This window comes from Spermophilus citellus (assembly GCF_964194105.1).
Source record: "Spermophilus citellus genome assembly, chromosome: 1".
NCBI lineage: Eukaryota > Metazoa > Chordata > Mammalia > Rodentia > Sciuridae > Spermophilus > Spermophilus citellus.
The window spans coordinates 160,369,807-160,441,895 of NC_138182.1; the positions used below are offsets into that span (position 1 = coordinate 160,369,807).

The 72,089-nt window shown below is 38.4% G+C and overlaps 2 protein-coding genes across 2 annotated transcripts; one reads left to right on the forward strand and one right to left on the reverse strand.

The window, feature by feature from the left end:
• The first annotated feature begins 12,049 nt into the window (after nucleotides 1–12,049).
• Nucleotides 12,050–53,351, forward strand: SMAD5 (SMAD family member 5). The gene is made up of 7 exons (XM_081305647.1): nucleotides 12,050–12,204; nucleotides 32,974–33,544; nucleotides 39,866–40,117; nucleotides 40,768–40,887; nucleotides 46,631–46,852; nucleotides 48,953–49,209; nucleotides 50,906–53,351. Exons 2-7 carry the CDS (start codon nucleotides 33,142–33,144, stop codon nucleotides 51,047–51,049), a joined length of 1,398 nt encoding a protein of 465 aa, XP_081161773.1. The 5' UTR covers nucleotides 12,050–12,204; nucleotides 32,974–33,141; the 3' UTR covers nucleotides 51,050–53,351.
• Nucleotides 53,352–64,676: 11,325 nt separating this feature from the next.
• SMIM32 (small integral membrane protein 32) lies at nucleotides 64,677–66,046 on the reverse strand. Its single transcript, XM_081295892.1, has one exon. The coding sequence runs from the start codon at nucleotides 65,420–65,422 to the stop codon at nucleotides 65,111–65,113; it is 312 nt and encodes a 103-aa protein (XP_081152018.1). The 5' UTR covers nucleotides 65,423–66,046; the 3' UTR covers nucleotides 64,677–65,110.
• Nucleotides 66,047–72,089: the final 6,043 nt, after the last annotated feature.

The window sequence follows — 72,089 nt, forward strand, 5'->3', positions numbered from 1 at the left end:
TCCAGGCCCATCTCTCCTTGTTTTTTCCTCTGTCCAACACGTGGTCTTTCTTTAGTTTCTCATTGTCACCGCCATGCTGCCCCATGTTGCTGGGGTCTTGATACACACCAGTCCATCTGCCTAGAATGCTCTGCTCACCTTTAACCCCACCCAAACATCCCCGTCATTTAATTCACTCCTATTCATCTTTCAGGTCTCCCCTAACACCCATTGGTTAGAGCAGCCTGTCCTGCCCCTGGCTCTGTGCCCTCTTGGCCTGTGCTCTTTTGATACAGTGTGGTTATTTGATTATTGCCCATTTTCTCAACTGAGTTAGAGAATCTGTGTGGACAGGGATGGGTCTGTTTTTCACTCATGGTGTCTGGCACCTGTCTTTACAGAGCCTGCCACGTAGTAGGCTACCAGTAAGACTATGACAAGTGTGCAGGTGACTGATGAACCATGTGTGCCCAATGTGGGGAAATCTACGTAGACCAAGCAGATCCCTGGATCTCACTTTGTGTGCTGGCCTGGCAGCAGTGGAGTCCAGGAAGCCCATGGTGTCTGCCATGCCATGACTGCCTCATCAGGAAAGTGACCTGAGCCAATTCCTTCCTGTATCAGGGGCTTTGTCTTGTGCTGTGCAGTTGGAGTGGAAGCAGCCCTATAGCTCTGACCACAGCTGCCCAGGTAAGGACTGACATGTGCCCTGCCAAATTACAAACAACTAGGTATGATAGAAGCCAATACATTCCAAGGAGGTTTGGCATGAAATTTGCCAACGACAGGGACTTCATCTGGGCAGTGGCAAACTTGGGAGTTTCTCGAAAGAGGTCAACTACTGTGAATTCTAGAAAAGGAAATAAAAGAGCAGGAGGTCTTCTCTAGGGCAGGCTCTAACCCCAACCTTCCCTAAGCTATTGTTCTAGAAGCCTGCTGGACAATCCACTCTCTGTAGCCCTGGTACCAAAGCAAATTTATGGACAAGGAAACCACATTCCTTGCAACCACACATTCCCCGACGTCCTTGTCATGTGCCTCCATGGTCACTGGGAGCTAGCGTTCATCCTCTCGTCTCATGTGGAAGGAGTAAGAACAATGTGAAGTGTGAAGACGAGGAATGAAACTGGCTCTTCCTTAAGGCTGTTCATTTAGCTCTGGGACATTGACCTGCTGATGAAATCATTCATGACATCCTCGTGGGTCCAGCACAGTTGGGGTCCTTAAGGTGAAATATCACAGCTAGATGAAGACAGGATGTGTTCGTGAGTTGGCAGCACTCACCAAAACACCCAAGTGCCAAGTCCTATGGAATTCAATGCAAGGGTAGATGTTGGTGTCCAGGTGCATCTAGTTACTCCAATTTATTTGTGGGTATATCAGTGCTGCCCAATCATTAAGGAAGGCATCACTGGATCTATTTCCATGAGGTTGGATATAGACCTCAAAAATGAATATCAGACAGGTGATAAGGAGACAAGATGAACAAAGCAAAGAAAATAATTTTTTCCATTGAAAAAGTTGAGCTCAGCTGATGATTATCAGAAGAATAAAGCAGGTGTCCGGGGATCATCCTAGGCAGCCTAGAGATGGGACAAGTCTCTCTGACTTGATTGCATTCCATGAGAGCAAGGCCTCTGCGTGTGTTTGTTCTCTAATCAGCCTCGGTGTTGAGCCTAGGGCCCGTAACAGGTACTCAGTAAATGTTTGTTCAGCCATAAATGAATCAGAAAGGAAGTTGCAATCATGATACCAAAGATCAGAACTGAGAAATGACTGAAGGATGTGATGGGACACTTCTCTCTCAAGGAGAGAGATGGGTGTTCTTTTTCACTTATCTTTATCTCTGAATGTCCTTATTTTTCATGAATGAACAGAGGAATGTATGAAATAATTCCTTACCATTATAGTTCCTGGCATATATAGAATCTCATCCAGCAATCATAAGTAAGTAAAATAAATTTTTTATCTTAGATAAAAGATAAAATTCTTTCCTGTCGTTTCTAAAACCAGAAGCAGTCCCCAGGTGGTTTTTGCTCTGATCTCAGAGACATTAAAACCACGACCACATTGGAGCTCCAATATCATGCGAGTTCCCATTTCTGTCAGAATGACCCAGCAGGGGGCTCCTTCTACTCCATCAATATGCATTTGGGACAGAGGACTTTGTGGACTTGTTATCTTGCTTTTTATACACTTGAATTTGGTTTTTAGTACACAGTGCAACAGTGCTTTACAAAAGCAAGTTTTGTGGAAGCAACATAACAGATCAACATCTCTGGACTGCTTAGCATGGCTCCTCTCAGGGATGGAAACAGTACACTGCATGACTTGGGAAGTCAGAGTGGACTTCGAAAAGCTTAACTGATTTGATTCATCAGTACAAATTACCTCTAATGTGGCACATTAGTGATGCCCCCATATTGTCAATGACACATCCACAGGAGTATTAGTCACTATAAAAACAGAATGAATAGGTTTCACTATACTTCAAGATAAACCTGTTGGAACACTAACTCCATTCACTTCGGGCTCTTTCAACTTGCTCAGGGCCTTCACCTGGCTGTTAGAACACTTATAAAGTTTTACGGTGTACTTGCTCTATGTGATTTTGCCATCACTGAAAGACACAGATTCAGGTTAGAAATTGCAATTGTATACATCAACACATTTATTTATTATCTTACTTAATAACCCATTGTTTTCCCAATCCAGTTTGCACAATACTGTGATTCATTGACATTTATCATAGGATTCATACGAACCGTTTGTGGGGGATGCAGTATTGTAGTACAGGTCTGTGTTTTGGTAAGAGTGCATCAAGACAGCAGATAGCTTTGTGTAGTGATTAGAGCAGGAGTTTGGGAGTTAAGCTCCACTCTATGTGAATTCAAGCTCCCTTACTATTTACACAAATTCAGGAATGGACTTGACCTCTCTGAGCCCCCCTTATCTCTCACCATCTCAACATTGCTCCTCTGTTCCTATTTATACACCTCTCAGAATGCCAAGCATCAAGAGAAGATCCTTGAGGACCACCAGACAGGCCTCATGAAGGAGGAAGAGGAATATAAAGTGGCCTGAGAAGGAAAGGCAGCAAAAGGGGACATTTCCCCCAGAGAGATTACTGTGAAAGAAAGGTGTGTTGATGGAAATGTGATGGTCAGTTGGGAGTTGGAAGCAGTGCAGGCAGCACAGAGACAAGTTTGATGACAGGTGAAAGAGAGCATAAAGGGAAATGGATGGGGAGGTGGTAAGGGACTAGGTTGTGGGAAGCAGAGTATGCAAATTTTTACAGAGTATGCAAAGTGAGGAATAAGCCTGCTGAACAAACCATTTCAAAAGAATTCTGTTATATCCTCTAAAGATGAGCAAACACCAGTTCTTTAAAAAGATATACTCTAAGGCAGGGCCAGAAATACTTTTGGGTGTTATAAACCCACATCTGCCATAGAAATATGTGCATCCACAATAGTTAGTCCTTTCATGGCTTGTATCTTATTTTTCTTCCTGTGTGTGTGGCGGGGGGGGGGGAGTGATGATTTTAGTAATTGGAACCTCATGGTAAGATTACGGTTGCTATTTATAAGATATATAAGCACATTTCTCAACAGTTTGCCTAAAGTAAGTGCTTGATCAATATTGGCTATTATTGTTAGTACATATGTATGCAAAGAGGTCTGGCAAAGTGTTACAACAGCTTATTAATCATGGTCATTTCTAATTCATGGAATTTCAATTATTTTTTTTTACCATTCTTGACCTTTTCTCCATAATTTGAATTTTCCCAGTAAACGTCAAAAAACCATAAAGGTTTATTTTTTAAAAATCCATACTTAGCAATAAAAAGTAGGAAATGTAGTCCAGTAAGATACAGTTGTACTTGTAACCACCTTTTGAATGACTGTGCTGAATTGTTTAACCCCTTAGTGCTAAAATCTCCACCTTAGAAAAAGGTCCTTGTTTTGCATGTTCATGATTAAATGGTGTGTTATACCTAAGAGGTCTTTACAAACCAAGGAGCTCCTTAATGAGAAGTAGGTTCTCCTCCACTGTGAACCCTTGAGTTAACAGTTTTAAAATGACAGATTTTGATTTTTTTAGTTTCTAGATCTTACATCAAGTGTTCAAGGGTTTTAAAGACAGAAGACAAACAAATGTCCCGCAGGACAGGGAATTACCACTGTATTCTCACTGCTTGTCACAGTGACTGGTACACTGTGGATATCATATGCATGTTTTTATATTGATTGAATAAATGAATGAATGAAAGCTGAATCCAAGGCCTGGGTTCTGCTTGGGAGGTAAGGGGAGTCACACCCATTGCATACTAAAATTGAATTAGGAAGTTTAGAAAAAAATAGATGTAAACAATTTGATTTTAACTAGGAGCCAACATAAGACCGAAATTGAAGCAGAAAATCAAATGGCTCTTTATTGAGGGCTTGCAGCATGCCAGGCCTGATCTGAGTGTTAAAGATTCAATTGTGAAGAGGAGCTTAATTACAGTGGGGAATATAGACTTTGATCAAGTTAAGACGCGTGAGAAGCGAGTCCCAGCATAGCAAGAGCTGGATGCTTTGTAAGTATGTAAGGGGGGGACCCAATCTAGGTGGGATGGGGAGGGAGGGAGAGTGGATATGGACAGGGACAGCCTTTATAAGCAAGTGGGGTTTAAGCTGAGACTTACAGTTGATGAGAAGGAGGCAGACAGGGTAAGAGTGCTAGGCACAGCCTTCCACACCTTCTTTGCAAGGTGGAGAGAGAGAATAAGTGAGGGAACAGCAGACACAAATACTGATTTGGAGAAAAGCTTATGAAATGTGAAGAACAGAAAGAAGGCCCATGTGAGCAAGACACATGCAAAAAGATTGGTGACAGCAGGAACCATATCACTCAGGGGAGGGCCATGGGTGGGGTTCCAGGTTTTATCTCAAATGAAATGGGATTGTAGAACTTTTATTCAAGGGTGGCCATAATCTTATTTACATTTCAGAGGCGGGTATTGGGAATCAAACCCAGAGCTTCCTGCATGCTAGGCAAACACTCTACCACTGAGTTATTTCCCCAACTCATTTGCTTTTTCAACATATGATAGCTTCTGGGCGATAAAGGGACAGAGAAAGGCTATATGATGGTCCTGGGAGATGTAATTGTGAGGTGGTGCTGACTGTCTACGGACAGAGGCCATGGAAAGAAGTGGGTAGATTTGAGATATGGTTTGAAGTAGAACTGGTAAGACTTGACACTAACCAAAAATGGAAGGGCAACCTTATTTAACCCTGACTACTGCATCAAGACAGCAGCGTTGTTGCTCTTCATGCCAGCAGTATCTTCCCCAAACTCTACTCATGGCTTTATTTTCCTGCAGGTACTTATTACCATGGGACAGTTACTTGTTTTCCTATTTTTTAAAAAATGATGTGTTTATTATTACTTGGATTTTTGTCTGTTTTGTTTCATAGTATATATCTGATGATGCTTGATATATACTAGGTGTTCAATAAAAATTTATCATCTTATTGAACTAAGGAGTAAGTAAAGAAATAAATGAGGATGAGAGACAGGGATATGTATGGATTTTTTTTAGTTGGCTATTGCTACTTTACAAACAAGCCCAGAATCTTTGTAGTATATCACAACAAACATTGATTTTTTTTCTCACTCATGAGTCTGTGAAACAGCTTGGGTAGCAGTGCTTCAAGCTGTAGGTCTGTTGAGCTGGCTTCTTACTAGGGTGTACGGTGACTCTGTCCCTGTACATTTTCATTATCCTTAGACCATTAGTTACTGGGGTCTGATCTTTTAAAGATGGATAACAGAACAAAAGACAAAGTCATACCATCAAGCATATTTAAAGGTTATGTTCATGTCATATCTATTGGCCAAAGTCATCATGGCCAAATTCAACTTCAAGAGAGCATATTCTACCTTCTCCAGTGGAGGATACTGCAAAGCCACATGGCAAAGGAGTGTGTTATATCACAACAGGGAAGGAGTGAAGATTTAGGAACAATAACCCAATCTATCAATATGACTGCCACATCTGGCTTCAGCAACTAAGGGGTGAAATTGCCACTTATCGATATAGGGAAGACCAGAGCAGGACCAGGTAGGGGAGGGCATATGACAAATACCAGGAGTTCAAATTTGGACCTGAGAAATCCAGTGAGACTGTCAATAGCATATGTTGCAAGAAGTAGACGTATAACTAGCTTAAACAATAGCAGATTGTACTGGATAATGTAATTAAAAAGTCTAAGGAGGACCTGTAGAGCTTCAGGTATAGCTGAATCCAGGGTCTCAAACTATCTCACAAGGAATTTGTTTAGCTTCAGTTTCTCTGTTGTCTCTCTTTTGGCTTCATTGCAATATTCCCAGGTAACAGGATGGACCCTGGCATCCTCAGAATCACCCTTAGTTTAGTGATGACAGAAAGAAGGAGAATTTTTCTCTTTCAGTGTCCATACATCACCTAAGGAGTGATGCATGTTATTTCACTGAGGTCACATGTCCATTGATGAGCCATTTATGATGGTCTGTGTAGCTGGGATATCATGATAACCCTTCTGGGTCATCTCTGGGGTTGAGTGTCAAGGTTGTGGTAACTATAGGAGGGGAATGATAACAAAAAAGAAGAAGCAAGAGAGAGGATTGTAAAATATGAGGGCAGGCAAAATATTTAACTAATATAATCAGTTTGGGAAGTTAAGAGGGTAGTTGCTTTAGTTTGGACCGGGAATGTCTCCCAAAGGCCTATGGCTTGGCTGTCAGCCCATGGCACCCTTAGGAGGTGGTGAAACTTTTAGGAGAAAGGACTGGGTGGAAAGAATTTAGATCATTGGGAGCATGCCTTTGAAGGGCTATTGAGACCTTGGCCCCTCCTCTTTCTTTCTCTTTTTGCTGCCCAGCTGCTATGAGGTGAAAAGTTCTCCTCCCCTACGTGCTCCCACCATGATGCGCTGCTTTCCCACCTGTCCAAAAGCAACAGGTCACCTGACCATGAAGTGAAACTTCTGAAACCATGAACCCAAATAAACCTTTCTCAGGTATTTGTTACAGTGGTAGAAAGTAGACTAACACAGTAGTTGAATTTAAGCGTCTGAAATTCATTAGCCAAGTCCAATGGAAGACAAATTTAGGTATGGTCTGTAACAGATGGTACCAAGAGGCCTGGAAAAAATGATATTACCTATTGGAGTGAGAAGGGAAGAAGCCCATTGTCCTATAAAATGAATGCATATTTTATGTAACAAATCAATTTGATTACAATATTGTAGACATTTCTGGTATATCATGAGGAAATGCGTGTTTTTAAAACAAACACCTGTGGTGCACTTACTACATGCCAACACTGTTCTAAGTGTCTTACAATCCTCACAAACATTTTGTAAAATTGATATTACTGTCATCTCCATTTTAAAGATGAGGAGACTGAGGCACAGATTGGGTACAAAACTTGTCTGAGGTACACAGGTAGTATGTCAACAGTCTGTTTTCAAACTAAGAAGTCAGCTCTGGAGTTCTTAGGAATAAAATTTCACGCAGTTAAAAGTCTTTCTAGAAAATGTGAAATTTTGTCTGTCCTCTCTTCCCCAATTCCGTAGCACTCCCAGATTTTCACCTGATGCTCTGGATTTGTTATGGGGTACACATGTGGTCTGGCTCCTCTGAGACCCACGTCTCTGAGGATGAAAACTGAGAATGTTGAACCATGGAGGTTAGTGGAGTTAACTCAGGGGGTAGGGTGGCGGGGTGGCCAGCAGGAGAAACAGATGCTGCTTCAGTCTGGAAGAAACAAGTGTTCACTCCAAGCCCTGCTTTAGAAAGCCTCTTTGTTTTATGACTCTGGGTGCAAGCAACCCTTTTAATTTTGTGTTTTGGATTCCAGCCATAGGAGGCCTTCTTTAATGTAGCAGATGGCTGGAGACAGGCGAGCCAGGTTCTTCCACTCAAGCTGCCTTCCCCAGAGAGGAGTCTCCTAATTATGTTGTTCTGAAAAAGAAAGAGATAAGTTAAAATGGGCACATTAAACATACACCATATGTAATGCAACCACTGTTTTGAGCATCTGCAAACGTGTAGATCAGGAGAGCCTTTGAGAATACGATGAAAGCTATGGGCTTTTTCTGCAGAAAATTCGTACATAGGTATAAATGAAAAATGTGCACAAGGGGCTCATGGATTCTCTGACACTTTCTCTGAAGCTTCACAATCCCTGTACTTCAATGGAGGCAGCTTCCATTTTTTTACTTTTCTCTTCCCAGGATATTACGATTTCAACTTCTCAGTTGTGAAAATAAAGGGATTTGTCTGGACTCTTACGGAAGCATTGCATGCCAGATCATGAAAGATTCACTGGAAAAAAAGCCTTTCAAATATTCTATAAAATCACGTTAGTGTAATCTCTGGTTGACATGGAATTTGGGCTCATTCTTTTAAAGATGAACATGAAAGTTCTTTTGGCCAATTTTAACACAGTGATTTTTTTTCACTCTCTCTGAACTGTGGAGTATGTCTTTGTGCATCACTTCTTGGGAACTCGCCCTTCTTGGAACTCTTTTCTGTTTAGCTCTGGCTCTAGCACTGTTTTCAATATTAAGGATGGGGGAAGGGGTTGCTCTGCCAATAGAAAGACATACAAGTATTTCTCAGAGTTGGGGAGATGGAAGTTTTATTGTTTCTGAGGATCCTGTCTGGAGGAGCCATACAAACTGATGTCCACTTTTCATGGCTGTTTGTGAGGTATCTTTGACGCATCTACTCAGAGCCCTTTGAGGATCTTTGTGATGTCAATTGCTGATACATCTATGCTGTGCAATGCCCCCCAAATGCCATTGCATTCTTCCGGCTCTACTGGGGCCTGAGAGTTATTTAGGCAGAATCTTCTGAGCTACTACAGCAATTTGTGGAATTGAGATTTTTAAAAGGATATTCAAAACCAAACCAAATTGGCTCAATGACTTGACATATAAAAATAAAAATAATATGAAGTAGGTTAATTCCAATTTTTCATGTTCCATGCATTGTCCCATTTCCTGAAAATTGCCTCCTTCTTAGATCTAGAAAATTCAAGATGGGAACTAAACATTGAGGCTAATTCTCTATGTGAAATGAATAAGCCTTTTGAAAATTTTGAAAGAAAAGGTCCATTTCCTTTCTTAACACCCAATTAAATAAAAACTATCTGGGGTTTAAATCAAGGTTTCTTAACCTCTGCACTATTGACATTTTGGGCTGGATAACTGTTGACAGAAGGTGGCTGCTCTGGCATTACAGGATGTTTAGCAGCATCCCTGGCCTCTGCCCACTAGGTGCCAGGAGCACTACCCTCCTCCTTGTGGCAACCAAGAAAGGGTTCAAACTGCCAAATGTTTCCTGGGTGCGGTCACCCTTGGTTGAAAAGCAATGGCCTAAATTATCCAGAAATAACTTTCTCTACCAGTAAAGTAAAATTGAATATTGAAGCTGCTGATCTTCTTGATCAGGTAGGTGGCTAAACTGAAAAAGCATTTTGTCTATTTTGTTGTCTCATGGATTGTATCTACATGTTCAGAGCATCCTGTTCTATATTTGTTCTTAGATCAAAAACAGGGTCTTCCTTATTCCATTCCTAAGGCTCTGGCAAGCCTGATCATTTGATAATCTTCTTGACATTATATAGATAGCGAACCTCGGACTTCCTATACCTTTGAAGTCTGGGTAATTTCTCAATCCTTTTGGAAGGCTCATGCTGGCTGCTGGAGTCTCCATTCCTCCCTTCTATATAATTATCTCTTCCAACTAAAGACCTAGGCTGACATAGTAACTCAGAGAGATTGGAGTCTCTGGTTGATTTTATCAATATATGAACTCATAGTTCAGGAAGCAAAACTGTTGGCTTTAGGATTACATATGTAACTATTGAAAAGGAATCTTGTAATCACAAATTGTTCTTACATATGTGCAAACAATTTGTTTGTGTAGGGATTTTACTGGCTGTTTGAAGTGAGGAGTGGCTCTAGCATACGAAATATTTAAACCAAATTGTTATGTCCTGTAATGTTCAACAAAGCACTCGGTAAACACCAGTTCTGAATAAAAGGTATCCTCTAAGGGTCAAGGCACTTCTGGGAGCTGCAAATCCATACAGGCTCCAGAAATATGTGCCTTCCAAGAGTTGGAAATTTCTGAATTAACAACAAATAAGCAGTGAGTGTGACAAAGAGTTAAAGCACACAGACTTTACTTTCACAAAGTTTATGATGTAGTAAAGAAGTTTAACATGCAGACCTGATGTAGACCTGAGATTGCAAATTGATGGCCAGCAGGCTAAATTGGACCATGGATTTGTTTTTGTTTGGCTTGTACAGGGTTGGCCTCCTGAATGTCTAAGAGAGGGAGAAGAAGGGGGAGGAGAGAGAGGGTGGGTGGTGGAGGGAGAGATTGCTAAAGAGATAAACTGATATTTGGTTTTTGCATAAAAAATACAAGTTTTCAGCTTCCTTTGAAAAATAAGATTTGCCAACACTGGGCCCTTATCCCTACATTTCCCCCTGGTAACAGTTGGCTAGAGTAGAATAGCAGCTGTTCTCTTTGGTGGGAGCAGAGACTCTCTGGTTCCCGACTCTGGCTCACTTTCTCCCTCACCAGGCCTGTCACCATTTGAGGTGGCCACTTCAACTCTGAGACTTTTGCAACCTTTCTTTGGTCTTTTCTCCATGGAAACAACTTACTAGAGCCTGGAACAAAAACAAAGACAAACAAACAAACAAAATAGCTGCCTCATTTGTGTATCAGGTGAAATGACACTGGCTCTGGTAATGGAGATGGCAATAAAGGCAATGAGAAATTGTCAGATTTAGGTTGTATAGTATTTGAAGGCAGATTTAATAGAACTGATGAATTGTATTAGTCTGGGAATTGATTAAACAATGATTTCAATTTTTCTTTTTTAAATTTTTTTTAGTTGTTGATGGACTTTTATTTTCACTTATTTGTATGTGGTGCTGAGAATTGAACCCAGTGCCTCATGCATGCTAGGCAAGCATGCTACTGCTGAGCCACAACCCCAGCCCTCTTTTCTTTTTTTCTTTTCTTTCTTCTTTCCCTTTTCTTGCTTCCTTCCTTCCTTCCTTCCTTCCATCAGGGGTTGAACCCAGGGGCCCTTAACCACTGATCCACATCCCCAGCTTTCTTTTATATTTTATGTGGAGCCAGTTGCTGAGTTGCTTAGGGCTTTGCTAAATTGCTGAAACTGGCTTTGAGATCCTCCTGTCTGTCTCCCAAGCCGCTGGGATTACGTGCTCCGCAGCACCCAGCCCCAGGTTTGATTTTTAATTGATTTAAAGAGAAAACCTATAATGGAATAGTGGAAAACCAGTATTGACCTTTTAAAATTAAAACAAAAGTATTTAAAATTTTTCCTCACTAGTGCTTTCCAAATCAGGTGCCCTAGGTGGTTTCAGTATCATATTCTGGGAAATGCTAACACTTTGGGGAATTTGGAGGGTAAAGGGGAGAATCTCAATCACTGGGAACAGAGGGGTGACATTTATCAGCCTGTGAGTGTCCTCTCTGCACCCTTGGCCCACTTGTCCAGGCCTGCATATCCAGGAGGTGGAGGAGTGAGAATTCCAGGGCTTCAAGATTGCCCTTCTTCAGTTATGGCTGCATCCAGGAGGAAGCTGTAAGTTGTTCAGAAACTTGCTTTGAAGCGACTTTTCCACAGTAAGAGGACTCTTTTCCGTTCAGATTTATATTATAAATAAATAAAATTAGCGAACTTATGTTTGAAAATACCTTTGCTTGCACTTTATATATAGCAGAGGAATCTCCAACTGTCCATATCCAGGACAATTTATGATAATGTGTGTTCATCTGTTTTGTAGAGGGAGCTACTGCCTACAACGGACTCCCACTCGCAGGCCTGGCCATTGACGCGAGGAGCCTAGGACTGATCGGAAGTTGGGGATTGCAGGCTCAAAGCCAAGCGCCGAGGCTTCCTTGGGCTGCCGGGATAAGGTGGCCCTCCCTTCCTCCCCGCAGCGGTCACTCGGCCCTGGCGCGCATGCGCCGACCCCAGCGGGCGTCCTCCTAGGCTAGCTCCTTCCCTCCCTCCCTCCCTCATCCGGGTTCTGGGCAAGCGGGCGCCTTGCGCGTGTCCTGCGGCCGAGCTGCTAATAAAGTTGCAGCGCGGGGAAGCGCAGCGACGGCGCCAGAAGAGCGCGCCCAGCCGGCCCGCAAGTGAGTGAGGGGCCCTGGGGCGGGCGAACGGGGCCGGAGGCTGCTGGCTCGGTCCGGATGCGGCTTGTCCTCAGGCCCTAGCCGGGCTCGGGCTGAGGCGGGGGCGTTCGGTCGCGGGCGGGGCAGTAAGGGCCCAGGGCCTGTGGGGCGGGAGGTAGGCCTAGTCCAGCCTGTCGGGGTCCGGGCGGGCAGGGATGAGACTGTCCAGCCGGCTGCGGAGGCCTCGCCTGCGGTCCGGGACGTCCTGAGGCGGGACCGGTTCTGGCCCTTGTCCCACCTTCGCGGTTCGCGCCCGGAAGGTGGAGGCAAGCGTTCTGGACGACCCCGAAGGGCTCCCCGGTCCCACTTATGTCCAGGGGAGCAGTTTGCTACCCTACCGCTTCTCAGCACCACCCTCGATACACACCCCTGATAGGATTGCCCTGTTCAGTGGAGCAGCTAGGTTTGCTGCACCGCAAAGGTGTCCAATGGTGTGATGAATCTGTGCCGCCGTTTCTTTGTGTTTCGAAGATAAGGATCCACGCTTATCGGTGGGAATTACACTCTGGGCATTGGTGACCTGCTGCTGCACTCAGCTGGTACTTAGATCTGGTTTCCACCACTTGCCATGTCAGCTTTCAGCATTGCAAAGATTTCTTGTACTTCATATAAACTTCCGTAAGCTGCAAAGGAGAATGCCCAAGCAATGTTTCCTTCCCATCACCATGTTCACCCCTGCCAGGTCCTTAAATATTAGAACTAAATTCATTTTCCAGCCCCCCGCCACCTTCCCTTTTTCCTTCTTCCCTTTTCAACTGCTGTTATTACGTGGAGTTTGGAGCCTAAGCTTTGAAAACTCCCTTGTAGCGCCTGTCTTAAGTCCGAGCATGCTCAATAGCAAAAACAGATTGGGGTTGCAAAAAAGAACCCGGGTGAGGATAGTTGGGGTATTTGGAGATTTGCCCGTTTCCTGACCAAATGTTTCAATTCTGGTCTTGATGACATTGGAGAATGGAGCATAGGCCAGCCTAGAGGTGAGGAATGCCTGAACACCCTACGCCAGATTTTTATCTGAACTGTAAAGACAATGTTTCCTGACCAGCTGGAGGTCTGGTGGGTGGGAGCGGGGAGCATTCCTGGCTGCTTTTGCGTTTAAATGGGTGTGGTGCTAAGTATATCTTGTTTACCTTGTCTTTCTATTGGAAAAAGTTTTGAAGTCTAGTTGAGTTTGTCACATCATGCCTGTTGCCTTGCACTACCAAAAGTATTCTTATCTAGTAACAAAGACTGGAATAGGTGGAGATTGAGGCTTGGCTTCACTGAAGTTGAGGGAAAGGGTCCAAGTGTTTTTTTTTTTTTTTTTTTGTTTTGTTTTGTTTTTTGTTTTTGGCACTGGGGATTGAACCCAGGGACACTTTACTACTGAGCTACATTCCTAGCCCTTTTTATCTTTTTTATTTAGAGACAGGGTTTTGCTAAATTGCTGAGGCTGGCCTTGAACTTGGCGATCATCCTGCCTTGCTGGAAATTTTACAGGCCTGTGTCACTGTACCAGCAACAAGTGTTGTTTTAATTCTTTTAAAAACTAGAGTCCTTAAATTTCCTTAGAGAACTCGAATGCTAAGTGAATTAGTTTTAATTTTAATTTAAAAGTTGAAAGCCTTAGTCCCAGTAGATTAGTAACATTCCAAATAGTTTAATATTTCTGCCAAATGCCAATGTGGGTAGTGTCTGTTTGCAGAAGCAATACCTAACACTCAGTGTATCACACATTGACCTGATATCATTTTGAAATTAATGTGTTCCAAATTCTGTAAGAAGTTATTTGTGGATCTATTACATATTCTTTGTATATATTCTGTATATATTTTTAAAATTTAACCCCTTTGGTTAACTTTTTTGAAGGGGGTGTCTAAAGTAAAACCTCAAATTATAAAAATATAAAATAACTCAGAAAGAGACAATTTAACAAATTCTAACCTTCATAGTAGTTATATATGTGCTCAGGTTTTAAAATTTTGGATTATACATATTATATCTAGATTTTTAAAATTTTATTTTTGTTTATCATTGTGTGATCATCAATATGCATCCTCTTTTCCTTCCCTCTATATGCTGCTCCTGCAGTCAATCCTTGTTATCTAACTGCTGTTACCATATAAACTGTTGTTTATCATAAATGCCCATTCATCATTTTGTGTTTCTGTTACTTTCAAATCATAGCTGAAATAGGAAGTAAAGGTAGACTGACTTTCCTCTTAAATTTTAAATGTGTCCATATGATATGGTTTAGTTAAAAAGAGGAAGAGAACTGGGAAAAATGAAATTTTTGTAGGTTCTATACACATCTAGTAGTATTATCTTTTGGTCTGGTTCACTGTGGTAGGCGCCACAGAAATGGGTAGATTGATATGCTCATTTCTTTTCCCTCTGGCAAAGTGAGCTATTAATTTCAGTGGGAGACAGTGGCAGAATGTTGTTACTAATGAGGTTTGAATCAGATTGTTGTTTACTGTTGGTTATGTAACATGTTGCTGGGAGTATTATTAAAAGTTGCATTCTGTAGCAAGGTAGAAAGGCAAGTTCATTCTGCTTACCCTCTTCACTGGATTTTAATTCTTGGCTGAACCTGAAGGCACATTAAGAGTGCAACCATAATTATACCTGGGCAGCCTGTCTGTTTCCTGTTTTCATCATGAACTCAAACATTATGATTTGCAGTGATGATCTTTTTTGTCCTTTGCGTTAAATAGAGGCAATGTGTTTTTCCTCTCTGCTGAAAACAGATTTGTAACTTGGTCAAATCAAAGAATTTAGTGTTTTGAAGACTGGGCAGTAAAAAACCAAACAGTTTCTCATTTCTTAGGAACTTATTTTTAAAAACCATATAAAAACTCCATTTCTTAATATATTCTTTGATTATGTTTTATGTAAATTTTAATATTACTAGTAGCTTGTAGAGTCTTTGAATTAAAAAAGCCCTTTTTTGTTTATGACTTATCAATGTTTATTATTACCAGATGTATTTGTTGGTTTAGGCAGTGAGCTCCACATCTGGGTGAATTTCAGAGTTGATATGAATACACTGAAGGATATAGGTACCTTTTTCTCCCTGGCTTATCAGTCTTCCATATTTTCTTTATTTCTAGAGAGCCTATGTTCCTTGTCTCCTTTTTGTGCTTACAAAGAAAAAGCCAACATTTGTATTTCTTTAGATACTATAGGCACCTTATATTGTATGGTTGGGCCATCTGTCTACTCAGTCTGTTAGACATTGGAGAACATTCCCTTTTGTATATAACAGAAGTAGAACAGAGGAATTATTTGTATCTCTACCAATCTAGATATTGGAGAAAAGAGTATCTGGGTAGGTAGGACTCAAGATAGCTGGGGTGCACAGATACAGGTGCTTTTTCGCAAAAGGATGATGAAGGATCTCTGGAAGCTGATCCATGTCTTACACCTTGTTTTTTTACTTCTGAAGTTAGAATAATAGTAATTGTAAGTGTCAGTGCTGGGTGTTTTAGCTCATTGCCACTGTCATATGCCTTTTACCTCTACTCAAAACTCTGAACCTGAAAGATTTTTTTTTTTTAAATTTTAAGTAGAAGGTCAAGATTTATAACTCTTTTGAAAGAATTATGAAAAGCTGGAGTATTATTAGGACCAGCTGAATTCCATCTCATAGCTTATATATTCTAATAGTTTTTGTTTTAGAGCTTAGAAAGATAGTCATTACAGAGTTCTTAGATTTTTTTTAAAATAAATAATCAGCTAGTTCTGGGTTCTTTGTGAGGTATATATATACACACACACACATATATATATATATATATATATATATATATATATATACACACACACACATATCTCATATGCATATATCTATTCTGTGGTGAACTGGGAAGGTAGGGAAGGTTTTGGTTTAGTATTTTCAGTGACTTTCCCTCCTGCTTTTATTCTTAACTTAGTTGAGGTAATATTTTGGAAGGCTGAGATACATTTTGTAAATAGGTTTGGCTCTTGAATCCTTTGGGGGCCCCACTTCTGTCTATAATATGTCTGTAATTTGTAGATTGGTACTCTATAGAAATATGAAAATGGTTTTATTTGTTGTAGTGAGATTTTAACTGAATGTAACAGGAAAACAACAACAACAACAACAACAACAAACAAACAGTGTCCCCTTCCCAGCTTTCTCAGAGCATAGCAACTGGTGTGTTGAGAGGAGGTTTATACTTTTCAAATTTAACCGTGATCTCAAAATATGGCTTGTATTTTCAAGGCAAGTTTTGTTTTCATGCTGTGTTTGCTTCATCTAGCATCCTATCTGGTAAGCTGTATAACTTGGGATCTAGTTATTCTGGTTTGTGTATTCCCAGAAAGAGGGGGTACTACAGAAATAATTCAAAGTCATTATTCTGTTTTTTTCTCCCTTATTCATATCTTTTGGCCCACTTAAATATATAGTTGATTTATTGATCATTTCCCACCCTTTGGAGTTGAGTATAAATGAAATGAATGATGACTAGAACTGAAAAGTTACCCTGAGCCTTATTTATTCATTTTTCTACTAAGTGAGGGACTTGAACTCTGGGATGTATGAGATAACTGGAGAACATCTTTTGCATTGGAATATATATTGTGGGCCCAGGTTAGCTTTTTATTCTTCAGATACACATCTAACAGTAATAATTTGATATCTGCATTTGTTGATTGTATAATTTAAAGAAAAGCACTATGAACATTGACCATCTCTGTCTGGTCCTGTTCCTACAAGCCTGTACAGGTACACTCAGAAACTTCTGGTAGCAATGCAGGAAATCTTGCAGGCTCTGTGGAGGTGAGTGATACATCTAGATCAGACTCTGCTTAATTAGAGGATTTAAAAGGAGCAGGTGAAGCTTAAAGAGTGATTAAAAACTGGGAAACAAAAGTCTGGTGTGGGAGATAGAAAAGTAGAGACTTGTGTGGGCACAAAGAATAGGCAAGAAAATTATATTGTGAAAAGTGTTAGGGATCATGAGTTCAGCTCCTGAAGAGCTTTCAATCTGCTTTGAGAACTTTTACTTAATGTCTTTGGAAATTGGAAGGTACAATTGGGAAAAATGGTGATTTAAGTGTTTCTCTAGGAAAATAATTTTGGGTGCCCATATGATAGTATTCTGTCTTCCTTATAGATGTTCTCAAAAAGAAAAGAATTTTTGAAATCAGAAGAACTATGGGCAGACTTACTTTTGGTTTTTCTCTTTTCTGCCTGCAATCATGAATGTAACTTATAAGTTCTATAGTTATCGTATAAATCCAATGTAGTAATTGGATTTAGGTTGCTTTGATAGTTGTCATAAGTCTCTATTCTTGGAGATTCTTGGTGACTGCTGTTGACATTAGAACCACAAGGGTGCCAGGTGTGGTGGTAAATACCTGTAATCCCATAAGCTTGGGAGGTTGAGGCAGGAAGATTGCAAGTTCAAAGCCCACCTCAGCAACTCAGTGGGACTGTGTCTCTAAATAAAATATAAAAAAGAGAGGGCTAGGGATGAGGCTCTGTGGTTAAGTGTCCCAGGGTTCAGTTCCTGGTATCAAAACAAAACAAAAGAAAAACCCACAAGGGTAAGACAATTTTTAAAGCTTTACCCCCACAAATCCCCTAGAAAGTCTCCCTTGGATGTATATGTGCATGAGGCTTTCTTCTTTTTCTCATGATCCTGAGCTTCGCGATTCCTAAACCTATTGCATAACATGCGACTCTTTTTTTTTGTGGGTGTCTGGTGCTGGGGATTGAACCCAGGGCATTGTGCACATGATGCAAGCACTCTACCAACTGAGCGATGTTCCCATCTCAACATGTGATTCTTACTAAAAATATGGGAGGTAGGGCCCTACTTACTTCTAAGCTTAATGAATGAATTTTTAGAGATGGTTTGAGTGATTTTTTTTTTTAAGTGCTCACTTGTAATTCTTTTTTTTTTTTCATTCTCTCTTTGGCTCAAGTGATCCTTCTGCCTTAGCCTCCCAGGCAACTAGGACTACAGGTGTGTGCCACTGTATTCAGTCTTACCTGTAATTCTTTCCTACAGGTTTGGCATAGATGATGGTGGGTTGTAGTCCATATGGACATTCATCTATATACGATGATGTGCTCAGGATGTTTTGTTTTGGCTAATGGTGATGAGGGAATTGGGAGCATTGGTTCATTTGCCTTTTATTTTGGACTGAAACAATCAGATGCTGAAGTAGAAAGTAAAGGAGCTGTGTATGTGAATTTAGAAGTCTGAGTATGAGCCCACAGTATGTGTCTGTTTCTGGGGAAGGGTGTTTAGAGTGTTTGTGCATGTGTGTGTGTGTTCATGGGGTTTGTGGTATGTCCTACTTCAGTGGTTTGAGGGAAAATCAAGACCTTTGGGTTGTTATGCTTTCATTTAAGTTGGAAGCCTTGTGAAGCTGAGCAACATTTTATTCATACATTAAATGTGCATACAGTTTAACTCCTCATCTTTCTTTAACCTCCTTATCAGCCTTTCCCAAGTCAGTTGATGACAAACACTGTTCTTCCAGTTGCTCAGGCTGACACCTAGGAATCATTATTGGCTCTTCTGTTCTCACACCCCATATCTCTTCCATCAGGAAGCCTATTGTCTCTCACATTTGCTTCTTACCAGGCCAGTGCTATCACCCTGGTCTAAACCATCATCATCTCTGTTAGATTACTTCAACTCTGATCTGAGCTCCTTGCTTTACTCTTGCTTTCCACACACCCCCATGCCTCATTCCCCTTTATCTTAGCACACCAGCTAGAGAAATTCCATAGTAATAAAAAACAGCAAATGTTGCATCTTCATTCAGAGCTCTCTGGGACCATATTTACTTCAAATAGTAAAACCTAAAACCCTTATCACAGCCATTCTAGCTAGTCTGGCTCTCTTCCGCGTCAACATAATTCCTTACCTTCTCCTTCTAGCTCAGTTTTTTCTCAGATTACACTGGTCTTCTAGTTCCTTGAATGTACGAGGTCTGCTCCTGCCTTGGGATCTTTGTATTGCCTGTTCACTGTCTTTGTTTACATAAAATTTTGATTCATTTGCCACTTTCCAGAAGGCCTAGCCTAGTCATCTTTTTTGAAATGACACCTCTCTCATGGCACATCTATTCTCGTGCTTTAATTTTTTCTATCGCTATATTTTGTCTGCCTTTCTCCACTGGAATGTAAGCTACATGAGGACAAAGATTTTGTTCCCTTTTATATTACCAGCTCCTGAAATGCTACCTTAATTAAATGTTGAATTTATTCTTAGCAATTCTATTATTAATTTTAATAAACTATTTAGTAAATATTGAAATATTGAATGAAGGACTTGAGTAAATTGAACAGGTTATCTCAATGTACATGTGCTACTATATCTTAAATATGGCATTCCAGTGGGTGTGGCAAGGCTAGTGAATTAACAGATTATTAGAAATTGATTAATCAAGTGAAGGAGATGAATTAAGTATTGGATTAGAGAGTGAGGAAAACCTACTTTCTATAGGGTTATGGGAAGAGCTTGAGATGATAGCTAACGCTGAAATCAGAAGGATGATCTAGAAATTGGTAATTGGGGCTTGAGCATTGTGTAATGGCCAGAAAATGGCATTTGTAAAATCAGAAGTATAAAAGATACTCCAGTATAGGAAGAGAAGTGCTTTTGAGGAATGAATTCTTTCTGATATTTATTGGGTGCCAGAATATTATTTCCAGAGTTTTCATTGTTTTGAGGAGTACCATCTCATTTGTGGTAAGAGGATACAATGAAAAGTTTGGATTAGATGCCCCTCCTCTGTCCCTCTTGTGTAGTACTATGAGTGTATTTTCATTGTACTTAGTATACATGGTATAGTTTGATGTCTGTTGTGCAAGATTACTCTATGAAGGGAGATTCTGTGCCATGTGCGTTTTTGTTATCTCTACTACTCACTTGTACAGTACTTTTGTGTGGGACTTAGAAAAAAGCACCTTCACTTCCTCCTTCATCCTTGTACAGTGAACAGATTGCATCACCTGACATCATAGTTCTGATAAATCCACAATGTACTACAATGTCTGAAAGATAGTAGGTGCTCAATAAATGTTTAATAATCCAGAACTATTTATCACAGCTATTTCAGGTAATGTATTTTCAGATATAGGTTTGCCATGTGATAATCATTTCTGTTTTTCTATTGATTTACCTAGAGTATTTTAGTTATGGAAATATTTGCTACCAGTTTCTGGTTTATTTCACTTTAAATTAATTCCAATCTCCAAATTTTAATACCACTAAATATATTTTTTGATATATGAATAACTTCTTCTTTTTTTTTTTTTTTGTACTGGGAATTAAAACCAGGGCACTTTACCACTGAACTCCATTCCCTGTTTTTTTTTTTTTTTTTTTTTAAATTTTGAGACAGAGTCTTACTAAATTGCTGAGGCTGGCCTTAAAATTTTGATCCTTCCGCCTAGCAAGCTCTCAGGTCACTGGGAGTATAGGGTTTCACCATGTCTGCTATGAATGACTTTTGATAATGTGAATTCTCTTTTCTAGTGAGGATTTTTTTAAAAATATTTATTGTTTAGGCGTAAATGGACACAACACAATGCCTTTATTTTTATGTGGTGCTGAGGATCGAACCTGGGTCACGCCCATGCTAGGCCAGAGCTCTACCGCAGAGCCACAATCCCAGCCCTCTAGTGAGGGTTTTAATATAGCTGAGGCACAGCTTCCTCTAGTTTTAAAATCTATTTTTTTTCCCTCTCTAGGAAATGTTTACTTTTACAGGTTCCTTATGTACTTTAACTTTCTCTTATTAAACAGGTATTTTGGAGCATATATATTACTAGCATGCAGTGATGAGTTAAAACTGATATGGCTCTTAGAATTTACATTTTGTGGGGCAGATTAGGTGGATAAATATAAAAATATAGGTATAGCAAGAACTACAAGGTGAGGTATGAGATACATATAATGGGGGGATTTCCCCTAAAAAGGATGGTCTGGGAATGCTTCCTTAAGAGAAGTGGTGGAGGGGGGAGGGAGAGAAGGGGAAGGAAGGGGGATTGATTTGTATTGTGGTAGATTCTTTTGTAATACATGGTGTCTCTAAATTTTACAAGGTTTTCATTTATGGTTGAAGTAGTATTGCATTTCTTAGGGATTTCTATGTGATGTTATTGCTCAGTATAGGATTACATCGGAAGAAATTTAGAGACTCTAACATCCATAGATATTTCTAAATGTTATTATCCAGGTTTTCTTTCTAGCACTTGGGTTTTTTTCTCTAAGAAATGAAAAAAAATACGTTAATAAAAGTATCATTAGGTCAGGTCTTTATAAGTCAGAGGTAATTTATAAAAGGCCAAGATAAATGCAAATAATAGGTTCATAGTTACTAACTTTCATCCCCAATTTCTGACATAAGGAGTAGCAAATATTCCTGTCTGCTCTGCTCAGTTACTGATCCTCTGTGCTTCCTGTTCTTTCTCTAATGCTGTATCTCTATTGGCTATCATATGGAAATAAGTCTTGGGTAAAGTTAAGTGATGTGCCAAAAGCCATATGAAGTTGTTTATTCTTTCTCTCTTCCCATTACTAAGAATTTAGAGATTATGGGTAGTACATTTAAGTGAAGTTCCTAGCATGTAGTATGCCTGATATGTAGTAAGAACCCAAAAAGTTTTGAAAAAAATCAAGTATCTACTGTCAAAGATTCAGTTCTCATATCTATTCATATGGTCCTTCAAATCAACATATTTATTCTTTCTCACTTGAGCTTTAATTGTATGTCGTTATGAATGTATGTCAGTGCTTGCTTTTTTGTACCCCTCTACTATCACTTTATTGTCCCTTTTTGGCCATAACTAGAACTTCCCTTTTTTGTAAGTTACATCGTTATTCTTTCAGCTTTTAAACCTTTTCCTTTCTTCTTTGCCCTCTTTGATCACTAAGGTACTATCAATTGTTTATTTTGTAATCCCTTCATATCTTTTCCTTTTCTGTCTCTACTGGTCTGTGTATCACTGCCCTGGTGTGTGTGTGTTCTTCTTATGGTTGGCTTACTACCACGTTTTTGGTTTGCCCTCTTTGCCCGCCTGGTTAGTCTTTTACTTGGTCATGCGTTGTTACCATTTTTGTCTTTTGAAATGTGTCTTTGAACTTATCTTCCTGATGATAAAGAACTGCACTGCCCATAGGATTACTTCTGTCAGTTTGAGGCTTTTGTATTCAGTTTTTCCCTGTTTAGCTTTGTTCTGTGGTGGTGCCCTTCCCTTTGGCTTCACATCCATTTGGCTGATGGTCTCCTTTTAACTTGATTTTTCTTGCTCTTGTCCTTTCTCACTAAATGGACTATGAATTATAGATTGTCATATTTCTATTTGGTATTCACTCTAAAAATCTGTGCTATTATGGTTAGTAGTTACCCATGCCTCATCTATAAGATCTTATTAAATTCTCTGCAGTGTATTTGTATTAGGGGGTAGTAGAGGATATAGAGTTTATCTAAGGTAGGATTTCTGCTAAGCCTCTGGTTCTTATCTGTTCCTGGCCACTTGCAGCCCAGTTAATGTCTTCTTAAGCAGTCTTATAAGTATATAATATTTTCTTTTTCACTTTACAGTACTAATGGTATAATTGTTCTTCCTTCCTATTCCATATTTATATTGGTGGTCCTCCTTGTTTCCTGGCTCATAGTTCCTGTAGCCTCTTCCCAAGTGACTAGACAATAAGAGTATCTTTTGTTAAAATATTTGGACTTTTTGTTTCTGCAACATTTGTGGTCTTATTTATGACAAGCTCTTTCAAACATAACTGAGCTTAGGTAACAATTGAATGAAGGGGCTTATTGATAGGGGAACCAGTCATGTGTTCAGAGAATTGGAACTTACAGCCCCATCTCCCAATCTTCCTGGGAGGAAGAGGGGGAACTGAAGGTTAAATCAATTCCAGTGATGTAATAATTTGTGCCTAAATAATGGTTCTATGAGTTTACAGATAGCCAAACACATGAGGGCTTCCAGCAAGGTGGACAAGAACACATCTGTATGCTGGGAGGGTGGTATACCCCAACGACATGAGGATGGAAGCTCTGCTTGCAAGATTCGTCTAGACCTCATCCTGTGAACTCTCATCTGGCTGATAATTTATGTCCTTCTTTACAGCTGGGCTTGGTGGCACATGCCTGTAATCCCTGCTGCTTGGGAGGCTGAGGCAGGAAGATTGCAAGTTCAAAGCCTGCCTTAGTGACTTAGCAAGGCCCTAAACAGCCTAGTTAGATAGACCCTTCTCTAAATAGAATATAAAAATGGGCTGGGAATGTGGCTCGGTGGTTAAGTGCCTCTGAGTTCAATCTCTGGTACCGATCATTTATAAATAAGTACAAGTAAGTGTTTCTCTGAGTTCTGTGAGTCGCTCTAGAAAATTTTTGGACCTTCTGAAGCATAGTTAAAAAAAAAACCTCTTTTGAGTTTTCAGTTGTCATCAGAAAGAGGTAAGGGAGTCTTGTTGGCTTGAGGCCTTCAACCTGTGGGATCTGAAGTATATGTGTCTTGGAATATGGGGAAAACTCTTCCTTACATTTGGTTACTGAAGTGTTCTATGTTATAAGGTATAATAGGAGAAACAATTTGTTTTTCCGCTCATGCATTGATAGCCCTGTCATTTCTACTAATTGACTTAGCTCAAATGAGAGAAGATTGGGTTAAAAGTCCATTGATGTATTAAATCAATTTGAAAATAAGCATATTGAACTGTATTATTCTTGGTCTCTTAAACTTTATAAATTTATGTCAGTATACAAAGATTTGGATATTTTGGAGAAGTCAAGGGATAGAACAGTAGGGAAGATCTTTTTTTTAAAAAAAGTTATTTAAATAAAATCAGTTGATGCATAAGAGAATGAGGATGTAAGCCTTGCTGTAATATGAACAATTTAATTTTTTAAGTATAAACAACTTAATTGGTATATAATTCACATATTATACAGTCTGCCCACTTATAGTATACAAGTAAGAATTTTATGTTGTTGAATAATCACCATAATCAATTTTAGAATATTTTCATCTCTGAACAAAGAAACCCCATACCTATTAGTAGTCACTTCCCATTTTCTTCTTCCCCCACTCCCTGGCAACCATTAATCTATTTTCTATGTCTGTGGATTTGTCTATTCTTAACATCACATCTCATAGCAATGGAATCATACAACATGTAGGCTTTTGTGATTGTCTTTCACATTTTTTAAGGTTTAATCATGGTGTAGCATATATCAATACTTTCTTCATTTTAATTGTTGAATAACATTCCATAGTGTAGTAGCTGAATCTTTACGAGAGGCTCTTTAAGGGAAGAATATTCCTTGGCAAGAGACTTTCTTTTAGTAATACAGTGGGTGTAAGTGTGGGTTCTAGAGCTGGACTCCCAGGGTTCAATTCCTAACTGTATTTCTTCCTATCTAAACAAGTTAGCAAGTTATATTTAGTCTCCCTTTGCCTGTTTTCTCATTTGCAAAGTGAGAATAATGCAATTTACCACATATGGCTGTTTTGAATTTAATGATTTTCAGTTTCTAAATGTTGTAAGGTCCTTAATGGTGTTTGGCATAGTGAGTGCTCAATAAATGTTAGTGGTTTTATAATTACTCTTATTATTATCAAAAGAATATTATGATTATTTTGCTTAAATAATTGATTTTTTTAAGAAAGGAAGCTATTGAAATCTTTGATATGGCTATATTATTTTTTAAAAGTCAAATGTCCAAAAGTCTACCTCTGTAAGTGATCTTTTAAGGTTTATTGCCCTTTTTTCTCTTCAGTCAGTTGCAGTGCAGTCTATGTTCCATGCCTTCTTCATTGCGTTTCCAGTACAGCATGGTAATAGAGGTTCATAATGATAACTGAGTCATTAGGAAAAACAGCTGTATTTCGGTCTTTGTGAACTAATGGCAATTGGTTCAGGAAGAAACTCATTTAAAATAAAATCATTTAAAATGTAGACCAACATTTCACACTAAATGATTAATAAAAGGTGTCTGATTGAAAGTTTTTCTTAACAAAATTTTGGGGAAAATATTTGGTTATAATTATAAACATTGTTACATTGAACAAAGAATGAATGAATCAAGTGTTAATGGATAGACTTAATTGTTCTCATAAAGAAGTTTGATAGCCCAATTTGAGTCAAATGTATGAAAGATGATATATCATGAGCTATGTAATGTTTTAAATAATCAATAAAAAAAAGAAAAAAAAGAAGTTTGATAGCATGACATCTTTTGGTTTGACATCTGTAACATTAGCATTAAAATATTTTTACAAAAGTATTAAAACATATATAGATGTTTTTCTCCAAGGACTTCTGTTAATCCTTTGATAGTCAAATTACTCTTATAACCTCCATAAAGAAGAGCTTGCTAGTGTTAGTATAAAAATAGTAGATCCAACATGATCCATATTCTTTGCACGTACAAACCCACTGTAGAAGTACCATTTATTAAGACCATGTGGCATCACACTCTTACATGTTGAGGGCAAAGGGGTTAAATAATGCTGATATTTATGCTGCTGGTTGTGCCATGAGTAGTAAAGTCTTTTGTTCCTGACCCTGGAGACTCATGTTCTTAGTGTGTACCAAGAAACAGTAACAGACTAGCTTGATTGTTTATAAGTAAGTAAAATCAACATAAACACTACTTTACCATCATTTTATAAATTTTATGAAACCTATTAGTTTTTGCAAAATTTACTATCTCATGGTTTATAAGCCATTATGGTGAAGGAGATACTCCTTCACTAGTCAATTTTAAATTTTTTAAAAAAATTAAAGTATATTGTATAATGAGGTATACAAATCTTAAATGTATATAGCTTAATGAAGCTTTATGTATATAAACACTTATATCATCATCACCCAGATTAAGATATAGAAAATTTTTAGTGCCTTACAAGGCTCTCTTGGGATTCTTTTTAGTAGTATTATAGCATCTGATGACATAGGTTAGTTTTGTTTGTTTTTGAATATTATATAAATGGAATGATATAATCCGCAATCTTTCCTTTAGCATTGTATTTGTGAAATTCATCCATGTTTATGTTTGTTAGGGTTTTTTTTCTTGCCATGAAATTTTATATTTTACAAATTTATTGCCATGATTTATTTACCCACTATACTGTTGATGGATATTTGGATTCCAGTTTGGAACTATTATAATAAATAAAAATGCTGTAAGCATGTACCTGTCTTCTGGGCAACAGTACTCATTTATGTTAAATATATACCTACGAATGGAATTAATGAGTTATAGAAATCTATGTTAGCATAAGTAGATATTGTCAAACAATTTTCAAAAGTGGCTAAGTTTTATTTCTGCCAACAGTATATGAGAATCTCAGTTACTGTGTTTTATCACAAACATTTAATCTTTCTTTTTAAAGTATAGCCATTCTGATAAATATGGAGTAATATCTCACTGTGTTTTTTTTTTTTGTGTGTGTGTGTGTGTGTGTGTGTGTTCTTTTTGCATTTGTATGATAATTAATGGTATTTAGCCCATTTTTCCATTTAATGACCATTTTGATACTTTCTTTTATGGAGTATCTGTTCAGATCTTTTGCCTGTTCACTAGTAAATTTTTGGGATGAATTTTTATTCCTGCTGTAACTTTTTAAGTTGAAACTTAGATAATGAGTACTTGCATGAGTCACGCTTATCACTTACATAGTTTTGGAATGTATATAAAACCTTTTTAGGAAGAATTCCTTCAAACATGCATAAGATGATTGCAGGATTTGACCCCTCTCCCAGAGGTAATTTTAAGAAAAGACTTGTTTTCAATATTAGGTTTTAAAATCTGATACTCATTGTTCTTTATGAAGCCAATCCTTTGAAGTTTGACTGATGACATCCCATTTTTCCAAAATCACTGGACTTTTCTTTGTTCACATTTTATTTGAACTCTTCCATATGTTTACTTTTCTGAAATAACCATTGTATGTAGTTCTAGGCCTATCTTTTTAACATTCTTTATCAGTGTTTACTTGTTGATCTTTTCACTGTTGAAAAATAGTTTTTTGTTATTATTTTAGTTCTCTGTGAAAAATTTTAAATGTTTCTCATCTTTACCTTGCTAAACTTGCAAATATAGTCATGATCTTTTCCCAGTGGAGTTTATCATTCATTTCTACTGACAAATATACCTGTGGAATGTTCTTATTTCTGTTAGTGGAATTTTCAATTATCTTAGTCACTTGCTTGCAAAAGCTCAAGTTATCTCTAAGGTATACTCAATTTGGCCCTTGTATTAGTCAGATTCCCATCACTATAACAAAATATCTGAGGCAATTAGCTTATAAAGAGAAAAGTTTATTTTGGCTCATGGTTCTGGAGATTGCAATTCAAGATTGAGTAGCCCAGTGCTTTGGTCCTCTGGCCAGGAAATAGAGGAAAGATAGAAAGGGGTTGGAGTCCCTCAGTTTCCTTTTGGGGGGCATACTTCCATTGGCTAAATACCTCCCACAAGGCCTTATCTTCCAAAGGTTTCACATCCCAATAGCAACATTCTGGGAACCTTTAGCATGTGGGCCTTTGGGGAATATTCAATATTCAATCTATAGCAGTCCTTTTTTAGTTATTATAACAAAATACCTGAGGCTAGGTAACATATAAAACAAAAAGTTTATTTAGCTTTAGTTTTGGAGGCTGAAAGTCCTAACAGTATCATACTAGCTTTCGCAAGGCTCTCCCTGGCTATTTTATATCATAGCAGATGGCATCCTGGTGGAAGTATATGTGAGAAGGAATGTTTATGTGGCATGACAGGAAGCCATAATGTGGGGAGGGTCCAGTTTTGCTCTTTTATAACAACTAGCTCTTGGGAGAACTAACTCAGGGTCTCACAGGAACTATCTTAGACCCTCTCAAGGACAGTACCCCCAGTGACCCAATTACTTTCTACTACGTCCCACCTTTTAAAGTTTTAATTTTTTTTTTTTTTTTACCTTGTACACCACCACATTGAAGACTAAGTTTCCGTGGAGACACACTCAAACCATATCCAAACCATGGCAGCACCTGATAGAAAAATCAATGACTGTTCATTAAAGTATGCAGTTCAGTGCATGGAATAATGCCAGGTACTCCAGACTCTTGGAAGGATTTTGTATTCCATTTGAGGAAGTAGATAAGTTCTTATCAATATCGTCTTAGCCATAGCCATAGTAACTTCTTTAGGGTAGGGTAGTGCTGAAACTCTTCATAGGAAGGGATGGATTTGAGCTTATCATTAAGGATAACTAAGATTTCTCTTGGAAGATACAGATAAGCAGACAAGTTACAGGAATTTGGGCTGATCAGAAGGTGAATACATAAAGTGATACAGTGATGAGTGGTTAGATTGTGAATAAATTCATCCAGTCTCTTAAGTCTTGGCTCTTCCCTCTGAATGGTAATTAGATCATTATTCGTGTTTGAATAGCATTCTTCAGTTTATAAAGTATGTATCATATACTTTATCATACTTTATTGTTTCAACATTTTAGTGACTTTGAAATGACCCTCTCTAGATACCTAGTCCTGCCCTTAGTGAAGGGTAAAATCTGATCTCCTCTCTGATTTCATTATACTATTTTTAAAAATCAAAACTAGTGGGTTTTTGAATTTTGAAATACTTAAAGGGTTTTTTTCTTACTTTTCTATAAATTTATCATAATAGATGATTTGCCTCTTCAAATCTATTTAAAAAAACAACTAAAGATTTTTCTATCTTCATCCTTCTGTCCCTGCTCACTGGAGACAATTAGTATTTAGTATAAGGTTAGTGTGTGTCATTTCTATCCATATTTTTATTCTCTCATTATATATGTACATATCTATAATGACAATTTTTATTTTAAATTTTATATACATTAAAGTATGGTTGCTCCTTCATATCCACAGGTTTTGTACTGATAAATACCACCAATGTAAACAATATTACAAAAAGAAATTATGCCTGTACTGAATTTGAACAGATTTTTTCATTATTCCCTAAACAATACAGTAAAACCACTATTTAATAGCATTTACATGAGGTATTAAGTATTATAGACAATTTGGAGATGAGGAAGTATATATTTGGATGTGCATAGGTTATATGCAGATGCTATACCATTTTATATAAGGAACTTAAACATTCTAGGATTTTGGTATCCCTAGCCCCTTTTATTTTATTTTGAGACAGTGTCTTGCCAAGTTGCCCAGGCTGGCCTTGAACTTCAAATCCTTGAACTTCCTGAGTAGCTGGGATTACAGGGATGGGCCACTGCCTCTGGCTGGTGGTGTCCACATATTTTTGCAAGTTGCTTCTTTTTACTCACTGGTTTATATTTTATAAATAGACACCTCTCTAGGTCCAGGAGATCTGGTGGTGGGTAGTGAAGATAAGATTATCTCCCTACTAACATTTCAGTGGTGAAGACAGTGTAAATAAATAAAATTGATACTATGGTATCAGGTTTTTTAGGGTAAATGTTATGAGGGAGGGACATGGTTGGGATAGGGTTTTGTGAAGTGGAGTGAAATCTATTTTTGATAAAGTGGTCAGGGAATTTCTCTTTCAGGAGTTGTCATGTGAGCAAATGAATTAATTGAGAAAATGAGCCATGTTAAGATCTGGGAGAAGAGAATTCCACAGGAGGGAATATCAAGTGCAGAGGCCTTGAAGTAGAAATAACCTTAGAGTCCTTGAGAAATGGAAAGAAGTCAAGTGTAGTTAAGTGTAGAGTTAACTGGAAGAATAGTTATGAAATGAGATTGGAAGAAGAAGCCAGGGGCCAGATCATGTAGGTCCTATAAAATAATATAAGGAGTTTAGATTTTGAGTGTCATGAGAAGCCACTAGATGATTCTTTTGAGCAGGGAAATGTTATGCTTTGTCCTACTAATTGAATTAATTTTACACTGAAATTTTGTGTTGTAGAGAAGAATGTGGAAACTCTAAAGATCTGCATCTAATATGGAAAGATCTTAAAGATAAATTTCAACACTTTTTTTGCACTTTTTTTTTCAGAATGCAACTACTTATGTAAAGAAAAATATACATTCACATTTGCTTATTTATGTAATATTTCTTTGGAAGGACATTAAAGGCAAATAAAAGGGATTACCTGTGAGATGGGGAACTGATGATGGAGAGAATGGGGAGGAGAAATCAGGTTCACTTTTTCTGTGTCAACAGAATATATTAAAATCATGCAGAAAAGTGTTCCTATAATTAGTACCCAACCAGTTGAATTTTCACAAACTGAAATCTTATATATAACCATCTAGAACTATAAGCACAAACTGTATCAGGGTAGTAGAAATCCCTAAGATTCTCTAATAGTTGTTACTCCCTTTGTAGGCCCACCATCATATTAACCTCTACTAGTAGGCATTTTTTTTAACTTGGTTTTTGTACCAGTGAGCACTCTTAATTTCATTCTGTTACTATAATTTGATTTTAGATACTGTTTTTATTTTAGCACTATTTAAATAATGCCTTAATAGGCTCTTGTTGTTAAAAGGTTAAAACAGTAGAGAAGTATATGGAACAAGTTATACAGCACCCCTTTCTTCTGCCTCTTCCCAGAGATAAGTGCAATGAATAATTTAGTACATAGCCTTCTGGTCCTTATTCTCTGTTTATATACACAATTAACTTTTTTTCCCCATATTTTGAATGATGATGATAATAGATGAATAGTTAACATTTATTAGGTACTTTCTATGCACCCTGCATAGTTGTAATTTAGATGGGGAAACAAGGAGAAATACCTTCCCTAAAAGTTATAGTATCTATGTTATTCTAATGGTTGTATAGCATTCTTATACTATATCTCATTTAAACTTAGTTAATTGTATTGTTTCTATAATCACTTAGATTATTGTTTTAGAATGAGCTGTGTATTCTGAATTTTGGTTTTTAAGTTCCTCTCATGTCTCTCTCTCTTTCATACACACACACACACGCACACACACACACACACCCCTTCTGTCTAGACCCCACTGTGATCTTGTATTCCTCAATAAGATCTCAATCATCCGGCTTTTTTTTCTTCTCTGTGGTCAGGAAATGCTCTGTTTATGTCTGCCTGATTTTTTTTTTGTTTGTTTGTTTGTTTTGTTAGTGTCTCTTTGCCTTTGGAATTTCTTTTCTCATCTGAGGCAAACATTGCCTTTACTTTCTGATCCCAGTTGGATTTTGTCCTACATCCTCAATGTAACTATGACTGAGATCAGCTCTTCTTATAGCTCCTTTATATATGCCTGTTACTGAAAAATATGCTTTTTCTTGTTATATCTCTAGTTTAATGTAGCTAGGTTTGCTTGCCTGGCAAAAACATCCTACACAGGATCCTGACATTAGAAGTATATCTTTAGTTTCTTGCACCCCTCTCTCATGGTTACAGCTTAGCAGTATGGACAGCCACTGCTATTAGTCACCACCATCAGCATGCAGAACAATTCCTGGCACTTACAGGCTCTCAGCAAGTATATGCTGAATGAATTAATCTGTTGATTCTTAAGAAGAAACCTATTTGGTGTGACTTTTTCTTTCTTTTTTTTTTTTTTTAAGCTCCATAATGGCTGATCATAGTACATGGCACATAATAAGCAACCAGCAATTATTACTGATGTTTAACTCAGTTTTTTTTTTTTTTTTTTTTTTTGTGTGTGTGTGTGTGTGTGTGTTTACCTGGTTTTAACTGAGTGCATGTATTCTTTTCTGGGAAGATATGGTCCATCCTAGAACAATCTTGACTAGAATTTGCTAGCATTTGTCAAAGGCTACAGCATTGGTTGGTAAAATAGCACAAGAAAGGAAGTATCTTTTGTTACTAACATTCTTTTTTTAAATGTTTCACTAAGTGCATGTTGTCTGTAGTTGGTTGTATAGTGATGTACAGGGATTTTTACCCACTCTTAGCAGTAGAACGCCACTGTGTATCACTTGCTCTTGTCATCACCAAAAACTTTTAGTGGGTCAGAATGGTATTTTGCATGGAGCATCTTCACTAACTAATATTCATAAAATATCATATAAGCCAGTAGAAATTATAAAATATAAACTTCTTTGGGTTGAATCATATATTTAATCTCTCTAAATCTCTTTAGCATTCTTAGTTTTAAAAATAGACACTTTTCACTTTCTGGCAGTTATATGTACTATGACTGATTTGAGAGTTTGGTACATATTATGACAACTTTTAATGTAATTTGCATGTGATAATGTGACTTGAATAATCTCAGCTTCTCTGGTAGAGTGTCACTGGGTTCAATCCTTAGTATTACCCAAAACAAACAAACAAACAAACAAAAACTTTAGAGGATTTTGATCACCTCAGGACATGTCATGTTCAGAATTGACAGCATGTAACATGTATGAATTTTGGTGAAGGAAAGAACTTCATAAGCAAATCTTAGAGGACTCTTTTAGGCCTTAGTAGCTTGACCAAAGGAAATAGAGTCTGTTTTTGTTTTTGTTTTTGAGAATATATAGAAAGTAAAGTAGCCTGTTTTTACTCTTGGTTATGGTATGTCATTGTCAGTCGATTAATTATTTGTTCATGCTGTGAAGAAGGAAGTAAGAAGTCACAGAACCTTTAGAGAAAATTTCTTCTTCTAGATTTATGTTTTTTGTTTTACTTTGTAATGCTGTTCTGTTCTTAGTGACAAATAACACATTTTTCAGTTATATTGACTTAAATATATGTAAATTGAATTGGTTTAAATTAGGATCCTTTCCTGCTTTCTCTTTTAGGACTTGAACCAATGAAAGAAGCATATGGCACTTGTGAAGATAAATGTCACTCCTCCTTCTTTAATTGGACCTTCTGCTTAGGACCTGTATGTGACTTTTCACCTGTGATCTGTTCTTTCAGTAGCTACTGACTTTGATTACAGGAAGGTCTCTGAAGATTTGTATCAAATGACGTCAATGGCCAGCTTGTTTTCTTTTACTAGTCCAGCAGTGAAGCGATTGTTGGGCTGGAAACAAGGTGATGAGGAGGAAAAATGGGCAGAAAAGGCAGTCGATGCTTTGGTGAAAAAACTGAAAAAGAAAAAGGGTGCCATGGAGGAACTGGAGAAAGCCTTGAGCAGTCCAGGACAGCCGAGCAAATGTGTCACTATTCCCAGATCTTTAGATGGACGCCTACAGGTTTCTCACAGGAAGGGCTTACCCCATGTTATATATTGTCGTGTTTGGCGCTGGCCTGATTTGCAGAGTCATCATGAGCTAAAGCCATTGGATATTTGTGAATTTCCTTTTGGATCTAAGCAAAAAGAAGTTTGTATCAACCCTTACCATTATAAGAGAGTGGAGAGTCCAGGTAGGTTTTATTGTCCTGAGAATAATTAAAAACAAAACTAAAAAGGAAAAAACAAAACAAAAAAACATGTCTCTGGCTGATTAGCGTATCATTAGTTTATTAATTGAAAGGTTCTATTGACCTTGTGTTGCCTTTTTAAAGATTTAATGTGGGAGGGATACTGGATTTACTTTTTTTTATATAGGTGATATAACTCTCAAATGGCTTGTTCTAATTCTTTGTTCACTGTAAACACCTATATATACACTTAGATCATCTGCCTTTCTCATATGTAGTAGATCTTGTTCCTTTTTGTCTATTCAAGAATTTTGTTCCAACAATATCATCCGTCTTCCCAGCATCATATTGTCCTCTACCAGACTATTTCTGATAACATATAATCATGTTATGTTACCACCCATCCTAAAATAAGAGTTAAAAAAGAATTCCTGTCCTGACCTCATTCACACACTCCTATTCCTTATCTATTGCATTTTCTTCTGGTCTTTATAAAAATTCTCCATTTTCATTATCTGTACATTTTATTTTTCCTTATTTCTTGTTACTTTTCCAGTTAGTCTTTCTTCCCTACTATTGAATGTGTCACCATCACTAGTGACTGCCTTTTTACAAATTAAGGTTGTTTCTAGGTCTTACTTCCTTCTCATAGTTTGACATAGTTGGTCTTCTGCCCTCCTACTCAAAACTTTTTCTCTTTGACTTTCAAGACACTACTTTCTCCTGATTCTCCTATCTCACTATCCTTGTTCAGTCTCTTTGATGCCTTATTCTACTGTTTCTTAGGACTTAGTACTTGGATCTTTTCTCCGTCTGTATTCTGTCATAAATGCTGTCATGTATTAAGTACCTCATGTTTGTTAAATCATCTATAAGCTGATGCTTACATTTTGAACTCCAGTGTCAACTTCTCCCTTAGTTTTAGACTTATACATCCAGTTATCTACTTGACATCTCCACTTAAATGTCTAATAAACATTGACTTTTGATTTTTTCCCCCTACTAAATCATTTTTTCTCCTGTTTCTCTATTGAAGTGCATGGCAATATTCATGTAATTACTGTTGTCTAACCCTAAGTTCATTTTTATTCTTAAGTCCTTTATTTGAGCGATGGCAAATGCTGTTTATTGTACCTTCAAAATATATCTTGATATTATCACCTCTCACCATCTGTAAGCACTACTTTAAAATAGATTGTCATCATCTCTCAACTTAGTACTCTCCTAATTGTTCTCTCTCCTTTCTCCTCAACCCATTATATTTTCTATGTGGCAGCCAGAGTGACCTTTAAAACAGCCTATGTCAAATCATGTCAGTCCCTACTAAAAACTCTTTAAAGGCTTTCTGTCACACTTAGAGCAGGTCTCTTTATGACCTGTCCTCAGACTTCTGTTCCTTGGACTTGTCTACTCCTGTTTCCAGGCATTATATATTGCCTTTTCTTCTAAAGGACTCTCCCCTTGTCATATTTTTGTGGCATGCTTTCTCACTCAGTTTAGTACTTGCTCCAAAAGCACCATCACTTGTTGACTGTTAGGTATTTATTTTGTTTACTGACTGACATAAGTAGTGCCTTCCTTAGTCTCTTTCATTACTGCATCCCCGGTGTCTAGAGTAACATTTCCAGCATTTGCTACTCTGTATTTTTTTTGGGGGGGGGCGGGGGGTAAGGAATGAATTACCTAAACTGATGTTTTAGTTCATTTATTGCTGCTACAACAATACCACAGACTGGGTAAATTATAAACAATAGAAAGTTATGGGAGCTGGGGTTGTGGCTCAGTGGTAGAGTACTTGCCTGGCACATGTGAAGCACTGGATTCCATCCTCAGCACCATATTAAAAAAAATAATAAAATAAAGTTATACACACACACACACAAAAGTTTAAAAAAACGTTATTCAGCTCATGGTTCCGGAGACTGGAAAGTCCCATGGTGAGGGGCTGTCTCTGGTGAGGGTCTTCTGATAGCATCATATGATGGCAGAATAGCAAGCTAGCATAAGTGAGGCAGGGGAGAAAATAGAGGGGGCTGTACTTAAAACAGAATCAATTCTCATGATAAATGACCCACTCCTGAATTACCTCTTATCAGGCTTCACCTCCCAACACTGTTATATTGGGGATTAAGTTTCCAACATGTGAATTTTGGGGACATATTGAAACCACAGTAGCTAAGATAGTAGCTGAGTGCATTAGTTATCAATTGCTATACAACAAATTACTACAGATGTAGTAGCTTGACACATTTATTACCTCACAGTTTGTGGATGAGCATCTAGTCATAGTTTAGCTGGCTTTTTGCAAGCCTCTAATGAAAGTGTTGGTCAGGGCTGAGGTCTTATCAAAAGTTCAGATGGGGAAGGCTCTGTTTCCATGGTCACTGTAATTGTTAACAGAATTTGGTAGTCCTTGCAAGCTGTTGGACCCTTGCTGATCATCAACAAGAGATTGCCTTCAGTTGCCTACCACATGTCCATCTGCATAAGTAGTTTACATTTATGGCAGCTTCTTCCTGAAAGAATGGCATTATGTTTTTATAATATAATCACATACCTCTTGTCACTTTGCCGTATTCTTTTGGTTAGAAGCAAATCACAGTCATCCTTACACTCAAGATTTACCCAAGGACATGAGTAATCAAAGACAGGAATCATGGTGGCCATCTCAGAGTCTGTTCACCACACTACAGATAACATAAACCCAGTGTAGTAGAAAGACTGAAAGTAACGTTGAACGTGAAAACTAGTAAAAAGAATAGAAGTGATTGTCCTGTCAGGGAAATTCCAACTTGAGAGCGTTAGAGCTGCTATTTGATATTTGAGATGATCTTCAATTTCTCATGGAGTCCCAGGAAAGCTGCAGCCTGAAGGAATTGATGAAGAAAGGAAAACGGGAAGATTTCATAGAGATGTCTGCAAAACTCTCAAGTCTACATATTTGCTAATAGTAAGTCTAGTAAGTGTTTACTTCCATAGCCAGGGTGTGACTGCTACCAGAAGAAGTTTTTGTTTCTTTAAGAATCCATTTTTCTCAGCTACAATCATTCTATAGAAAGAGCAAAAGCATACCTCTGATACTTTCAAAAACACTAGATATCACCTATCTTGCTAGATGGAATGTTAAGAAATCTAATTTTTGGAATACATGCCTGTAATCCTAGCTACTCAGGGGGTTGAGGCAGGAAGATTGCAAGTTTGAGGTTAGCCCAGATGAATTTGTGAGATCCTGTCTGGGAAAAAAGAAAAAAAGATTGGTGATATAGTGTAGAGGCAGAACTGGGGTTAATCCCCAGTATCACTAGCAAACAAACAAAAACAGTAAAAAGAAAACAACAACAACAACAAAACGTTATTTGGACCCAAGTTCATCCGAACATCTTGGAGGGTGGAGGAGGTGGCAGATTGGCCCAGTTCCAAGCACAAGATGATCACTTCATATAACTGTCTTACTAAAGTAGTATTAGTGTTTATGGACTAGGTGGTTTTCAAACCCTATGATGTTATTCCTTCATAGAATTAGAAAAGGGTACTAACATTTTAGACCCCTATGAGTGTATAAATTTATAGATAAGGAAACTTAAACTTGAAAGTAAAGTAACATAGAGGATCACCCACTAGCTGGTATATGGTATATTGCACAAAGGTAAAAATTATGGAAGATAGTTGGGAGGTGTTTTGCATACTAGTTAAGATTATGGGTTCTGGAGCTAGACTTTCTGGATTTGAATTCTGGTTTTGCTCCATACTAGCAATATAAATTCAATCAATGTACATAAACTTTCTGTGAAAGTTTATTGTGTCTAGTTTATTATAAAATAGGAATAGTACTACGCACCACCCAGAATTGTTATGAGGATTAGATGATTGAATGCATTAAAACATCATGTGATTCAGAATGGATTTCAAATTAAATAGTAATTCTAGAATAATACATTCTGAAAATAGAACATGGGGGAAATGGCAGAGAAAAAATTTCAAAGGAATACTACTGCTCAAGCAATCGTAGTGGCTCATTGACCATGTAATCAGAACAAGGGATTGAAAAAGATTCACACGTGAAATCTTAGGAAAGCATGGGTAAAAAAAAGATTCTGAAAGCTTCCAGAGAGAAAAATTTAGGGCATCTACAAAGGATTGGAAATCAGAACATTGGATGTCTCAGTGCAATTTGGAATTCTAAAGAAAATGAAGCAGTGCCCTCAAAATTCAGAAGGATAAAAGTTATCTGGAATTCTGTCTGCAAACAGAGAAAACTTTTTTTTCCCAGATATTTTTCATATATAAAAATTTCTTATCCTTTCTTAGGAAACTAATAAGATGAGGCCCAGGAAATGGGATCCAATCCTACAGGAGGGAAGGTTTATGGGAATCTTGAGTAGCAACCAATCCAGGTTGGAGCAAAAGGGAAGAAAGACTCAAAGGAAAACGTGAAATTAATAAATTATTTGATAATTGTGCTGTATGAAAAATAATATTGATAGGCATTTGGCAGACCTGATAGAATACTGAAATTAGTGTATGCACTTAAAATTAAGCAAATAAAGGAGCAAGGCAATACTTAACTTTAATAAAAGCACTTTTTGAGTTGAAATCACAGTACACTTGACTCAACAATGTTTAATGTATATGCATATATATACGCACACATATATACTAAATATAAACACTGGATATTTATCACAATTTTTTATGACAGTTGTGGGGAAAGGAAATGGGAATGGAATAAAACAAGAAAGCTGCCTCATTTGCTACAAGAGCAAGTCTACAAATAATGTCTTGACAAAACAGTAATAGCAATATGTTATTTAGCAGTGCACAAAATAAATATCAGAAGAAATGGTTTAATATTAAATTTGTTATTTATGGAAACAGTATGGGAGACGGCTAGAAATTGCTGTTTTGTTATAATCGTTTCATTTTTATATGTTTATGCTGTAGTCTTTATAAACTCCAAATATTATTTTGGAATAGTAAAATAGTTTTAAAAATTTATGTATGCACATAATATAAAAATAAGGGAAGCCAGTGATTTTATTTATGCCTTTAGTTTAAAAAAAAAAAAAAACAGCAAAGGAACCTTTAGTAGAACTGGATTCTTTAGTTCACGAAGTCTTTTTAACTAGATAAGAAAATTTCTTGCTGTCATTTAATGCCCTTCTTTCCAATGGTGGTTGCCCCATCATTCTGAAAGGAGAACAACAGTAGAAAAAAAAAATGTTGTAGTCAATGTTAACTGTATATTTACAGCACGAATTCAGTAAAATGAAAAACCAGTACAAATGGTGAGCATTTGATTTGTTGTATGTATCCCAACTTCCTGGAGGGGGAAGTATGAAGCTAAAAAACAAACCAGTTTTGTTTGTACAAAATGATATCAGAATCAGTGAGATTTTTCTGAATGAAAAATTACATTGACAAATATAGGAAAGTTATTAAAAGAGATGAATTGTCATTTAAGAATATGAAGAATCAGGTTTTAGTTTCCTATAGGAAAAAGTAAGTAATCAGGTGTTTGAATGTTGTTTTGATCACATGGGTCTTTAGAGAAAATGAATATTTGAATAAGGTTAAAGTTTATCTTTTAAAAAAACATCTATTTAAATGTTATATATTTTCCATATGTGAAATTTCACTATTATCATAATTATAAGACAGACTTTGAACAGAAGACTTCTACTAGGGGAACATTACTATTTTTAGTAAAGAAAACTTTACTGAAGAACACAAAATTTGAGATCTTTCAAATTAAGCATGATGAAAATATTCGGATTGGAAACGTGAAGGTTTTTAGGGCATCTACATAACTGACCTCATCTTTACTCTCTATTCTTACCTCCCATAGCTATGGTTCAGTGCCTAGGCCAAGTGACTTGTGTTTTCCCATCTCCCTCTATGGTTCTCTTCCCCTAGTGCACTCATGTGAAATCCTCTTGATTTTTAAGATCTGATCAGGTGTTGTCTTTTCTATAATATTCCGATTCCCTGTTAGATGGGAGTGTTCATTTATTGAACTTCTTTTGCAATAATATTCTGTATTATGGTGTTTTTTTTTTTTTAAACAAGTCTATGTATCACAGAATATCAGTGGTATCTTTTCTGGATTTTCTGTCTTCTAGAGTCTCTTATACAGGCTAAACGCAATAGTTATTAAATAGTTATTATGTTAATATAGTTTCAGGTTTCTACAAAACAGACTTTCCTAAAAGTAAATTGTTTTAATTGGTTTGCAGTTTTACATGAGTCCTTTCTGCTAATCCTTTAAGATGGGTGGGACATTTGCTTTAGTGATTTCTAATTAATAACTTCATTTTTGTCTTTCAGTCTTACCTCCAGTGTTAGTGCCTCGTCATAATGAATTCAATCCACAACACAGTCTTCTGGTTCAGTTTAGGAACCTGAGCCACAATGAACCGCATATGCCACAAAATGCCACATTTCCAGATTCTTTCCATCAGCCCAACAACACTCCTTTTCCCTTATCTCCAAATAGCCCCTATCCCCCTTCCCCTGCTAGCAGTACATATCCTAACTCCCCAGCAAGTTCTGGACCAGGAAGTCCATTTCAACTCCCAGGTAAGACTTTATTGAGAGGAAAAAAGAAAAGTAATAATACTAACCCCTGAGAATCAGCATTTGTTCTTACTGCTGATCCTGCTGGTGAACTATGTTATAAAAGAGCTAGTTACTTCTGACTGTATATTCCTCAGATAATTGTTCGATTTCCACAATAGTTTGGATTTTATTTTGTCAAATACCATGTTTAAAATATGGAAGTAGTAGGGGAATTAAATACCAACTGTTTAACCTGCTGTTAGGAATCTGCTCAAAACAAACTTTCATACTTTATTTTGCACAGATGTACTACATTTTATCTCTTCACCAGTTAATAGTGCTGATTCAGTGCTGGTTTTAACTCTTTCTTAAGATATATCTCTGAGTATATGATTCTGTGCAAAGAAAGGCAGTTTTTGACTTTTAATTCTATTTTAATATCTTGGATTACCAGATTCTGTTGTACATACATGTGGGCTTGTAATAGGTTTTCAATTACTAGTAGATGTGCTGTCTAATGTCTGCATTTTTGTGCATCTAATGTTCAGTCAGTAATGATCCCTACTGGTAATCTTGAAATTTTTTTAATGCTGTAAAGTAATAACTTTGAGCAGGATGAAGATTTTAACCGTTCTTTGGGATTTTAACTTGTCTCATTTTCTTCCTCTTAGCTGATACACCTCCTCCTGCCTATATGCCACCTGATGAACAGATGGGCCAAGATAATTCCCAGCCTATGGATACAAGCAATAATATGATTCCTCAGATTATGCCCAGTATATCCAGCAGAGGTAAGAGAAGTATATTTTATCTTTTATCAGAAAGTGATGTTCAACCATGTTGATTTTATTGTAGCTGTGTTTTTTCTTTTTTTAATTTTTTTTTAGTTGTCAGTGGATCTTTTATTTATTATTATTTATACCTGGTGCTGAGGATTGAACCCAGGGCCTCACACATGCCAGGCAAGTGCTCTACCACTGAGCTACAAATCCAGCCCCTGTAGCTGTTTTTATTTTATTTATTTGCAGTATCAGAGGCCCAGTGCAGGGCCTACCACATGCTAGGGGACCACTCACCCACTGATCTACACCCCCAGTCTTGGCCACTTTAAAAAAACAGGAACATGTATATTTTATATACTATAAATTCACCTTAAGTATATGATTGAATGATTTTGGAAAACATAAATTTTGTACCACAATATAGTTTGAGAGCATTTGAAGAGATCCTCACTCATATGAACAGCTTTACATACCATTCCAATCTGTTTTCTGTATGTATAGATTTATCTTTTCTAAGCATTTCATATAAATGGTCATGTAATATATAGTCTTTCATCTGGCTTCTTTCAGGTAACATAGTATTGTAAGATACATTCATGTTGTGACATAATAATAGTTTGTTCCTTTTTATGGCTGAACAGTGGGGTTTTTTTTTGTATAGATATACCACATTTTATCTATTCACTAGTCAGTAGGCATTTTAACTGTTTCTAGTTTTTGTTTTGTTTAGTATGAATAATACTCTTAGAAAGTTTTGTATAAAAGTCTTTGTGTGGACATGGTTTTTATGTTTCTTGGGAAGATACCCAGGAGTAGAATCGCTGTGTCATATAGTAAGTTTAACCATTGAAGGAAAACTGCCAACCTTCTCCAATGTAGCTGTATCATTTTACACCAGCAGTGTATGAGGGTATCAGTTTTTCGTAATCTGTTAACACTTACTATTATATCTGTCTTTTTGATTATAGTCATTTTAGTGAGTATGAAGTGCACATTGTGGTTTTAATTTTTATACTACTAATGAGTAATGATGTTGAACATTTAAAAATTTTTTCTTTGATGAAATGTTTATTTTAAATTTTTTGCCCATTGGGTTGTTTATCTTTTTATTGAGTTGTACAAGTTCTTTATATATTCTGGATTTGAATCCTTTATCAGAAAGTGATTTACAAATATTTTATCTCAGTAGATTTCATTTTCTTAATAATGTTTTCTGAAGCACAGTAGCTTTAAATTTTGATGAAGTCCAGTTTATCAATTTTTTCTGGATCGTGTTTTTTGTATTGTATCTAAGAAATTTTTATCTGTTCCAGGGTTGCAAAAAATATTCTTTTGTGTTTATTCTATGTGTTCTATAGTTTTAGCTCTTATATTTAGGTCTCTGATTCATTTGAGTTATGTTTGTGTATGCCATATGGTAAATATCTATATTTTTTTGTTCTCCATTGCACTGACATTTTTATTAGAAATCACTTTATAATAAAAATATACAAATGTAAGGGTTTGTTTAGGGCCTTTCAGTTTTATTCATTGATTGTATATTTGTACCTCTTTGTCTTGATTACTAAAGCTTGATATTGAGGATTTTTCCACATTATTTTTTTTTATTGCAGTAAAATACACATAAAATTTATCAACTTAACCATTTTAAAGTCATATAGTTTGTTGCCATTAATTACATTCATAATGTGCAGTGGTTACCATCTTACATCTCTGTTACTGTTTTCACCTTATGAAACCAAACAAAATTCTGTGCCAATTAAACAATAATTCTACATATCTTCCTTCCCTAGCTCCTGGCAATCACCATTCTATTTTCTTCCTTCTTTCTTCTCTTTTTCTCTCCCTCCCTTGAACCCAGGACCTCACTCAAGTGCTCTATCACCCAGCCCCACCATTCTACGTTTTGTCTATTTGTCTTTTTATGACTGACTTATTTTACTTAGCATAATATCCTCAGCTTCATCTGTTGTGGTAAGATGAGAATATTTACTGTATGTGCACACCACATTTTGTTTATCCAGTCATGCACTGATGAACACTTAGGTTGCTTCTAGGTTTTGGCTATTAAAGATAACTCTTTGATACCCTCCTTTCAATTCTGCTATTGTGAGGTATCATAGGTTCTGTACATTTCAATTAGGTAAAGTTGGTTGATAGTATTGTTCAAGTTTTCTATATCCTTATTTCCTTTCTAATTATTCAATCATTTATTGAGAATTGGGAATTGAAGTTCCCAACTATTGTTGAATTGTATATTTCTACATTCAGTTCTGTTGAGATTAGCCTTACGTGTTTTGGGATTCTGTGGTTTGTATAATTCAGCATACAATTCAGTGGTGTTAAGTACATCCACAGTGTTGCTACCACTGTCACTGTCCATTTCCAGAACCTTCTCATCATGCCAAGCAGAACTCTGTACCTATTATAAAGCTCCCTATTCTCTCTTCTCTGGCCTCTGATCAATTCTCTTTTACTTTTTGTCTCTGTAATGCCTACTTGAGGTATTTAAGTGGAATGATGTATTTAGGAACTTTATGTCTAGCTTATTTCACTTAGTATGGATGACATTTTCAAGATTTATCCATGTCATAGCATGCATTAAAAATTCATTCCTGCTGGGTGCGGTGGCACACGCCTATGATCACAATGGCTTGGGAGGCTGAGGCAGGAGGATTGCTAGTTCAAAGCCAGTCTCAGCAACTTAACCAGGCTCTAGCAACTTAGCAAGACCTGGTCACTAAATAAAATATAGAAAGGGTGGGGGATATGGCTCAGTGATTGAGTGTGCCTGGGTTGTAATCCCCAGTGCCAGAAAAGAAAAAGAAAGAAGAAAGAAAGAGAGAAAGAGGGAGGGAGGGAGGTATTCCTTCTTAAGGCCAAATTATACTCCATTGTATGTGTGTACACTTTTTGTTTCTCTTTTATCTATTGATGGTTGTTTGGAGTTTTTCTACTTTTTTGATTGTTGTGAATCATGCTGTTATGTTTGAGTGTCTGCTTATAATCCACTTGAATATTGTATTCTTTGAAAATAGAATTGCTGTGTCATATGCTAATTATGTTTAACTTTTCAAAACCACCAAACTGTTTTGTACAGTAGCTACATCATTTGACATTCCTACCATCTGTACATAAAGGTTCCACTTTTTCCATGTACATGCTAATGCTTGTTATCTATGTTTTTCTTTTTTTAATAATTACCATCCAGTGGATAATGAAGTGATTCTCATTGTGGGTTTTTTAATTGTCTCCTTTTTAAATTGACAATGAAAAATGGTATATTTTTATGGTGTCACTGTGGTTTTAAAGCCGATTTGTTTTGAGACTTTAAGTTCTGTATAGTATCCCAAGTTTCGAAATAAGATATTACTTTTTAACGTATTTCTTAAGTGTTTTGTGTTTTACACATTTGTGATAATAAAGCCTATCTACAGAAAACCCACAGCTAACATCATACTTAATGGTGAGAAACTGGAAGATTTCCTGCTAACATTAGTAACAAGGCAAGGATGACTCTTCTCATGCTTTTATTTCCAGTTTGCAGAGAGAATCACTTAAGTGTTTGAGTTCAATTTTTTGTTTAGAATAGTATTATAGATAGTGATATTGTTAATCCTTTCCAGTTGTTAAAAAAATTACATTTATCTCAAATTTAAGTCTGAAGTAGATTCCCCTAGAGAAATAATTTAAGATATGATATTGCTACTGTGTTCTGAATTGTGTCCTCCCAAATTTCCTATATTGAAACCCTAACCCCCAATGTGGTGGTATTTGGAAATGAGTCTTTGGGAGGTAATTAGATTTAGCTGAGATCATGAGGGTGGGGTCCTCATTGTGGTATTAGTAAATTTATAAGAGGAAGAGATAGATCCCTTTCTGTCTATATCTTTCTCTACCCTTGAACACAAACCAAGGAAAGGCCATGTGAGCACACAGCAAGAAGGTGGCTGTCTACAAGCCAGGAAGCGGGCCCCTCACCAAACCCTGAATCTACTGGCACCTTGATCTTGGACTTCCCAGCCTCCAGAACTGTGAGAAATAAATTTCTATTATTTAAGCCACTCCATCTATGGTATTTGGTTATAGCAGCCTGAACCAACTGAAATAGGAACTGGTACCTAGAAATGGGTGCTGCTATAACAAATACCTAAAAATATGGAAGTAGCTTTGGAACTAGATAATGTAGAGGCTGGAAAAGTTTTGAGATACATGCTAGAACAATCTGATGTTGCTGTGAAGTGACTATTAAAGGTGATTCTGGTGAGGGCTGAGAAGTAAAAGAGAGCTTTAAATAAACCTTCCATTTTCTTAGGGAATACATAAATCATGTATAGAATATTAGTACAGATATAGATGTTATACCAGGCTGATTCTTGTGAGGGTATAGACCTAAAAGAGGAATGTATTATTAGAAAACAGAAAAAAGGCCATCCGTATTGTAAAGTGACAAAGAATTTGGCTGAATGGTGTTAATGTTCTAGTGTATTATAGGAGGTAGAACTTTTGAGTTACGAAATTGGATATTTAGCTGAGGAAATTCCTAAGTGTTGAAGGAGTATCCTAGTTCCTACTGGCTTCTCAAGAAAAAAATAAATTTGAGAAGGAATTGTTAAGCAACAAGGAATCAGAACTTAAATGATTTGGAAAATTCTCATCCTATCCATATTTCAAAAAATAACTCAGTTTTGCTCACCTGCCATGTGATAATGAGATTAGTGTGGGTATGAACCATGGACCTAAATAGCCACTTCAGCAGAAGCACAGTTTGACCTGAAGAGAACAGAGATGGACTGGAGTTTAGTAAGGCTATCAGGTTCCTTAAATTCTGTGGCAGACCATATAAGCTATTTGACTGTAAACTTTTATAATTCTTCAAAAAAGAAGAATTCCTCTGAAGCTGATTCAGAAATCATCAGGATGACTGGTCTGGTTTCAGCAGGCTGAATGACGTCATGAGGGTACCTGGAGACTGGAGGGTGCAACTCCCTACAACACAGAACTTGGTTTAGTTTCACATGTTACAGTTGAAGGGGAATTTTGCTGTGGGATTTTTGTCTCCTGTCTCACCTTTTTCTGATTTTCATAAGACTAGATTTTAGACTTTATAGTTTTTGCTGGAATAAGTTAGGAGTTTGAGTCCTTTGAGATGTAATGCGTGTATTTTTGCATGCTAACAGACCAAATTGTGCCCTAACCCCCAATGTCATGGTGTTTGGAGATGGGGCCTTTGAGATATAATTTAGGTTTAGATGAGTTCATGAGAGCAGGGTTCTCAGAATGGAATTAGTTACTCCTATAAGAAGAGAAACAGAAGTGAATCTTTGGATCTTTATGAGCACACACTGAGGAAAGGCCATATAAGCACCCAGCCAGAGGGCAGCTATCTATAAGCCAGGAAGGGAGCCCTTTCTAGATATCAGACCAGCTGACACCTTGATGTACTTCCCAGCATCCAGAACTGTGAAGGGAAAAATTAATCCACTCAGAATATGATATTTTGTTAAGGGAGTCTGAGCAGGTTAAGTAAGATAGTTGCCTATCTTTGTTTTCCTTAAATTGTCATATTTAAGTCTATTTCTAGTATTTTTGGATATAGGTTCAAACCAGGAAGGACAGTGATACTTAAGTGAAATGTCTTGTTTTCTTTCTCATGTAGCTCTTTGGGTTGGGTTGAAGATTAAACACATAGTGAATTTGGAGTTTTGGATAATCACTTATTAAACTTCTTTTCTGTCTGATTTGTTCACAGATGTTCAGCCTGTTGCCTATGAAGAACCCAAACATTGGTGTTCAATTGTTTACTATGAATTAAACAACCGAGTTGGGGAAGCTTTTCATGCATCTTCTACTAGTGTGTTAGTAGATGGATTCACAGACCCTTCAAATAACAAAAGTAGATTCTGCTTGGGGTTGTTGTCAAATGTTAATCGTAATTCAACAATTGAAAATACTAGGCGTCATATTGGAAAAGGTAATCATACATTCAGTTGAATTCAGCCCTTTTTTGTATTGGTCATGTGCCACAGTTTGTGTAAGGAAGGTGCTGTAAACTTACAAAGAATCTAAAGGCCTCTGTCTCATGTTGCGTATACTAAAGAATGTATTAATCAAATAAAGATATCATGAGTCCCCAATTCCTTATCTTGTTTAGTTTTTCTGCTTAAGTACTAGAGATCTGAAATCATTATTTCTTTGTTTTTTGAGTTACCCTGACTGGAATATAAACTGCACAGAAATTTATCATGTTTATAACAGTAGCTAGGACAGTGCTTGGCTCATGAAATATACAACAAATGTATTTGTGGAACACATGACTGCTAGTGAAGAATGAGGATTTCATAATTATGGTATTTGTGGAGCATCTTCAATTGAGATATAATGTGTAAGAATTACCATGATGTTGGGGGAGTGGAGTTAGAAGTGGAGAATCCAAGTGTGAATGTCGAAGTTCTTTGGTGGCTTTATTATCACCCCTCATCTTTTAAATTCAGGAAGGTTTTTTGTATAATTCATCCTGAAATATAGCTGCCACAACAACTATATCACACTGCAATGAGATGCCAGAGTCTCATGCATGCATCAAGTGGTCAGGAAGGAAATACATCCCAGGTAGAATGTATTGCATATTTCTCAAGAAGTTTTGTTTTCACCTCTTGCTGCTTTTTGCTTTAACTTAGGAGGGTCTTACTACAAGTGGAAACAAAGGCAAATAAATATAATTATGATGGCATTTTTTTATAGAAGAGGTTTTTAAAAATATTATGGTCAAAAATAGGTTGAATACAAAGTTGCCATTCTCTTTTAGAGTTCATTGCCTACTTGCCATGATGGTGTTTTTTGTTTGTTTGTTTGTTTTTGGTAAAATGTCTTCCTTCTATGCATTGATTTCCTACCCCATCCCAGTAAAAATAATTTTAAGTGAAATCTATTTGGTAAATTTTGAATTTCTAAAATTAGTTGTCTTTTTTTTTCAACATACTATTATAGGATACTTTTGTTCATGGGTCATTTTTATTTACTCAGAAACAGAGCTGAATTTTTATTATTATAGTCTGATATAATTTTATGACTTACTTGTGTGCAGAGAGATATGTGTATTCAGGGATGGTGCTACAAAGCACTGTGGTAGTGAAAAGTTGCCCATCAGTAGATAGTAGATTCACCTAGAATTATAAGTGGCATTTAGAGGATATATACAGTAGCAAATTTATATTTTGAAGTGTACTAGAATCCTCAAGATTGCTTAAAGTGAAAGAGCAAGTTTTTGATTAATAGAATGTGGTACATTCACATTAAAAAACAAAGCAGAACACCCAACCTTCCACATAAACACACACATAAAAATTACATAGGAACATTTATATAAAATTAAATGCATTTAAAAAGGTTCAAAAGGATATCCACCATTTTGATATCAGTTTCTACCTCTAATGAAGAGAAATTTTAGGTGATAGATATGTTGGAAAAATACCAGCTTTGGTTACATAATTTAAATTTTTGTATTGAAACTTTTCATGCATTATTTTTATACATACACACACACACACAGACACACACACTACACATATATTTTAAATATATTAAAAATAATTTGAAATTACCAAAGTAAAATGTCTGCAATTTAAAAACTCTTTCGGTGACCTGAAAGTACATATGCACCTTTGGGGGTTTTGTTTGTATTTTTGTTTAATACTGTTGTCCTCTGTTAACAAAAAGAAAATGCAAAACTATGCTAATGACTGTTTATTTAAAGGATTCACGAAAAGGCAATTTTATTTTCTTAACCATCTCTTTCTCTCATAGAGATAATAGAAGATTTGGAAAAGGAAAACAACTTAAAAGTAGATAACCTAATTAGCTGTCAGCTTCAGGCTTAACTTAGTTATTTGAGGACCATGTTAGACTTAGGCAGACATTAACCTCTTCATTATCTTTGGCAGCAGAAGGCCATCTAGTGGTTGCTTTTATCTGAAGACAGTAGAGAGTTTGCTATGAACATCTCCGTATTTTGGTTATACCATATAATCTCTTTTGCTTTGTTAAACTGACTCATGCTACTCATCTTTTTAAGGTGTTCATCTGTACTATGTTGGCGGGGAGGTGTATGCGGAGTGTCTCAGTGACAGCAGCATATTTGTACAGAGTAGGAACTGCAACTTTCATCATGGTTTTCATCCCACCACTGTCTGTAAGATTCCCAGCAGCTGCAGCCTCAAAATTTTTAATAATCAGGAATTTGCTCAGCTTCTGGCTCAGTCTGTCAATCATGGGTTTGAGGCAGTCTATGAGCTCACAAAAATGTGCACCATTCGAATGAGTTTTGTTAAGGTAAGTGTGTGTGATCTGTATTGAAAATATGTATGGGTCACTGTAAATATGTATGTCTATAGGTTGTAATAGAAAAATTGTTAAAGGTGGGCATTACTTTCAACTGGATTTACTAGGTTCTTAGATGAAATCCTTGAATTTATGATTGTAAACATATGGTAAGTCTAAGATAACTTATAATCCAGACATAAAATGCATGATTGATATTGATTTTGATATTGAACAGGGGTTGAGCTTACAAAGAATGTCAGTTAAATGATTAAAGTATTGGAAAAAATTTAATATTAAAATTGCTTATTGAGTCCCTCAGCATCAATAGTTTTGATTGTTATTAGATTCTATTAGACTGACTTGACAATTATTTGGAGTTCTAAAATTATTTTCCTTGAACTGAGCTTTGTTATTAAGAATTTGCAAAGTTCAAGTTCATCATTTACCCTCTTGGCCTGATTTTATTGAATATTCCGAAGATGCTTCTTGAACAAAATTTGAAAAGAATTTGTGATGTATTTAAGAAACCTATACTATATTCACATAGTCCATAAAGATTTTTAGCCCAAGAACAACAACTGTCACATGCCATGTGTGAATTTTTTCTTTTTGGCATTCTCTCCCTATCTAGTGTTTTTTTCCTTCCTTCCTTCTATTCTTCCATCCATTCATCCATCCATCCATCCATCCATCCATCCATCCAGTGTTTTCTTGATGCTTTACTGTAGATCTGATGTGTACATTGAATTATCAATCACCCTAAAGTTATTTCCCCTCCCTCTATACAAATGAGACTTTTGCATATTTAGTTTATCTGCATTACCCATTTTCTCCATTCTTTTTCCTCTTTCCTCCCATAATTTTCCTGGACCAGGACTAGAATAAGCACTAACACAGGGAGCTTGATAAATCCAGATGGAAGAAAAGTGAAAAATTTCCTTTTTGTTTTTGTTTGTAGTTTTAAGCTAGCGTTTTAGTTCATTTCATCTCATTAATTCCCCAGCTTTAAGGATAATGGCTATGTAATCACTACATTAAATTATTTATAAATGTGTTTATCAGTATCTACAGTGCTTTATGTGACAGGAAAAAAAATAAAAACAAAGCAAAATTTAAAAAATATCAAAACAAGTCAGACACAGTGGCACAAGCTTGTAAATCCCAGTGACTGAGGGGGATTGAAATTTCCAGGACAGCCTCCGCAACTTAGCGAGGCCCTATCTTGACAAATAAAGAGTACTGGGGATCTAGCTTAGTGATAGAGCACTCTGGGTTCAATCCTTAGTAACAAAAACAAAACCTGAAAACAAAGTTTTTTGGTCATATAATCTGACATGAAGTTACGTGAGGCTATTTATGGGTTTTATTTATCCTAATAAGTGAGAATATATCTCATAGCAGAAATAAATAATATTTTAATTATGAGATATTGTACTGTATAATGTTTCTAAAATTTAAAAAAATGCCGAAACACCTGGTGCCATGCGTTTCTATTAGGAGAAGTATATGTTGTTTAAAAATTCATATATCTCTGAACATTGTAAATCTTATAATTCCATGGTGAATATCAAGATTGGTTTTGTGATAGTTAATTTAAGTATTCTGTATATCTTTACTGTTAAACTATTTGTTTGTTATTATAATTGCTTTAGACTTGTTAACAACTTAAAGAGAGATTGACTATGATATCTGTTCATTTTCATAGGGCTGGGGAGCAGAATATCACCGACAGGATGTTACCAGCACCCCATGTTGGATTGAGATTCATCTCCATGGGCCTCTTCAGTGGCTGGATAAAGTCCTTACTCAGATGGGATCTCCTTTAAATCCCATATCTTCCGTTTCATAGTGCAGAAATATTCTTTTCAATTGTTATTAGTGGACTTATTTTAATTTTAGAGAAACTTCCAGTACAAATACTGTGAGCTGACATGGAAAAACAGATTTTATAGCTTTTTTTTTCTACATAATTGTGACCAACACATTTGTATTTTGGGATGAATCTGCATTTGTTTGTATTCATGTTCATGTGATTAACTTTCAAAGGTATTGTAAAAGATGTGGACTAAGTATTATGCCCCTGTTCAGAATTTTGGTGTTGATTTTAAACTGGAACATGCTTTAGTTTATCATCCCAACAGGGTTTTTATTTGTTAATTTTTTTAAAGTATGCATCACATGATGAAAAATTATAGTATAAGAGGTTATAAATAGAGAAAAATAGTCTTCCTTCTGTTGATTTTCCAGAAACTATACTTCTAACAATTTCTTTGTCCCACCAACTTTAAAAAAGCTTAACACATAGTTTTTAAAAGCCTATGGTAGGGGCTTAAAAGAAACTCTAAAATAATCTTTTTATTTGATGGAACACTATGCACTGCTCTAACAAGTAGTGTTCAGTAAAAGCGAAGTGAGTTTTCTAGATGACATAAAATTTCCATTTATATAGCTAAATGTTTGTCAGTGTAATGTGACTTCATGCTCAATATCTTTTGTAAAACATTTCCTTTTTTAAAAAAAAAAATTGCCAAGTAGTTGATCTCTAGTATATGTCATTTACTCAAAATCTTGTCATAAATACTACTTTTTAGCTAGTGACAGTGCATGCACGGCCTTGTTCAGCTATATTTGCTGCTTTTGGCCCTGTTGCAAGGATTGTAATTTTGACATGCATTAATCTTTTATTTTGCACTTTTATGGGTGACAGTTTTTAGTGTAACCTTTGGTAAAACACTCAAGTGACTTGGACTTAGATGCTTATCCTCAATTCCTTGTTACCCCTTTTGTATTAACAAACTACAATATAGTTTACAGTTTTAGGAAGTTATGCCTTTTTCTAGTATTTTATTTTCAATCTAGGTTATAAGATTGTTCTTCTATAGCTCCAACTAAGGTGCCTTTTTAATTTCTACAGTCTTGTGGGTCTTATTAATGTTGGAAAATCATGTACTTAATGTCATTGTTCTCACTTGTATTGGTCTCCCCATGCAAGGACCTATGTTCTGTAGCCATAGGAGGCTCTTTGATTGGGCCTCAAGGGTGAGGCTACTGGTCTGATATTAAATGAATCGGCAGTAGGTGTTGGGATAGCTGATTTCAAAACATTCACGTATCAAAGACTGTTCTCTCACTTATCATCAATGCTCTTTTTCTATTTTTTTAGTATCTACATGGATGCTAATCTCCCAGAACACAGTCTTCTAAAGGAAAGATGACAACTCTAAAATATCCATTTAATCAGTCATGTTTTGGCTTTGAGTAGAGTACTATTAATCACCTTTTCTAGGGAATAGTCAGATGGACATTTAGTTATGGCACAAGAAAGCAGAAATTATTTTGAAAAGAAAAATGACCTAATGTACCTAATCAGAAAAAGAAGCTTTGTTTTCTAGTGCCTTTGTAAGTATCTGGAGCCATGCCATTCAGCTGTTAAAAATGTTATTTTTGGTTTGACTTTCTGCTTTGCCCTTTCTGCTTTTATGAGGAAAAAAAAAAACACAAAAAATATTTTTTTAGGAAAGCATTTTGCTATTCCTTTTGCTTTCTGTGTCATTATTTATTGCTTTTTCAAAGTGCAGCCATTGGATGATTTTAGTGCCTTCAGGTGAAGTGTCATTTGTGTTTCAGTTCAGAATTCTTTGTTGGGTAAAAAGAATAATTTCAGACAGTCACCTGAGCCTTCAACGTAAGTATTATATAACATGTATTCTAAGTTGTATGAGCCACATGAAAGAGAATTATTTGTTTAGTGATAGAACTTAGGTATTTTTATCATTCTTTTACTTAACAGGCTCATGGCACAAATTTATGAAAAAGAATTCACTCAAGTTGAATGACAGATACATATAATCAACTTTAGTGATTATTTTAGTCATCAGATTCTTTTATAGATGTTTTTAGCTGCAAGTTAAAAATTGTTTTGTTTGCAGACACCCTGTTCCAGCTTTTAGATATTTAGCAGGTATTATGTGATTGGCTTTTTCTGTGTGTTTAAGAAGTATTATCTTGTGAATGGCAGTACTGAAGCTGTTAACTGTTAAGAATTTCATAAAGTAGAAACCTGTTATATTTCCTAAAGATTGTAAATTTTCCACCTGTGGCCTTTAAACGAAAATTTTATTCAGTTCTGCTATTCTTATAAACCCTAAGGATATGTGAGATAAAAATTATTAATAGGATGAAAACAGAAAAAGCAAAGTAAAATTCTGGCTAACAATAAGAAAGTATCTCTAAAAGAAACTATTTCAAAAAAGTACAATATTAAGATTTTATTTAATATTAGACTGGTTTATAGTCAAATTTGCAAGAATATCAGCACCACTACAATAATCACTTTTTATAGCAGATAGACTATATTAATACATGCCAGTTAAAAGACAGAATCTGAGAATACTGAAATTGCAGCCAGTTTGGGAAAAGCAAAAAGCAGAACAGAATCAAATTAATCTCATAATGAATTAAAAGTAACAAGATCTTGATTGCCAAAAAAGCAGGTTATAAGAAGTGAATTTGACTAACATCTTATTGATTTCATGGCTAATATATGGAATATAAACTAGTAGGCATGTTACTGATCTACTGATTTTGACACTTTTCTCTAGAGAAAATTTAAGGAAGACATCAAAAATGTCAAATACGGGGCTGGGAGCATAGCTCAATGGAAGAGAGCTTTCCTAGTGTACTTGAGACTCTGGGTTCAATCCCTGCAGCATCACCAAAAAAAAAAAAAAAAGATATCTTCATTAGAATATAATATATATATATTTACATTTCATGGTTGCTGTATAACCCAGCAGTTGAACTGGCTGTGTTGCTGAGGTGAAACCCAGAATAAGATTCAGTTCAAAAAGCTACACCTAGTATTACAAATTTATGCTTTTCATAACTTTTGAGAGTAAGACGTCCTTTAGGGGATGTAAAACAATTACTAAGTATTCAAATCTGAAGGCTATTGTCAAGATAAGAACTAGGGTTCACCTTATAAAACCTTCCCTGTTATTACCTGAGGGTACCTGTTAGAAACCGTTCCTTCCCTTGTAATAGTGTCCTTTTGGAGGAAAAGGTTTACAAAAAAACAGAATCCTACTGATAGCAGAGAAACTCTAAAAAGTTTGGTAGTATGTATTAAAGTGCTGCACTTGTATTATAGAGAACATCTCATACTCCAGTCTAGGTCCATTTTTTAATACTTTTTCTAGTTATTTGCTTAATGGTACTTTGAGTTACTGTCACGTTTCTCATTTAAAATATATTATCCTTTTTACTTCCTGAAGAAGGAAGAATCTTTTGATAATTATTGAATTCAGCCTTCATTGATGAGTTGCATTTTTGGACCTATTTTAAGAACTCTTGATGTCTGGAGTCTGAATATAAGTGTTCATTCTGATTTTTTTCATCAGCAAGATAAGCAAGTATCTTTTAAGGTGAGACAGTGTGGTGGTTTTAGAATTGTTTAATGGTTTTTATGGGAGTGAGTTTTCCTAAGTGGTTTTCTCAGATATTAACTAAGACAGATTTTTGGAGGGTAATTTTCCTTTTGCTGCCTGTTCTCCCCAACAGCATTATTTGAACAACATTATTTTCTTCATTGATAGAGGTGAGATTCTTGAATATACTTGCAAGGCATTTTTTTTTTCTCCCCTGCATAAACAAATCTTGCTGGAGAGAAATTTGGATAATTCTTTAGAATTCAGTGGATTGCAGTTTAGTGTGTCCTGATTACAGGAGGTAACAGTATTATAAAGCCTTTGTTAAACTGGATTATTCATAAAAGAAGTTTGCCTTCCTGGCTGTGGATGATGGTCAGTGGTAGACATTTGCTAGCATGTGGGAGACCCTGGATTAGATCCACCCATGGGTGGGTGGGAAGAAAAATAAGATGAAACTCATCTCCAAAACAAAATACAACAGCATTATAGTTGAAGTGACACTCTAAAATTAGGTGGTATACCCAAACCAATAAACAAGATTTCATATATTCTGGTTTTGTTTATTGTTATTTTGTAAGAGTACATGCTGTAATATTGTTGGTAGCATTTGCTGTAAAATAAGTAATGAGTTATTTTGCTGAAAAGAGCAGGATCTTTGATCGTGGCAGAGTGAAAAGGGTTTTATGGTTCTTGTCCACATAACTCAGTTCTTAAAATTTCTAAAATAATCATGAGCCATTATCATTTAAGGATTTATTTGAAGTTGCTGTGATTTTTAAAAGTTCAGAATTTTGTATAAATAAATCCCCACCCACTATTAGTAGATAGTGCCTGTCTTAAAACTAACTGGTGTTAGCTATAAGAGAACTCCAGTTAGGCCAAAGAATCCCAAGTGTTTTGTAAAAGAAAATCTTATAGGGTCAGATTTTCCTGTATAATACTATTGGAAATGATGTTGCTTTGATTTTACTAGAGGAACTCTTGAGGATGATGGTTGGGCTAGAGATATTCTTTTTAACCTGGTTGTTTAAAGTTGCAATTTAAAATTCACTTATTTTAAATTCGGTTAAGATCATTGAAACTGAATGTATGTACTTACCTACACTCTCTTTAAAAAGATCTTTCATATGTAAATGATAAAGACCAAACCAATGGCTGCACTGTAGGACTGCTTCCTATTTGTTCTTGTTCTGCTTCTGTTCATGTTATAGAAAATGAAATTGTAGCATGATGCTTCAATTCTGCTATCCTTTTGATACTTATAAAAATGTATTAGGTTTTACTATACTGTGCTTTTCAAAGCCATAACTCTTAAATTTGTTTTTGCATATTGTTTGCTAATACTTTATTTTAATAAACCTCAAAATCTGCTTAATGTGTCTTTTTCTTTTTGGTAATTTTTTCTGATTTATGTTTCATTGAATGGAGTTATAGAAGAGGGATGGGATTTTCAGTTGTTACAACCTGCTGAATTATCTGTGTGCTAGTGATAGAAAATATGATATATCATGCCTTTTCACTAAGCATGAGGGTTGCTCAGTATAATTGATTGTTTTTCTTTCTCTTTGTAAGGGAATTGATGTGTTTTTCTTATGTTTTGATAGAGGATTTGAACCTAGACTCTGGGTTTTTTTTAAGTTAAATCACTAAATTTTCCTTCTCTAGATGTCATTGTAAATGAGGGGGCTTGGCTGGGTGATTGAGAGGCAGAATAAGAAGACAGCTTTTACAGAGCTGACTCTAGAATCTGCATTTGAGTCCTGGGCTGCATACTTCTGTGCCCTTTTGCAGGTTGCTTAACGACTCTGCCTCAGTTTTCCTCATCTGTAAAATAAAAGTTCACTTTATAGAAAAATGAAGTAATAACAAAAAAAGTACTTAGAACAACCAGGCATAAAAGAACTCATTTAAAAATTAATATCTTTTACATTTCTGTTATTTCTTTGATTTAGAGTAATTATTTCTGAGGCTGTTTGTCCTTGGTAGATCAACACTTGATTTTCTATTTTGTGAATTAGCTGTGCTTTTAAAAGGTTTCTGATTATCCTGTTTTGAAAAAAATGTAAATCATAGACTAGCTTTGTTATCTCCCTCTCTGTGATGCATACTTTTACCACCCTCTGGATTACATACACAACAGGTACAAACTCATTCCAAGTGGCTGGGAGCAGGGAGTGGCATGCATTCTGACTAGAAAAGTAGAGAAAGCTAAACTAAATATTTTGAATCAAAAGAATAAATATGAAAGCTCTTATTCTTTTCTTTAGAGAAAAGACTTCGTTACAAGAATCAATTACTGCAAATCAGTTCATTCTGTCATTTTCTTTGAAAGGCATTTAGTGAGGTACTTGGTAGCAACTTCATTGGCTATTTTAGAGGCATTCCTTAAAAAACAACAAAAATCACTTTTCCTGGCAAAAGATTTCAGATTTAAGATAATTAATTTTCAAATTGCTAAAGCCCAAACATTCAGATGATGAGTTCAGATGGTGAGACTCAATGACTAGTACTATTCCCTATTAAAATCCAGAATGCAGTTTTGGTGCACTTCTCTATTTTATAAACATTTATAAGAAGTCTGTCAGACTGGACAATGCCTATAAGAAAGTAATTATTTAGAAGTTTATCATAGTCTGTATATGGTTAGAAGGAGGAAGTATTTTTTAAAACCTTCCCACAATTAACATTATAAAATATTACTGTGATTTTTGTTGTCAGATTTATAATTCTTCAATAAACTTTTTTTTAAAAAAAATTTTTCAGCCTCAATCATTTTTATTGCTATATTTTGAAGCTTAGGGTAGTGGGGCTACTGGGAAATTTTAAAGAAGAGCTTTTGGCCAGCTTGCTTAACCATCTCCATCTTACAATATGTTAGATGGGAGGTGGGAAAGGGGCGATTTTAATCTGGTGGTTAAGACTCTTAGGATCCATATTGTACCAAGTTATGTGAATATAATTCCTATTGAGGCAGTTTATTCGTGTTTGGGCATGGATTTTTGAAAAGCTCCTTAAACTTTCTTAATCTCTTATCCCTTCTTCATCCAATAAATCTCACCCATTAGCTCATTTAAAAAAAATACTTTTATCTGAGATAAATGGTGAGGATTTAACAGTCCAGAAAAGCATAAACTAAAACCTTTCTTCCAATAGCTAACCACTAGACGTTTACGCATTTACTTTTGTTTGTTTGTTTCAATACTGGGGGTTGAACTAGGGCACATTTTACCACTGAACTACATCCTAGTCCTTTTATTTTGAGGTGGGTTCTCACTAAGTATCTGAGAATCTTGCTAAGTGGCTGAGGCTAACCTTGAACTTGCAGTCTTCCTGCCTCAGCCTCCTGAGTCACTGAGTGGTCAATGGTGTGTGCCATCATGCCTGACTATGCACATTCCTTTCAAACCAGTTCTGGTAGTCAGTTTGCATTTTTTTGTTTGTTTGTTTGTTTTGCATCTGTTTTAATGTTCTTTGACAAATATATAAGCTGATCATGGGTGGGGCTATCGCTCCTTAATTTGAAAGGATTCTCAGAGAAATTGGCTTGGTTTCCAAGTCTTTCCTCCTATATAACCAAGAGAACATTCTGCATAGCTTTTCTCACTATGTCACACAAAATATATCTCTTTACCCTTTTGTCACCTCATGAGAACATAAGATCTAAGGACAGACCTTTATCTCTCTGCTAGAGCAGTTCCTGACACCACGTAATAAGTCAGCACACCAGGACTTGTTGACTGAGCAGAGTGGGTTTTCCTTTTTAATACTAGAATTCACTTTTTTAAAATGTAATATGACAACTGCTAGTTGAATTGATTCTGGCTCAGTAATTTATTAGGTCTCATTACCATACCTCATGAGAAAGCTGGAAATTCAACTAAGAAATTATAACACTCTTAAATTCTTTGTCTTTGAACTTTTGGGTCAAGTAATCAAGTTCCTGAATTTTTTGCTCAGATAACGTATTAAAATTGCCAGTCGAGTTGGAGCTTTAACCTGTTGACATTTAACATTTTTCCAGAAAAAGGAGAAAGGACAGTTTCTTCGATGTAGATGATAACAGAAAATAACCCAAATGGTGCACTGTATTTCAGAGCTTACAGAGGTGAGGGTTTTAAGAAACAAACTTGTAGTTTGATTTTGGTGTCCTGGCCTAGCCCATAATGTTCTTCCCTGACAATTATATGTGACGGACAGGCCTTTTGCACTCAGGTGGGCCACTTTTGGGAATGCCTTTGTGAGAGAGAACATATGACAGACCAAATATGTGACTCATATTTTGCACTTGAGAATAAAAGATTATTTTGCCGAAGAGTGTGTGTGGGTGATATAAGGGAAGAAATTTGGGAAGAAGAAAAGCACTGGGGTCTGGAGGGCTTTGACAGATTTTGCCCCCATCTATAGTTGTGTCAATATTATTTCAAAGCATAATTAATGGTAAACATTCCCTGATTGCCTTTTGTTTTTACATAAACTGAAATGTGGTTTTCATTAACCTAGAGTTGTTTAGGCCAAGTTAGTGATGTCAGTGGATATGAAGATGATGAATGCAAGCAGAGATTTACAATATACAAATAGTTCATAAATGATGTTCATATGAAAAGGCCCTTTATTGTGTGATAAACTGCTAGAAATTTTACAGATCCCTATTCTCCCCTTCTTTAATTGTAGACCACCTACATTCATCTGGAAAACACATTTTTTCAGTCCTTGGGGCTTCGAGTTAGGTTAAGTCATATGCCTGATTTCTGGCCACATGTGACTGAATTCTAGCCAATAGGATATAAGCAGAAATGATATGTGCCACTTCTGCTTGGAAGAGGAATGTTCTTTCTCCTTTACAATGGCTGGAAAGCAGATATGACGATGGGAAGTAGAAGTGGATATGGAAGTCAAGGGATGAAGATTTCAGTGTTTTGCTGCCTCTGGGAGGTTACTGTGAGAAAGGACCCCACAACCCCGCACCACAGTGATATTGTTTCAACTACTTAGACTATGAGCTAGGTGATACTACTTACTCTTTCAGTTACTCTCATCGAACTGTCAAGTGCTTTGTTCAAATCAAGCCTCTTGCTAGATTGTAGAGCTGGAGTTGAAGTTCCTGCCTCATTGAAAGCAAAGCTATAACATAAGAGTATTTAATTCCTGGCTAGTTAGGGGTTAATCTGATCAGTTTGGGAGGGTGCCCAAACAGGAGCAGAGAATGAAGGAGACTAACATACAGACTCTGCTCCTGCGTTGCGGGATATCTGGGGGTTTTGTTTTGTTTAACCCTGAACAGTATCAGATTGTTTATTCATTCAATTAATATTTGAGAGCTGTTAGATGTCAAGTTGAGGATAAATAGGATAAAACAAAAGCAATTTTCCTGATAGTTTTTCATTTTGGTTGATGGATATACCTAACAAGGTAAATAAAATGCATAGTAAATTTATTGGTGAATTCTAAGAAAAAGGAGATGTCAGGGTGAGAGAGGAGAGTAATTGCAATTTTAGGCATAGCGCCCAAAGAAGGTCTAATTAGAAGCTAATGTTTAAGTGCAGAAAAAGGTAAGGTGATATGTGAAGTAGATTAAACAGATTTCTTATTCAAGGCAATTAACAAGCATGTGAATGATATTAAGGTCTGTGCTTTGCAACGGGAAAAAGTATTTCATGCAGATATAGCTAAAGGTACAAACTTTAAAAAATTGCATGTTCTTTAGTCTCTTCAGGAAATAACAATAATACCTGAGGTGTTGCATAGATGGAGACAGGAAATGTTACTTGCTGACAACTTTGTGGATTACTGCCCCAGGAATCTGGCTACTTGGAAGACCAATAAGTAAGGAAGAATTCAAGTCAATATTTCATCTGATAAAATTTTTGTTTAAGGTGGAAAATCAAAGGAGATATGTTCAGATGAAGAATATACAGATAAAGCTCTAGCACTGTTTTCCCACCATGTTGCTTTCAACAAATACCAAGTACCTGTTTTGTGGTTAAAACATAGTTTCTCAAAAAACAGTGAAAAGAAGATGTTGTCCCTGACTTCATATAACTTACATATTAGTAGGAAGAAAAGACATTAGGCTTATAATTGCATTGTCATTTAATAGCTATGATTACAGAGATGATTTGGGGCTATTAGAGATTTTAGGAAAGTCCTTTTTGAGGAAGAAAGATTTAAGTAGAGTTCTAAAGGATGAAAGGCATTAGCCAAAGGAAGGTGAAAGAAAACATCTTAGGCAAGGGAACTTAAGGACCAAGAAGGCCACTGTCACTGTAGCCTGGAGTACAAGAGGGATGTGAGGAGATGTGGGTGGGGCCAGATGATTCTAGGCCTCATAGGCTAAGGTTAGGGTTTTGTTTTTAATCACAAGTACTAGGAAAAACCATTAGAGTGGAGGCTGCTGGAGGCAGATACCATGATCAGATGTGTGTTTTGATTGGAGATGTAAAAGTGAATGTAGGGCTTTGAGGTAGGGTGGTGATTGTGGAGACGGTGTGTATTTGATGGGGTAGAATGGAGTGCAGGTGATGATTGCATATGGGAGGATGCAGAAGAGGTTGGCGTTAAGAATGACAACCATGCTTTTTTTCTCTCTCTCTCCTTTGGACAGTCATATGTTGCAATTTATTGAAATTGAGAAGACTGAAGGAGCATCTAATTAAGAAAAATGAAGAGTTTTAGACTTGTTGAGTCTGAGGTTTCCTATGAGATAGCCAATAGAGATATTGAGTGGGCTTGTGTAGCAAGAGTCATCTGAAAAGCAACTGAAGCCATGAGAATGGATGAGATCCAGAAGAGATCTCCAACTCTGGGCACAGTGGCTGTGCAGTGGCAGACCTCTGTACTGTCTTGTGATAGCACATTCCTGAAAAAGGACTGCAAGTCACTGATGGAAAGCAGTTACTGTTTGTACTGCTGCAAGCGCTTCTAAAATGGTCATCCTGGTTAATGATGATTGCTCACATTCAGAGCACTTCCTGTATATCAAACATGAGTTAACACTTCACCTACAATGTCTCACTCAGTGTTGAAAATCCTATGAGGCAGTTAGTATTATTGTCTCCATTTTACAGCTGAAGAAACAGGTTAGCAGAAATTTAGAAACATGATGGAGGCCCAGAGTAGATGGTCAAGCTCAGGTCACCTGGTCCCAGGAATCAGCCTTTTGCCTCTCCCTAGTTCCTAGTATCTACAATCACTTTGCTGTTTCAATTTCCAACCTCTCACCCACCCATCACTTATCAAAAATGTCTTCTCCTTAACCTCCTTGCCTGCTTGTAGTGGCTGGTTTTACCAGAGGAGCCCAGATACCTATGGCTACTCTATTCCTATTTTTAACTTGCCATCCCCAACTGCCTAAAGATGGTTCCAAGGCATCCTGGAATTATTAGGGTAGCAAAAGGCAGGAGAGTGTGTGTTCAGATCTACGTCCCAAATAGCCATCTATCTTAACTTGAGTTACCAGAACAAAATACCATATACTGGGTGGCTTAAACAACAGAAATTTAATTTTTACAGTTCTTGAAGCAAGTCTAAGATCACAATTCTGGCTGATTCAGTTTCTGAGGGCCATTTTCCTGGTTTACGAATGGCCAACATCTCACTATGTTCTGTCTCACTATGTCCCAGGTTTCATAAGGACACTAATCCTATAGGATCATGGTTCCATCCTAGGACAATATGTGATCTTAATTAATATAGTTGTTTTTGGAGTTGGGGTTTCAACATAGAAATTTTGGAAGAACATTTGTATTCTTTTGGTCCATAACATGGTCTGAATGTGTCATCACTACCTTGTATTTCATTAACTCTGCATATTAATGGAGGGCAGACATGAACTTGGCCATGTCACTTGTTTAGGGGAGAATCTAAGGCTGGATCCAATGTGAGGAAAAACCCACTGCCACTCAGCTAGTCCAACACTATCCTAGAAAAGGAAATGAAGTTACTCAGGTTCATAGTGCTGGAAAACAGCACTCTTACAAACCCAGCTTGCTTTCTAGATTCAAGCTCTATGTAAGTCCAATTACCCAGGAATTTATTTCAGAAGAGTCTCTTCATTTGAAGTGGCCAAGCCTTTGCTGAGGTGGCTGGGGTCACTGCAATGCAAGAGAGATATCAGATACCTTCCAAATTGTATACATCTTAGCACTTTTTGGTTTACTTTAAGGGATCCCAAGAGTCTCCTGGATCACTCTGATTCTAGCTGATAATGGTCTAGGAACTACAAGGGATTTCTAAGCCACTGAAACCTTTCTCCCATGAAAGGACCAGCTCTTGCATTTGTTTGTGGTCACACAAGGTAGTGGGCTTTTGTGAGACTGCATCATGATTGGGGTTCAGCCTTTCCCATCAGTAGTGCTGCCTCAAGTCTGCAGCTCAATTATAACGATAGCTTATACTTGGGTGGTCACTTTGTACAAGCATTGTGCTAGCATGTCACATTGGTCATACTGCTTAATATTCAACCCTGTAGAACTAGATAGTATAATATCCATTTCACAGCTGAGGAAACAAGCTCAGGTTAAATAATTTGCTCAAGGTCACGTAGCTATTCAGAGGTGAAGCTGGAATCTAAAGCTAGACGTTTAGACTCTAGAGCTTGTCTTCTGACCATCTTTCATACTACCTTCAAGTCTGCGATATGGTGGAAGAATGTCCTGTTCATACATTAGTCTTCTACCTCTCATAATCCCAGATCAAGGCTGAAGGATCCCCCAGATCAATAGCATGTGCTTTTGGTACACCAGCCAGGGGATTGTATTTTGTACATTTTTTCCCATCTAGTCCTCTCTGCAACCAAAGTCGGTGCAAATGAACTGGGTTACCCTTACTGTAAACTGGAGAAATTTGGATATGGTTCCAAAGACTAAGCTATGGTGCTCTGTAAGATGACCACAGAATTGGGATTCTTGGTTTCTAATTCACTTTTCCATTGCTTCCCAGAATAGGAACCCGGGGAGAATTTTGTGCTGAGAAGTGGTGATGGGAGCCCTGGCTGGTCTTTTCTGCACCCCAAACTTGGCCTTTAGAATGTTTCAATGTCTGACAACCCTTAAATGTTGCAGAATTGCATGGCTATATGCATCTGGCCAGGGACAAGAGTCCTTCTTATCTTGTTCCAATTCTCAAAGCCCAGTGACCCAAATGTTTTTGAATTACTGAATTAGATAATCTGTCATTTTTTTTTCAGTCAAAACTTCTCTAAGTTCTAGTGTCACATTGAGCCAGATGACTCCCAAAAATATTTAATAAAAAGAAAGACTCCTTAGAATAAGGCTAACTTTGAAACTGGTCAAGGTTATCACAAAGTTCTCTATTCCCTTTAGATTCTTTGAAATTCTTTCTCCTGGAGGGATTTAGTCATCATTTCTTTCCTGTGGGGTTCTCCAGGGCAAGTTCCTGTCTACACGGGAGGAAGTGCCAGAGCCTGCCCTCTCTACCTGACCTTTAAGCCTTTCTGGCTCAGGATGGCTCTTGGGAGGCTTCAGGTCCAGGGAGCAAAGGGGAGGATGGCGGGTGGAAGGAACTGCCCGCAGAGAGTCTCCAGGGAGTCCTGTTAAAAAGAATTTATTCAGCAGGTCAGGCAGCAATTTTCCCTAGAGACCGTTCTGAAAAAACTTCCCAGAGCAAGTAACTGGGGAAAGCTAGAGAGGAGGAGGAGGTTATCATTAAACTGACCTGGGCCACAGCGGCCGGGAAGGCGGATCAAACTTGGGTCTCTTCCTGCTCGGATGGACCAGCCCTTATTCCCTTTCCCATAGCGGCGCAACCAATAACCAGAGTGTTCTCAGCGCTTGGATCTAATTCGGTGAGTTTTTATTGTAGAAATGTGGCTCATGGAGATGTGAGATGCTGATCCCCACAGTCGCGCCCTGCAAGTGAGACTGCACCTCTCCACCGAACCCCTCTCCATCTCTGCCCGCAGAAGGAATTGGCTATTTGGACTTAGGCGGGACCCACTGAAACTCGGGCGTCGTGTCATTTCCCTAAGGGGACGCGGTTCTCTATGGTTCTCTCTCATCATTCCAAGGTCCGGCTGAGTTCACGCTCAGTGCCAAGGAGCAAGAAATGCGGTAGCATCTTTGGGGAGACAGCCACAGGGCCAGGGAGTCGGGACGGGCAGCTCCTGGCTAGTTGTGCGCTGGCGGTTCCTGCCCCTTCCGTGGCAAAGTAAGGAATTCAACCCGTGGCAGGCAAGGCTTCTGAGCCCAGGTGGCACACTGTCTTTCAGGATGGTTCCCCGACTGGACCCTCTGTTTAGGGGAAGAAAGACAGCCTTTCAGGTACTGAGCTAGGGATCCTGTGCAGCCTCCTAACGTCTCCATCCCTTTTTACTTTCCGGTTGCCTATCTACGTGGGAAAAGGTCTGAGCAAAGTGTTTCCAGGGACCAGCAACCTCCGATGTCAATCCCGTTCTGCCCGGTTCATGCTGGAGTGTCTTGGGGAGGCCAGGACGCGGCACCCGGCGGCCTTGGCTTAGTTCAAAGCTACACCGGCCGCGTCTTCCAGGGAGCACGGGCGTCGCGCAGCGAACGGTCGTGGGGCAGCGCGGCGAAGGCCGAGTGGCGCAGCTGGCAGCCGATGAAGAGGACGACCAGCGCCACGGAAAGCAGCAGCAGGAAGAAGAGCAGCAGGTAGGTGGGCAGGTCAGGCTTTGTGGCGGTGCCATCCCTCATACCGCGCGCGGTGGCCAGCTCCAGAGGCAAAGCGCCCTCTGCCTTGACGGTGGCTCCTGGAGCCAGAGCACCACCGACCGCCGCCTCCGGGCCGCCCGTGGCGTTGAACACGTCTCCGTACATGGCCCGCGGGTCCCGGCGACCCCAGTAGGACCTCCTCACTTGGCCTCGCGCTGACCTGAGCTAGCCAGCGCTTCCATGGAGCCCTCCTCCCGCCCTGCGCGCAACTGACCGGGAGAGTCGGTGCCTTCCGACCAGAGGGGAAAGCACAGATCCCGGGACCCTCCGCTCACTCTCCTAGGTGTTCGTCTGCCTTTGCCACGCCGCGGTGGACCTCTGCCCTCGGAGCTGCACAGCTCCGTGCCTGCGCCCTTCAAGCTTTCCCTGTTTATCGCTGTTGCCAGCAAGAGAGAGGTCCCAAGTCTCTGACTGTCTCACGGTTTCACAGCCGCTCTCTCGGCTCCTACCCTCAGCTTGGGGGAGCTCCGGGTTCCAGGCGCGCGTCTGGGCTGCAGCGACTGTGAGAGGTGCTGAGTGAGTGCTGCCGAAGCTCCGCACTGGACGCAGAGTGCACCGAGGGCGGGTGGCGCGGAGTCCTCCGAGTCAGTCCTCTGGCGCTGGCGCCACCGCCGCGGCAGCTATCAAGGCAGTCCTGCAGTCCCGGGTCCTTGTGGAGACTTCCCGGTGTGTGTGGCCAGCTTGTCCTCACTTCCTCTGGCTGCTAGGCTCCTGTTTGAGCTGGAGATAGCTCTGAGGCAGCTCTGGGCGCGCTTTGGTCCTGGGCGGGGGGAGGGGGCGGGATTGGTGGGGGCTGCCCCTTGGGAGAAGCTGCGAACCAATGAGGGCGAGGAAGGACACGGCTGTGACTGCCCACTGCCCGCCTCACAACACTCAGGAGCTGAGGATACCAAAAAGCAAGAAAGCTGAGCTGGGGCGGGGGAGGGTTGGTGCGGGGGCAGAGGGGGGCCCTCTAGCAAGCGCGCCCATAGGGTCACAGAAAGATGGAGGGTCAAAGACACAGCTACAGACCTACGAACAGAGCCACAGGGAAAACAGACAGTTGAGCGATGCAAACTCAGAAACAAGGTTTAGCAGAGCATGGACACCAGCCAGTTTGGGTGAAGCCCCCACTGGCTGCTGGATAGCTTAGGCAGGGCACACCCGAGTAAAGGCACAGACTTTTGTTCAAACTGGAGCCTGTGGGTAAGTGTGCTTCTCCACTAGGAGCTCACTTGCTCAACAGCATTTGCAGTCCTGCTAAAAAATAGAGGGGTAAGAGGAGTGGCCATGACCCACCCACTTTGGGAAGCCCTGGAAAGGACTGGTGGCCAGGACAGAGGTGAGCAGTCAGTTGGACTGGGAGTGGGGAAGTCCCCTTTTCCAGGACTCCAGACTCCTCACTTCCTGCTAGAAACTTTCTAAACCCCCAGCCAGAAGGTGAACCCTGTCCTGGTCCACCATGGATCCTGTGCTTCTTCTTTGTAAGCCCTGGAGATCATTGTCCAGCAAGATCAAAACCGGAGGCAGCAGGTAAGAAGCCTAAGGAACCAATCTAAAGGAGACTCTTGCTCTCAGGTTCTTGCAAGGTCAGGGTCAGGAGCAGGTATCTCCTTCAGGTTTACACCCTAGATGTCCCATGCCTCACTGTAATCATAGCCCTGTTGCCTGGTCACTTGTCTGAGACCCTCACTGGATCAGCCAAGTTCACATCTGTGTCTCTCTACCCCTTTCTTCTTCCTCTAGGGAAAGTACCTGGGGAGAGCTTGGTGACATTCCCTGAATGATGAAGAGATGAATTACTTATTCCCCTCTCCCCTCTGCATTTTGTGCCAGGTCACCAGTACAGTAAGAACCACCAAGTTGTTCCAGGCCACAGCTCATCCTCACAAATCCCTGTGATACCCAGAAGATACCTCCGTGAGCTCTTCATCTGTCTTTAAAACTGTGGTCCCAAGTACTGACTTTAGAGTGTTTGGCTGCTGAACAAGATGCAAAAAAATTGCTCCAAGAGGCTCTTTGTAGTGTTTTCCATTTAATTCCATGGGTAGGTCCCTGAGGGCCTCCCCAACCAGGGAGGCATTACAAGGAGGGTAGGACCCAGAAGAACTCATCATGGCCCCATCTGCTCAGTCACCAACCCAGACAGAGCCTACCTTGGTCCTGGGAAGCTGCTGGCTCTACTCTTGGCTACTGCTTAGGTCAACACCTCATTTTTGGAATGGGAAACTGGCTCTGAGAGGGGACAGGCCTTATCCTTATTAGCACAGGACAGTTACCATGTAACACTGATGTGGTAGCAGCAATAGTTATGGGCAGGAGTCCCTTTCTCTAAAGATCTGACCTATTTAGACACTCAAACAGCAGGATCCTACAGGAAATTTTGTAAAACCAGAGCAGGCCTCATTGGCTCTTTCAACAATGGGGAGCAATAGTATATGGGCCATATATGGAAAAGGATTACAAACTGTCAGTGACTTCTGGGTCCTAGTTTGAATGCAGAGCTTGAGTAGCTTGGTTTGGGGGTTGGCCTGGATTTTTCTCCTGGAGTCTATATGGGGAGTAACAAGGCCCTTTTCCCTACTTCTTTTCAACTCCATCCATGATACCCAGATAAGAACTGGATGGCACAGTTGGAAGGTCCAGATGGAACCTGTGCAGTCCTCAACTCATTGTGGACTATTGAACAAGGAGTGAAGGTAGTTGACTTCCGGTCCTGCTCTGGAACAAGCTGTGATCATCCAGGAAATGATTGTGGAACAGGGAATCTGCAGAGGATTTGGTGTAGATGGGCATCCCTGCAGTTCCACAATCTCTGAGCCTGGGGGTTCCTAACACTGCTCATTGCTTCCCCACAGCTTCTTTTCATCCCCATGCTGCATCCGGGAATGGAGGAGCTGAGGCTTGAACCTGGGCTTCCCCAGTTCTAGAGTCCATGCACTTGACCACTATGATGAAGCCTCCCATGAAGGAGCAGTTCTGGTAGATGCTATTCATGACCCTTTTACCATAAGCAGAGCACCAGGCTTCAGAATTCATCTTTTCCCCTATAGCAGCCTGTGAAGGCACTGCTATCATTCCCACTTTCCCCAGGAGGAAGCTGGAACCCCAAGAAGTGGTGTTACTTGGAAAGCTCATGGAGTTGGGTGGTGGAGCAAGCAAGCCACAAACTCGCAGCCTGTGCTCATTCACTCAGTCTTAGCTGCTTTTTCTCCTGAGGAAGAATGTGTGGTCAAAATGCCTTTTCTCTTGGCAAAGTTGGAGGAATTTGGAGGGGTGGTGTCTTTTGGTCCTGAAGTAGGGAGGGCACGATTTCTTTTTTGAAAGATATTCAGAGCCCTGAGAGGGCAGTCACGTTCCCTACACATCCCTGGCAGGAAATTAAACAAGGCCAGTACTGAGTAAATGCAGAGATGAAGTTTACACAGCTTTTTATACAAACCAAGCGACCTTCCATTAAGGGAGCATTGTGTACTCATACATTTAAGTCTTTGGAAAGATTATAAAAGGGGGCTCAGAGGTCAGCTTTGACAGGCAGAGGTCACAGGCCTGGGACCTTAGAGCCACCTCTTTCCCATTACGTAGTTGTTGAGTGACACACACGTGCCTTCCTAGTCTGCCTGTCTGAGAGAAGCCCAGGGAAGCAAGGCAAGGGCGCTTTCCTGCCACATGAGAGCCATTTGGCAGCTGTTGAGTGGAAACTTTGGAGACAGACAGGGAGCATTGGAGCCCCAGGATTTTGTAAACTGTGCTTCATGGGCCTGTGGTATTCAGTACAGCCATTTCAGTTTCTTCCCCCATGCTCTGGGAGTTAAACCACTGATTGTCACACAGAGGCTGAGACTGAAGGTCAAGCTTAAGAGTTGCTATCTCAAGGCCGGAGTTGGATACTGTTGCATTTGGTATCCCTGTGTATGGAGAGAGGGTGGGGTTAGACTGCTCTAAAATGGAATGACCCCTCCCTCTCTGTGAATAACTTTTTTTTTTTTTTTAAACCATCATCCCTGGCAATGGCTTTTCTCTTCCTCCTGCTCCTCCTCCTCTTTCTGTTTTTACAGGTAACTTTGGCAACTGCCGTGATTGGTGATTTAAGGTTATATTTTCAAATGGCCAATTTAAGAACTAAACAGCAAGTAGCCCAAGGCTAGATTCCAAAATGAAACTTTTCCTGATGAGAGTAGGCAATAAAGGACTTGGGAAATGGTCATGCTGGGTGTTCAAGGTGGCTGTAGTTTGGATGGTGAAGTGGAGCAATTGGAGAAAAGATGGGGTGTGAGGGAGAGGTGGTACTACGAGGAGAGAAACCACAAAAGGATGTAGTCTCCTATGTCAGAAACAGCATCTCTGGCTCTGTCATCCAGTCCATGGGTCTGTGGGTCTCTGGCTGATCAGATAGTGGGACGGAGAGTCAGTCTTGATATGAGTGACTAGGGACATTAGAAGAGGGTGCAAAGCTGGACTTGCAGGCCAAAGGTGTGGGCTCTGACTCTTGTGATGGCTGTTACTGGGTGTGCAACTTTTTAAACTAAATGTTCCCACCCACTGGTTAGTTCCTCAACATTGTTCTTATTGGTTTGAATGACATGTGACCTTGCCTGCCTCTCTGGATCCCTTCAGATGTGTGGCTTCAAGCCAAATGGGTCCCAGTGATACAAGGCTTCCAGGTCACTGAGACTGAGAGTTGACTGATCATCACCCCCAGAACCCCATCACCTCCCTTCTCAGGGATGGGTGGGGGTTTTGAAGGGCAGTGAAACTATACTTTTCCTCTTGTGGCCTGAGCCCAGCCAGGGGTGCTGGGGTGGAATCATGAATGGGATCACTACATACTAAAGGACAGGCCACCACTCTGACCACAAATTAGGCAGTTGGCTAGAGCTGGGATAGAGCTAGCATGTCACAAAAGAAATGAGGGGACTTGGTAACAGGAGGGTTGTTTGGGATTAGTAGCTTGTCTCAGGGGCACCTGGTAGTCTAGTTTAAGTTCCCTGTCCCTATACTTCTATGTGCCTAACTTGGGAGATTCTGCTTGGAGGAGGCTGGGAGCCAGAGGAAGTATTTCCCACACAGACACAGAGACAGGTAGCAAGGAAGGGGAGAGTGGAGCTTAGTGGGGGAAGAGGCTCCTCCTCTCAGTGGCACTGATGGAGAATGGCTTCAGGGACTGGTCTGGGGCCAGGTAGCAAGGCTGGGGCCAAAGAACTCATTGAGGAAGGACCTGAAGCACCAGGCAACAGGGAGGCTTTAGAGCACAGTGCTGATGGGAGCCTCAGGAGTGGAGGGGAGGGGAGAACTTGGTAGGAAGAGCCTTAAGTTAAAAGTGTCTCCTCCTGGCCTACAGATGCTTTTAGTAATCCCCTGTCAGGCAGGATGTATGAAGTGGTGGCAGCACTGGGCTCACGAATCCAGGGCAGGATCCTCTTTCCTCTGCTGAGGCTGGGGCTGGTGACCCTTTGCAGAAGGCTGTCCAGTCCTGGAGGAAGAGGCAAGTGCCAGGGGTTGAAGACTCAACAAGACTCACCTCTCCTCAGAAGTCCTCTCTCCCAGGCCCTGGCCTCAGCTTACCCTTCCTTCCTGCACTCTCTTGGGCTGATGACACCTTGAGACAGTCCCAGATGTCCTCTGCTGGATCTGACCATGTGCCTCAGATTCTGCCTTCCTAGGCTTCAGTCATGGGTTGACCTCTGAGTCTGGGCTGAGGTCAGAGTCCAGGAGGTTGGCCAGCTCCCCCTTGAAGCCAGTGACTCACTGCTCTCTTAGGTGGTGTGAAGCCCAGATATGTTGCAGGCTTCAGGTCCTTGCTGGCCTTCTCTCTCTTCCTGCCGTAAGTATTTCCACTGGTGCAGCTATTGCCCAGGCCCAAAGCCCTGTTATGGGACACTGAAATGACAGTGGTCTCCTGCCCTTTGCTCACCCCGTGGTCCATCCTCAAAGGGATATCTAGGTTGTCTGGAGCTTATTCTCAAAAGACCCCTAAGATATACAAGCTCATAAGACTCCAGAATATGACTACAGAGAACAGACTGAGAATGAGATTCCAGAATAAGGTTTTAAAGTGAATACTTATTTAGTACAAGAAACAGAATCAAAATAAATTGAAAACAAAAAAATCTGACAAAGATCCCAAATATAAAAGCAAACAAAACCACCCTATCTGGATTGGCTTCCAGCCACCAAGGGAGGACTGGGAAAGGGCATCTGACTCAACCTTCTTCAGGTTCCGAAACAGCCCCCTGACTAGAAAGAGGAAGAACATCCAAGTTTACAAAACTCAGAAGCACATTCTCCCAGGATTTGAAATTATATATCCATTTTTTTTCTCTCCAAAGTTATGAAACAACAACTGGGTTTCTATCCCACAAAACTCCAGTCGGCCTTCTGAAGCTGCAGGTTCTGCATGAGGAGAGTCAACCAACTGCAGGTGGAAAACATCCCAAACCAAAAAAACTGGGCCTGTATTGAACACGTCCAGGCATTTTTGTCCTTGTTATTTTATAAACAATGTACTCCTAGCAATGATTTCCATAGCATTTATAACAAATTAGGTATTTTAATTCATCTAGAGATGATTTCAAGCATATGAGAGGAGGCACATGGAGAGGTTATACACCTGTTTATATAAGAGACTTGAGCATGCACAGATTTTGCTATGGGCAGGGTGTGGGGGGGTTGGGGGTCCTGGAACCAATCACTTGGAGATACTGGAGGATGACCAAAGATGGACCTCATCCTCCTGTGTTTGGATAAGACTCCCTACTACCAGTCCCCTGCTGCAAACCTTCCCTTTGGCCAC

What these genes read in the sequence shown, in the direction of transcription:
- SMAD5 (XM_081305647.1), top strand. Translation starts at nt 33,142, where the DNA reads ATGACGTCAATGGCCAGCTTGTTTTCTTTTACTAGTCCAGCAGTGAAG. An exon ending in TAGGCGTCATATTGGAAAAG is followed by an intron (nt 46,853 to 48,952) that starts GTAATCATACAT and finishes CATCTTTTTAAG; the next exon opens with GTGTTCATCTGTACTATGTT. An exon ending in TTCGAATGAGTTTTGTTAAG is followed by an intron (nt 49,210 to 50,905) that starts GTAAGTGTGTGT and finishes TCATTTTCATAG; the next exon opens with GGCTGGGGAGCAGAATATCA.
- SMIM32 (XM_081295892.1), bottom strand. Translation starts at nt 65,422, where the DNA reads ATGTACGGAGACGTGTTCAACGCCACGGGCGGCCCGGAGGCGGCGGTC.